We start from the raw sequence: 72089 nt of genomic DNA, 5'->3' as shown, positions 1-72089 counted from the left end.
ACAGGAAGAGAGTGTGACCAATGCTACATGGATAATTTGAGTATGGGGGCTTTATTGTTCAAACAAGAGGTTGCCAACCTTTTTAGGTTTACGGGCACATTTGCAAACCGGGCATCTCACACACACTGCAGCCAAGCACACGCTGCAACCAATTTTATTAGCAACAATACAATGCTTCTTTCAAGCCAAATTCCAGCAGAGAAGGGGACCTTGTGGGTGCCCAGGAAGGCCACTGTGGGCACATGTGGACCTGTGAATGCCATGTTGGCAACACTTGCTTTAACTCTTCCCACAACATGTGTATTTTGGCCTACTGTCTAGGAATAACTTGTTTTCATTTAACCCATTTAGTTTTTTTCATCTATATCTAAGGAAAAATAATAAGACAAATCCGTACTTTAAAATCTACCCTCAAATACCTTGGTGAGCAAGGTCTGGAGACTTGAGAAGGCCTTCTAACCCAATCATCCAAAATCCAGGGGGAGCACTAGAACTTTAACTCCTGTTTATCTTTTCACACATTTTAATCTACTTCACTGGATGTACTAGGTATGGATGAATACTAAGCTACTCCTACGTCAAGCAGACACTTCTGGCTGCCTTAATTGTTTGGTGTTCTCCCCAGGAAAAAAAAGAGAAAGAAAATTCCAAATGCCCAAGGGAGCTACAGCTAAAATCTCATACATGTGGTCCTTTTATTCCTTTCATTCCATAAGGTGAACGCAAATACAATACTTCATAATAAGCTGTTGCTGCTTATTGTGAAGAAGAACACATCATCGTAAGCTTTCAAGATGCTAAAATTAAGCTCATCATCCAAAGAAGAAATGGGTAGAAAGAAAACAAGAATGGCTAACGGTTACATATCCCAGTATATTAATCTTTCATAGTTAATTTACAAATAAGTGAATTATTTATGGACAGTGTTTTACATTTGACTGATCTCTGCTAAAAAGCAGAGGTGGATTAATACAATTTTAGGTATTAGGGAGGCGTGAACTAGTAGGGAAAGTACCTTGATTCCTGATCAATTATGTATTATCCTCCTACAGTGTATCACAATTCTTTCTCTATGAATCATATACTTTATTATAGTCTTTCACTCATCAGTTTAGGATCTAAAGCAAGGCCTTATCTAGGGGGAAATGATAACATAGCTATAGACTGTACCACTTCAGTGTGCAAAGAGTAAATGCCATTTTTTAATTGGGGGGTGGGCAACAGTAGGGGTATACAAAATGATGCATTGTGTAGTGCAGGGGTGGGGAACCTGTGGCCCTCCAGATGTTGCTGAATTGCAGCTCCCATAATCCCGAGCAAGCTTAGCCAGTGGCTAGAGATCATGCAAGTTGTAGGTCAGCAACATCTGGAGGGCCAAAAGTTCCCCACACTTGATGTAGGGGAAAGTTTTTCTCCCATTGTCATAAAACCTGAGACCATCCACTGAACCTGAATAGTTGGAAATCCAGGACAGGCAAACAGAAATAGCTCTTCACATATCACATTATAATTTGAATGCACCTAGAACTGGGGGAGCCATCAGGAAGAAGCAATAGACATGACCTACAAAACCATCTGAGAAATAAAATAGGTGACAACCAGGTGAGGACCTTTTGTGTTACACAGGATTTGAATCAGCTTCCCAAAAGAAATCTACCTAGCCCCTTCAATGCAAACTTTTCTTTTTTTAAAAAAATACCATTTTATTTAAGTACATAAACATTTTTAGGATTCAGATTTTATGTTTTCTGCTGCTGTTTTAAATTCCTGTGCATTTTGCTGTGAATTGTTTGTTTTATACTGAATTTTATCTTTTCATTCTTGTTTTGATTTTTCTGTAAACCATTTTGTGTTACTGTACTTTGTAAAAAAGAAAGTGGGAGATGCGTAAGAGAAATATATAAAGCTAGGCACTTTTGAGTCCCACTAATATGTGCTGGAGAATTAAGCATGCACTCTCATTGAATTTAGGAAAGGTCAAAGCTGCAATCTGTGCACATTTTTCCTGGGATTAATACACCTCAGAGTATTTTACCTCAGAGTACTTTACCTCTGAGTAAAGTTGCATAGGATTGCACAGTGGAAGTGCAAAAGGACTCGGTCCCCAGGAGCTGGTGCCCCTGAACGTTTTACAGATTTTTTTTTTAAAAAATCTAAAATTCATACATTTGAATTTCAAAAATTTTCCTATTTTTATTTTGAAATTCTTCTTTGGTGCTTGTGACTCTTAACTCTGGCTAATGGATTTTAAGAGAATTGTGTTGCAATTTTGCAAGTCCAGTAGTCCCATTATATTCTTTTCTATAAAACCCTTCAGTATGACCAAGATTCTTGTGACATCTTAAAGACTGACAAATATCTTGTGGAATATACTTTTGTTGACCAAATCTCTTTTGTTATGCTCATTTTCTTATTCATGCTAGCCAGAAAACCTAAAGCAACAGAATCTCATCAGTAGCAGAGGAATAAATGCTGCTAATAGTTTTCAAAGTGCCTTAAAACTTCCAGACGGTTCACACCTCAATTCATTTCATGAATGCTCTGGGAGTATCAAATGACTCACACCAATTGTTTTCAAAGGGCAAAATCCATTGGGAAATTTCCATAAATTTCACTGAAATAAATGAATGAGAGCTACTCAGAGTCTTTAAAAACACATACATCTAAACTATAAGAAACTAGAGTTGGCCAAAAGCAACTGGAAATTTTACAATTTATCTACTAGAACAATGTGGGTCTGTAACATGTCCCCACTCGAGGCAGCAGCGGAGCAAGCCAATTAGGTGTCTGGGGTGGCACCAGCCAATCAAGGGGCAGGGTCAGCCGCCTGTGGGGCAGGGCATGCTGGGGCAGGACGCTCCGCGGGGCCTCTGAGGAGTCTGCATGCCTCCTTCCACTCAGCTGCCCTACAGCTGAGGGGCAGGCGGACCGTTTGGTCCAGGAGAAGCCGTGGCTCGGGAGCACTGCAGGCCCCGCGGTGAGTGCAGCCCGGCTTTTTGTCACCCCCTCAGTGGTGACACCCTGGGCAACCTGCCCCCACCGCACCCCTCTTCCTCTGCCCCTGACTGGAGGTGCCTGCAACCATGAGGTTTAGATCAATGGCTGTGCCCTTTTTTTTGCCTCTGATCCTGCCCACCACTCACCTAGAAGAGAATGCAACAGTTCCTCACCCATAGGTGAGATGAAGCAGTGGTAAGGTTTCCGTCACGATTGATCCAAGTGCTAGGTTAATTTCATTGTACACAGGTTGTACATTGACAATAAAGGTATTATTATTATCATTATCATTAGGTTGGGAGCTAAATTAGGAACATCTGGAACAAAGAGTCTGTCATATTTGTACCATTCTCCTTCCCATTTCAAATCAGGGACAACTTCTCTGTACTCCATTTCTTGATATCTGTGTGGACAGAAGATAAAGCCTTATACAAGCATTCAGAGAGCACCTTGGAGAAGGAAGTGTGACGAGGGCACGATGATGCCACACATGCCAGCATGTCCCCACCCCTACTGGCTCCACCCCCAACCTTCCCATAGCGAGCAAGAAGGTCTGAAGAGAGATTCTTTCTGCATTTGGCTGAAAGTATTCAGATTCCTCCCCACAATGAGGAAATGTGTAAAAGGCCTTAGGTCTCAGTGTACGTTGGTCAATGCCAGCCTTGTGTCCCCTTCACCCTTTATTTCCCCACATGTTTTTTGAAAGCTCGAATAGTTACAGTTAGTAACTGTATTTCCGAGAGAAATTCATTCCCAAATGCGTCATGCCTTTGCATTCAACAGTAGCTGATGCCCCATCAACAGCAGTGGCTGAAATACGTTAGACTTTAAATAATGCAGCAACACAACCCAGTTATAAGCCCAGCGCAATTCATGTTAGGTTTATAAACCATTCCTGAGAAAAATGATTAACTCCCAAAGTTTACAGCATGGGGGAAAATGCCTTTATTATTCCCCCCCACCAAAAAAAGCCGCAGACACCACTCTAGTTCAGAGCCTTATGTGCACACCATAGACCTCTTACGTGTGCACTCTGCCTAATCCATGGATGGAGCAGCTCTGCGCTCCTGAAGAAATGAGTACAGGGATTTTTTTTCTGCACTGTAATGAGTATAACAGTCTTTGCCAGGTCATGATTTTTGTGGTCACAAAGCGAAGCATTCCTGTCCTTAGTTGCACCTACATAAATGGGGTTTAATTTATGCCTGCTTATTTGGGTGCAAGACTGATGCTAAGGACTGGTTTCCCATTAAATCTTACTGTCCATAATATGAGAAGCTACCTGAAGAGGAAATAAGGATTCCCATTTGGATCAGCAGTGGAATATTTTAGGCCAGGATCTGATGTTGATTGGTTGATGCTGAGCTAGTTATTCACCACAGGCTTCGACTGTCATCAACAAGCTGGCTCCTGATGATGTTCTAGGTAGAGTTTTATACATTTTCTCCAACCTCAAATTCAGAAACACATTTAATCCTATAGGAAACAAACGAGGTGATGGCACCTTCCCATTCCACATATAAGAGCTGAATGGACTGGAAGCTGAATCTTACTTAAACACTGGCAATGGGTCAAGGTCCTCTACTCTACCTGGATGAAGCTGGCTATCTTAGAGAGTGCCGTTAAAACTCATTGTCTTGGATCCTAAAGCACAGAACGACGCTATTTCCCCCCAAATTCATACTGACAGCCAAGTACTTGCCATGGAATCTAGAATGGGTATTGATGGATAACACATCTCTCTGTGTGTTTGGACACACAGACTTCAGGATTCTTCCTCAGTGTGCCTAGAATTGCCACAAACCTCACCAGTGGCTCTAGGAATTGTCCTATGAAAAATTTAGTCTGGTTTAATTCATCCCAAACAAAAGTGCTTAGTAAAATATGAGAGCATATAGTCAAGACCAAATGTTCACTCACAGAGCAAGGAGGAAAAACTGAAATCCCTCTTTGCTGTTTCTTTTCCAGAGCCCTGTAACATTAGCTCTCAGAATTATTGGGCCATTTTCCTGATCCCTTCTACAGCTGTTTGTAGGTGGTTATCATTAGTAAAAGAGAGGGAAAGAAAATTCTCTTTCTCCCCCCCCCCTTGCTATGTCAAGGGAACAAAACTAGGAAGACCACAACAAGTTAATCTCCTGCCGTCTGTCACTAAGAACATCAGGCATGCACATTAAGAAGTATGCCCAGGCTGTGCAACCCCTTCACTCGCACCTGCCATTTTTGCAGCAATGAACAAAGGGCGCAGTCACAACTACAGAGTCCTTGAAAACAGAAGGGGAAAAACCCTAGAGGATGCCCTGGCAGAAGTCAAAGGAAATTTGGTATCATAAAACATCCAGCCCAGATGCTCTGCAATTTCTCAGTTTCAGGTAGGAAGAAAGGCATGCAGCCTAAATCCATTAAGCACGTTTAAAGAAATTTTGACTTAAACTCAACAAATCTGCCGTCGATGTTGCTATCCTAGTAAACCACAGGGACAGGGAATGTGCATTCAGTAAATCTTGTTGATCCATTTTTTGTTCCAAGCCAAGTACATTTAACCCTGAACCCAGAATGGATTAATGGGGCTTATCAAATAGTGATCCTCTTCTTGAAGGTTAGTCCTGAAGTTTCCTGGTAGATCAGTAAAGTTGGCATGTACAGGATCAATGAACAGGGGTGAGAACTTGTGTTTCAGGATTTTCAATGTTTTCAAAAGGTTCTGGTAGACTGTAGCCATTATGACTCATAAGACAAGTGAATTGAAGGATATTCAAGAAAGGAACGCTTCCCATCCCCTCTTCCCTACCCCACACTATCAGCACCCACTGAAAAATATTTCCAGAGACTCAGCGGTCCCTTCTGAACAATGTGTGATAGGTTACAGAGGGCTGTTGACCAAAATGGAATCATTCAAATTCAGGTCAACTGTATTTCCCTCTGACCCACCCATCCCATACGATTCAGGAGGGTCTGTTTACAGAGAGGCCTTTCAGGGCTTGCAAGTATATGCAAGAGACAGAAGGGGAAAGAGAAAATGCTTTCCAATCTCTTACTTTAGGATCCAAGGCAACGGGTTTTATCTGCACTCTCTAATATAGCCAGCTTCCTCCAGATAGAGGACCTTGACCCATTGCCAGTTTTTAAGTAAGATTCAGCTTCCATCCCATTCAGCTCTTATATGTGGAATGGGAAGGTGCCATCTTCACCTCGGGCAGCAGAATGTCTTGGTTCAACCTCTGTTCTGTGTAACCTAAGAGATAGGCATGGGGTTGGAGAGTTGCCCTTTCCCTGCCAAGCCACTGCTAGGTGCAAATATTTGGGGATCCAATAAATTCCTGGGATTCCAAGGAGCATGTAGCATTGGGCAGATTTTCTCAGCCTCACCTTTCAGTTGTTAGCTTGCATCAGCAGCAAGCTGCACTGTAAATTAAGAATTGCATAGCATGCAAGGCTGAGCTTCCATTGTCGGAAAAGCCCTGTATCTGTGCAAAAGCAATTGCAGCCACTCAAGAAGACCTTTGTAACCTGAACCAAAATCTTTTCTCTTCTGGCCAGTTGACATAAGCAAGCCTTGCTTTTAGTGCCAAAGTAAATTCAAGAAAGGACAGAAAGAAAGAAGGAAGACTTTGCCTTGGGATTTGAAAGCTGCTTGTTTCCCCTCCATCCCTGTTCTCCAGACATTTGGCACAGAGGGGAGAGATGATTGGGGAGAAGCCTACAGTGGCTCCTGTTTGACAGATCAGGCTCCAGGAAGCTGTGAGGCAACGGCAGCTGCTGTGTGCTGCTCTGCCATTTTCAGACAAGAGACTGCAGCAGAAAAGAAGAAGCCAGCTGCAGTCAGGGGGTTCAAACAGATGAGCATTGTCTTCTTTAGGGTCTGTAAAATGTCTTCCAAGTGGGCCAGGACATCATTTTAAGGTGTTCTTCAGTCCATAATAACCAACACATTAAGACACTGTGTGTACTGATTTACAGTGTAGATAGTAAGAGAACAATTGCAGTATAATTCAGAGTGATAACGTGGAGCCTGGCTTCAATAAATCATAAATTAGTCATAATAATAAGAGCCAAAGTACAGCTAAACTGCTGTAATCAAACAATTCTCCAGAACAAATTAAGTGACATTACAGGGCAGCTATACATAACCAGCTATTGCCTACAGCCTCTTTAGCTAAGTCGCCAATGGCCCCGCCTTGTGACACGACTTGGAAGACGCATTCCAGTGGTGCAGCCTCACACCTGTGTGTTATGTGTCTAAAGATTGGAGCAGTGTGAGCAGGGCTGATGGCACATTTCTTTTCCACCTGATTCCTGCCCTTCCTCCTGGAGGTGGGGAGGAAGACTTTATCTCACCCATATGGTAGCAGGATTCTCATATTTATTGCAGCTTTGGGAAAGTGGCTATGACATTGTAGCAGGAATGCAAAGAGGGTTTCTGAGGCAAGATTTAAATACTGATTCCTTGTAGTCAAATATAATGCTGTTCTTTGAGGCCTAGAAAACACATCCTAAAAATTTGAAAATGATCAAAGGTCAGAACCCCCAGCCCCAGCCCTATGAGGGAAGGACTTCCAATTTAGAAAAAAAGCTAAGTGTGGAGAGAAGTAAATGGACACAACATGATTGTATAAAATTATGAATAGTGTGGGGAAAGGGAATAAAAAAAGTTTTTCTCCGTTTCTCATAATAGTAGAACATTGGGACATCCAATGAAGTTGACTGTTGAGGGATTCAGAACAGATAAAAGGAGGTAGTTCTTCATGCACCATGTAGTTCACGTTAAAAAATGCAATTGCAACACCAGCTTTTCCTATGGGGAGTGGCAAAGCACTGTTGAGGCTTCTCCAGGCTACTGGTACAGTGGTACCTCGGGTTAAGAACTTAATTCGTTCTGGAGGTCTGTTCTTAACCTGAAACTGTTCTTAACCTGAAGCACCACTTTAGCTAATGGGGCCTCCTGCTGCTGCTGTGCCGCTGGAGCACAATTTCTGTTCTCATCCTGAAGCTAAGTTCTTAACCTGAAGCACTATTTCTGGGTTAGCGGAGTCTGTAACCTGAAGCGTATGTAACCCAAGGTACCACTGTCCTTTAATTAGTCATTTTCTTCCCCCACCTTTTTTTTAAAGAATCGTTTGCTTCTGCAGGGATGGTTTTTCTACATGAATTTGCAAGTTCTGTCATTTTTTTGAAAACTGAGTTGCTGAGTGTTAGAATGACTCCACGAAACTTGGGTACTGAGAAAAGAGTCATCAAGGGATTCAGAAACCATTGATATTATACAGGTACTCTCTTGAGTCAGAGAAGGATGTGGGTAGGGACAAACCAACCCCAGAGCTCTTTAAATACTAAGTTGGACAAATCACTGCAAAGTGATAATGTTACAAACCACACTTTCACTGGGGAAATGCAAAGGGCTATATCAAAACTGGCCCAGATATGGGAAAAGACAAAGTGGAATTATAATTGGATCTATCTCATTGTTTTAAATAAATGGCCCTATTATTGTTGCAGCTGGTGGAATTGTACAACAGGGACTAACTAAGAGCTAAAAGAACTTTAAAAATCATTTAGCCTTATTGATTCACATGATGTTAATAGGTAGGTTTCAAGGAAGTAAATGACTAGAAGAAGAAGGGAGCAGGGAGGAAACCCTTCCAACATTCAGTTATCCTTTCCAGAGTACGGCAAATGAATGGAGAATTCCAATGGTAGATAATGGATTTTATTAATGGACAAAATAAAGGGTGGGTTGTGGGGCTTGTGCAACATGCTTAAGAATACAATTGTGCAAAAGAAGAACTCAACTAGGATGCAACAACCAAGCTGCAGAGAATAGCATGATCCAAGAATGATCTAAAGAGATGGAGTCCTGAACTGAAGAGAGGGGACCAGTTGTGGTGGACAATGAGCAAGAGGGAGGAGGATGTAAGAATTTGGGGGCTGCTAAAGGAGAGCTTAAGGAGATGGGGAAAGGATGTTGGAACGAAAGGTGGGTGTTACAGCAGAGGTTAGCAGGGACAGCAATTACATTGTGAAATAGCACTGATAGGAATGAATCAGAATTGAACCTCCAGGATGAGTTAACGGTAAAGGGACCCCTGACCATTAGGTCCAGTCGTGGCTGACTCTAGGGTTGCGGCGCTCATTTCGCTTTACTGGCCGAGGGAGACGGCGTACAGCTTCCGGGTCATGTCTGGCGAACCAGAGTTGCACTTTGACGTGCTTTTGAACTGCTAGGTTGGCAGGAGCAGGGACCGAGCAACGGGAGCTCACCCCGTTGTGGGGATTCGAACCGCCGACCTTCTGAATGGCAAGTCCTAGGCTCTGTGGTTTAACCCACAGCACCACCCGCGTCCCCCTGGATGAGTTACGTACTAACAATTACCCATTGGCAAGTAATAATCTCATGTTGAGTTTCAGCAGTCTTTGGGGGAAATTTACATTTTGGAATTTCAGTTTCATTGTAAAAACAAACAAATGCTGCCCTTATAAGCTTTAGGTATTTTCTATCAACATATTTTCTTTTTCTCTTCTTATTTCTCAAGCAGATGCCATGCACTGACAGATTTCTTGATTTATTTGTAGATGAAGCAGAAACAAGGCAGTCCTTGTCTGCCAAATGAGGAAAAACAACCTGAGAATTGCATGCTCTTGTAGACAAATGGAATCTTTTTCCCTCCAAGTTTTAAACAAAGAGTGATGGGTCAGAAGCAAAAACAAAATGCTATCTTTCAGGAAATTCTTTAGCTCCTTTAAGCCAATTTATACCCATTAGTTTCTAAAGTTTTGAGACTTACAAAGTAGAATTATGTGGTTTGCATAGATAAATTGTGTCACTTTAGTAGGTGGCTATCATGAGAGAAGGTTTCAAAGTTTCCCAGTTCCACAACCAGGGTAGTTGTTGTTACAGGCTGCCTATTCCAGATAGAGAGTTCCTTATCACTCTGTCATAGTAAGTAACTACAGTGGTACCTCGGGTTACAGACGCTTCAGGTTACAGACACTTCAGGTTACAGGCTCTGCTAACCCAGAAATAGTACCTCGGGTTAAGTACTTTGCTTCAGGATGAGAACAGAAATCGCGCAGCTGCGGCGTGGCGGCAGCGGGAGGCCCCATTAGCTAAAGTGGTGCTTCAGGTTAAGAACAGTTTCAGGTTAAGAACGGACCTCCAAAATGAATTAAGTTCTTAACCCGAGGTACCACTGTATTTTGTTTTGGACCTTTTGTGACTGCAATTCTGTTCACACCTACCTGGAAGTAAGTCCCGTTGAACTCAGTGGGACTTACTTCCAAGAAGGTATATACATGATTCCACTGGCAGTACTGCAAAATGCAGCTGAGGAAGGGTAATAACTACGATAGCCAGGTGAAAAAGGTGAGATGCTCCTTCACCTTTAAGACATGTGCTGAAATAACCTATTTTCTATTAAAGGTGTAGGAGCCCTCTCTTTTTCAGCACACTGCCCTTAGTCAGAACTATCTTACAAGAAAAGTGTGAATGGAATAGTGATAAATACCTCCACATCTGGCATGTGGAACTGAGCAAGAAATAAATGTCACTTTATAGGAAGTGACAGCATGGTATGTGGTCCTAACAAGACAGGGAGGAAGTGGCAGAATGATCAATGTGATGAAGGGAGAGCAAATTAGCTCCTCTATCTCCATCACTGCCATAAGTGAGTTCTCCTTATACGAAATCTCCAAAAGACAAAACTGGCCACTTAGTGAGAAAAGGAACAAGGAGTAAAAACAGCAAGAAAAAAACAAACAAAAAAACCCCAGCAAGAATTGGTTTAGAGACAAGGTACAACCACAGCTAGCACCAAAGACAATATAGTCAACCAGTTTATATAACTCGAAATGAGGATGAGCTTGCTTTGAATAAAACTTGCACCATATTTTAATATTATCACAACATTTGACAAAGGCCTCGGGGAGAACTGTGAGGTTCAGAGATCTTGTGTTTCAAATGTACACACTGCCAAAGAAGGCTGGCCCTGGAAAGAATTACTCCATCAAAAGAGCTTTCTCAGAGCTGCTTGTTGACAGTCATGATGGTATGATGTAAGAGAGGCTGCCATTTGATGACCCAACCGCTTAGAGTGAGTAGTGTTCACCTGTGTAAAGAAATAAAAGGAAATTTCTAGAACTCCAGCTATGAAATACTTGTGAGTAATATTACCACATGATCAGGCCTTCATTTTGGTCACATGGTTGCTATACTAATTATTTCCCCATGATCCCTGGAAGACAATTTCATAATCAGCAAAGAGCTTTTTTAAAAAAAAAATCGACATTTTTTTTATTTATTTAAAATATTGATAATCTACACTTTCTTATAAAATATCACAAGGCACTATGAAGACCAAAAACATAGTATTACAATGAAACTAAAATATCAAGCACATCAGTAAGAGCTGCTTGGTGATATTTATGTTGAGATTTAATGATGAGGGAGAAATGGCAATTCAAAAGTTTGACTAACAGTTCATCCTGAAGCAGACATCTTTTCATGCTTTGGATTCCATGCAAGTGACAACAGAATTAACTTGTGGATAGATTTTTGGTTATTGCATTAGAGGATTCAGCACCATGATTTCCAAAAGGAACACAGGCAGTCTCTTCAGTGGCCACTAGTTCCACTTCCCTAGTGACTCCAAACCTGCAATACAAAAGCTTGGCCAGTTGAGACCTGTCAAGTCATTGCATAGTAAGACTTAGCTGGAGGATGCATATCCAGAAAAAATACAGTGGGTGGTGATTGTCTATTGAAGGTTAATTGCAGGGGGTTAAAAATAATAATAATCCATATGCTGAACTGCTGTTGTCAGAGTAACCCTTCCCTTGTCTAGTCACAGCTGAGCCACTAAGACCTTTGAGTTTTTTCCATGGGAAAGTTGTGAAATAGGTGCATGTGTACAGATATTGTAGATTCCCTGCTTACTGCTAGTTTGGGGGAATGAACCTTTTCCCCACCTCAATACTATCTGTTCTCTTCTTCCTCATCAGACTGTTGCAGCTTTCAATTAAATATGCGGTGTATGACAGCAGCTGTAGTCAACCTATCTACCTACATTCAATTTTGGAAGTCTGCAGCATAAACAGAGGGGAAACTAGGGAAACAAGACCTGCTCCCACATCTCTGCTGAAAGACCAACTCACTATGCCTTTTTCTCCCTGAACTGTTTCAATTCCAGCTGGTCATTATAAGACCAGCTTTATAAGACCAGCTTTTGTAACTTTAAGAACTGCTGCCTGAATGTGCTTGTTTCCTCTTTCCTCCAGGTCTCCTTTTCTTTTTGTGTCCTGCCTTTTAGATTGCAAGCCGGCTGGAGGGCAGGGACTATCTTGTGTTATTGATCTTACATAAGCTGCTATAGGAGCTTTTTCAGGTAAAGAGTGGGGAGAAAATACTACAGCTTATTTATTTAAGTAGTCACAGCTCTTAAACACCATTTGAAAAGAGGGAAATGGACATATATTGGTGGATGCGAGAATATATTTGGGTTGCTGTTGCTGTTGCTTGCTTTGAGAAAAGAAGGCATCCGTTCTCTGGAGATATTACTTCAGTGCAAAATCCACATATTTAAAAGGCTGTATTGAGGAACATGTGAAAGATCAACACATTCAAAAGGTTATATTGAAATATTTCCATATTTTATTAAGGTCACTTTCCAGTGCCTGATATAATACAATGGAGTACTTCCCCATAGGATGACTCCAGGTGTTAACAAATTACGTTGCCTGCATATTAGCAACTTATGACATCAGTATAGCCCTCAAATGAATTACAGGCATTTATTTTTAAGAGAATGCCATCTAGTATTGATCATCTGTAAACTCTGATGCTGTTTTTAAATAAATGCAATACATTTCAACAACTGTCTTCAAGCATTTTTGTATTTGTCACTTGTTCTTATTTTCTGTGTGCAAATGTCAATGACAATGAACGTTTAAAACAAAAACATAAACAAATGAGAAGCAGTTGTCTCTCCTATTCTTGGGACCAGAGATTAGCTCAATACTATTTTCATTTCTTCATTTCCTGATTGTAAACTCATGGAAACTAGCAGCAGAATGTGTGTGTATGCAATTAATTACTGTACCCAGTTGGAGAGGGTGCAGATCCAGCTAAGCGGGTGTAATGAGCTTAACCAACCCTGAGGTAGAACCACCACTAGCTCCTTGAAGGATGTGTCTTCCCTCTGAACTGGAAGCCAGCCTTGCAGACTAGGAAGCTCCTACCATCAAAGACCCATATCCCAGTAGGCTCATCAAAGGATGGTGAGTCAAAAGAACAGAGCTTAAAGTTCCACAGAGATGGACTATCCATATAAGATTTCTCTGCAGAACATCCTATAGGAGCAACAGGGGAATTGCTTCCTGTAGCCAGATGTCGACTAATATCGAACGTCGTCATGAAGCAACTTTCCATGACTAAATGGGAAGACACCCAATGGAGGAGTATACTTGTTTGGCTTTGCGGGGAGGTAGCCTAAATAATACATTGGTGTGTTAAGAATGTGCAGCAGATCAGGGCCTCTGTTTGCCAGACAACAGACCCACAGCAAGTATTGTATGTGAACTGCTGTACTATAAAGATTCTCAATGCTATGGAAACAGTTGCTTGTGCCACAATTTATGGTAGTCCAGTTCTCTTGAGTTGAGATTAAGTGGAAATGGTGTTTTGAAGGTAGAAATTATGAAACCTCTGTTTTACAAGAACAATTATACATCAGCAGTAGGTCTCTTCATGAAAGATGCAAGTTTGAGTTGGGTTGTACTGGTTATCCTCTTCTTGTTTCCATTCCATGTTGCAAAATTATGACCAAGGGTCATTGCACTGCTCTATTTGTTTGGGGCAATTCAGGGTAATTCATAGGAAGTGGGTTAATGCAATGCATAATCCATCAGGGCACTAGCAGCATTAAAACACACACATGCATCTGAGTTCATATTGCCTATTGTCACACTTAGTGTTACTGCACAGTAGTTTAGGCAGCCTGCTATATGTGCAACTGAGTAACTTACACTGTAACACTCATGCCCCTGACTTTGTGTTATATATACTGTACTGCAGTGTTTTGAGTGGACCTGCCATACCCACCCAACCCCAGCTCTCCTTCTGTGCCTTTAATGTCAGTGTGACAGACAATGTATCAGATGACGCTTTTCCCAGGATTATTATATCCTTATGTAGGAAAAAGCTTCACTGGTTACATTTCTGTATATATACATTTCTGTACTGTATATATATTAAAGGTACCACCAGAGTAAAGGCAGTTTGTTTGTTTTTAAGTTGGCTTCCCCAGGGTTAGTGGCTTATTAGAAGAGAAAGTGGTCATAAGGCCAGGGTTTTTTTTTTTTTTTTAATTCAACAGGTAAAATCTAGAAAGAAAGTTATACTGAAAGATTTGTAAAATTGTGCTCTTGACATATGACCTTGGGAACTTATGGGGGAAATGTTCCAATTTTCCTCAGATTCCACACCATTCATCTTATTTGATTCATATGTTAATATGAAGCAATTAAAAGCAATGTCTCTACCATAATGCCCTCCCTCTTTCTCAATACACAACAGAAAGGGGAGGGGGAGCGAGTGCTTGAGGAAATGCTGCTGGGCTCTAGACAGGGTTTAGAAAGGAGAAAACAAAGTGCTTGCCGGTGCAGATATTAGCTCAGCCAGCTGATCTGCGAGTAACTTGCTCACACAAGAGGCCTACTTGCATGAACAGTGTAACGTTTGACATGAGGACACACGGGAATATTGCAGCTGCTACTTCCGCGATCAGAACTGCAAGATACTTCCCCCCCCTAAACACGGAAGTAGCTACTACGATCTAAGTTTCACTGCTTCAGACGTTAAAATGAACATACGCAAAAAGCTAATTTCCTTTTTCTTTCGGAGGCATCAAAACTGCTTGCAAACGGCGACTAGACGACTTCCACATCTATGGCAATGAAAGGGGAAGGGAGATAAGATAGAAACCTTCCATTTTTCTCTTGCAAATGTTAACGATCAAATCCACGCTGACCAGGCCCTTTAAATGTAGCCCTCAAGGCACACTGAAGGACTTGGGTAGAGCAAGTAAAGGAATTCGCCTCTCATTTTAAGGACATTTGTTCGCAGGACACCTTGCTGCTATATTCTCTTGTGAAGTGTATAAACACTGTAGCACCAAACAGAACACGGCGTGTTGCAGGGCACAGTCGAGGTCCTTCCTATTCACAGGGAGTCATTTTTACTCTTGACACCCAAAGTGGTGTGAATAATTCTTTTTCCACGAGGCGTTTATTTAAAATGCTGCTTTGCATACTGACAGCATAGACCCGACTCCCCAGGTGACAAGCACCCTAATGCCTGTCACCTTCCCTTTTGCTCGATGAACTTGAGAGGACAAGGAAAAGAAGGGGGGGGCCCTATGAGGCAGATAAGCCCCCGATGAGCTGGGGGGGCAGTCATGGATATTTTTAAACCCCACCCAAGCTGGTGATGGAAGTCAGGAGGGGGAGCGGGTCTGGATCAGGACACAGTAACGCAGGTCTACATAGCGCGGGACACCTTGCCCCCAAATCAAACGCAGCCCATCAACCATGTCGTATCTTCAGCTTATCTAGGGATTTGACAACCCCATTTCCGGCAGCAAAAATCAAAGGCATGTCGAGTTCCTGGTAGGCCATAACATGACCGGTGAGCCACGTTCGGCTTGGCTAGTTACAACGCGCAAGGATTATTAGGTAGCCTGCCGTATAACGACCCACCAAATCTACACTCAACTCACTCAAACTGCCCTGACAGTCTTCGCTTGAGGCTCCAGCTTATTTAAAGGGCTGCGGGGAAAGGGGCGGATTTATTTATTTTTAAATGGTTTCTTTCGGGTTCTCAAACTATACTGAGCAGGCCTTGTTTATATGTGTATCCCTCCGCACCGAATCTTGCGAGTAAGCGTGCAAACGGCCTTCATGGTGTCCTTCCGCGGCGGGGAGAGGTGTAGAAACTGCAGAGGCGAACGGGGATGGGTTGCTGTACCTCGCTCCGGCCTGTGGAGTTAAAACGCTAAGGTAAGAATCTCTTTGGCGGCGTATTCCTCCGCTCTCTCGCAAGGAGGTCTTTGCCCAGCCTGCCGTGTCCCTCCGCCGTTTTTGGAGCACACAAGCAGGAGGCGCTTCTTCTGGCTGTGCGAGGAAAACAGGGGGTCTGGAAGGAAGACAAAAGACTTCAGCGCGCAGCGAGGATTTGCCTCAGTGGGTCTGGCTCGGGGCGGCCGGTGTTCCTCGCGGAAGGAAGGACCGTGCCTGGGTTTGTTGTTACTGCGCCGCAGGGTCGTCGTGAGGGGACTCGAGGACTTTTTCTCTCGGGGCCTGGCGGATGGATCTCTAGGTAGCTTTCCCAGATATCGTTCGCCCTCGCCGCCGCCATCTTGGATTTTAATCCGCCATTTTTCCCCTTGGAATTATTATTTTTATATATATAGATGATTATTTTTTTTCGCCTCTGGCCGAGATTCTGGACGGCGGCGGCGGAGGCTTTGTGGACCTGCGGGGCAGCGGCTGGCGAAGAGGACTGCAGTGCCCAGGGGCATCTAGGAGGTGAGTGCTTGGCGGAGGCGGAACGAGGGGAGGGGACGGAGGTGTGTGTGTGTGTTTGTGTGTTGGGGGGGTGTCCTGGAACTGGCACGGCGGCGGCGAGGGCCCCACTCCTTCCGGGGAGGGGGCGGGATGGAAGCGAGGCCCCCTCAGGCTGGGCAGGGCCCGAGGTGGGGCGACGACCCGTTGGCGAAGTGGGGGGGGGCTGCTTCTCGTGACGGAGGAGACGAGGGTCTTCGGGGGCAGAAATGTGGGGAGGGGCTTCGTTTCTCTAAAGGGCATCAAATAAAGAGATGGCATCGTGCGCTTCGCTCCCCCTCCGGCGCCCATAGATGAGGACAATACGGTGGGGCTGGGAGGGCGGGCGGCGAAGGAGGCGATAGGGATGGCCAGGGCCGGCAGGAAGAGCCAGGCAGCCTTTCCTTGGAGGTGGCGGAGAGGATCGTGTCAGCACTTGGGAAGGGCCACCAAGCGCACCTGGGGAAGCAGTCGGGCAGCTGTCCAGCCTAGGACGAGGTGCTCCGAGCATTCCCCCCCCCTCCCTTAGCGGGGATCTGGCACCAGGTGCTGCTCATCGCACACCTGCCCGCTTCGTCCGCATTTCCATTGAACTCTAGAGTGTCATATTCATGGAGGTTCCTAAGTGACTCCCCCATCCAGGCCTAGGCCTCTGCTTGGCTTCCCAAGATGGTATTGCGCACGGGGCGCCTTCGGACCGCTTTTATGGGTCTGGAAGGGGAAGGGGAGCCACCCCCGAAGATCGGACGGGCCACTTAGGCTATTTAGGTTTTAGAAGCACCCGCAGAAAGCGGCGCTGGGCCACCAGTGGCTGTGAGACCCACAACACACCCATCTCCCGGTTGGCTGTGACAGCTGGCATCCCTCCTCCTCCTCCTGCTGCGCTGCTTCGGCGTTTAAGGGGATGCGGATCTTCGGAGAGGTGGAGCTGGCGCAGGATTTCTGTGATAGGTGGCGGAAAGGCAGCTTGATCCTGGGTGTCTCGTTTTCCCAGCGTTTGAGCTGGGCTTGGGGAGCGGTGCCCGACACGGAAAGCAGATGTGACTGGATCGGGCAGGGCTGCCTTGAGTGGAGGAGCACTGCTCCCGGCCTTTGAAGAAGGCGAGAGGCGACCTCTAGGGGGCACCGTAGTTTCAGCTAAGGGTCGGAAAGTAGAATATACTCACCTCCCTGATCCAGCTGAGCTGCAAAAGAAGTTTGTTCTAATCCTGTCAGCTGTCAGGATTTGCCGGCTAGTTTCGCTTTGCATGAGATTCGAACAAAGCTGTGTGCAGAAATGCTTATTAAACTAGGAAACTTGTTTTGGCTTTTCCACCACAGACACCTGATCACTGAAGAATGAATATAAAAGAGTGTCTTTTAATTATTGACTGAAATTCCACGTTTTTTTGTTGATGGTTTTATTAGTTTTTTTTCATATGTAAAATGAACCCAGTTTCTTCTAAATACAATATGATCAGTAATCTCCTACAGGGGTATGGAACACGCAGCCCTCTAGATGTTCCTGAACTACAACTTCCATCATCTTCTTTGACCACTGACCATGCTAGCTGAGGCTAAGGAATTGGAGTCCAAGAACATTTGCAGGGCCCCAGGTTCCCCAGCCCTGCTCACCTGAGACAGCACTTTTTTCTTTCCACCAAAATGCTTGTTTTATAGAACATTGTTGTTTTGAAACAGAAGGAAGTATCGGTAAGCAATTGATAGAGTTATTGGTGGGAAATTATGTTCTTGCCTTTTGCTTGAACAAGCAAATGCTGAGATCTAGGTGATGGGGAGTAGAGTGGTTTGATTATTTTTATACTCTGTTCATGGATATCTTAGCATTCTCAGAAGCTAATTGGGATCACAAGCAGACTTCCCTAATAAATCTCTTGCCCAACCACTGTTGCCCTGCAGTATAGAGCTGCATGGAACTGCTGGCTGTGTTCTTCAATCAGTTCATGCAAGGCAATGATGTTGTCCATTAGGCTGAATATTTGCAATGCACAGGGATTTCTTGCTGATGTCAATACAGAAAGTGCCCCTGTAGGTTTGAAAACCGCTCCTATATACCGTATTTTTCACTCTATAACACGCACCAGACCATAACACGCACGTAGTTTTTAGAGAAGGAAAACAAGAAAAAAAATAATCTAAACGAAATAGTGGATTTATGATTTTTGTGGTTCATGCTGTGGCCACAGACATGTGATCTGACAGTGAGTTTGGAGTAGCCCAATGCAAAAATCCTGAGGATTCATGTGGATCCATGCTTTGTAACCATGGAGGAGGGAAGGAATTGGAACCATGGATCCTCTGCTCACGACTGCAGCAGATCCCACCCCCCCGCCACCCGCAGGCATTCGCTCCATAACACGCACAGACATTTCCCCTTACTTTCTAGGAGGAAAAAAGTGAGTGTTATGGTGCAAAAAATACGGTATATTGTTCTCAGAACTATTTCTTACAAACAGCTATTAAAGGCTGTAGGTGGGTCCAACATGGTAGAATTATTCCCTACACACAGAAAATTAAAATACTAAGGAGAGGTTAGGCTAGAATCCTCTCTGACCTCCTAGTTTCTATGCCTAGGCAATTGAATAGAGCAGTATTCAATCACATGAATTCCACCTACTGAAATGATGAAGCCAAGATAGATTTCAGACCATCTGCTCTTTATGAGAGCTGTGTTGAAGGGATGCAAAACAGATACAGTGATATCTTTCATTAGAACCCATTACAGGTATACACCCTTTTGAGCTGTGGAGAATTGGAAAAGTATTGCGTTGAAGTAGCTTGCCATAAATTTGGCAGACTACTACTATATTGTTTGCATTTTTTTAGGTCTCAGTATTGACTCCTTTCCCTTGCAAAACAGATAACAGTGATATCTTTCATTAGAACCCATTACAAGTATACACCCTTTTGAGCTGTGGAGAATTGGAAAAGTATTGCATTGAAGTAGCTTGCCATAAATTTGGCAGACTACTACTATATTGTTTGCATTTTTTAGGTCTCAGTATTGACTTCATTCCCTTGCTTACCTTAGTCATTTAAATAATATAGTAACACAGTATATTCACCATTGTTGTGGACAAATGTTTGTTCATGGTGTATCATAACAGAAGTTATATTTTGCATTTGTTTTTCATGCCAATTCATTGGAAATGTAGGAGGCATTTCTTTGTACGCTTAAAGTAAAATCCTGTCTAGGATGCATTCTTAAATGCTTTATTTCATATTAGTGAATTTAAGAAGCTTTTTCTTGAGTTGGATGAGTCTTGAACTATGTGATTTGGCTATGTAGATAACATTTCTTGAGGTATTAGTTAAATAAAACTTATAAGAAAGTAGCAAAACCTAATTGGCAGAGCATTCCAAAACCCCAATCTTCTGTGCTGGAGAGGGTTTGGATGGAGCAAAGTTGCCACTCTGCCCAGCCCTTCCCTGTTCTGTCACTGGGGCAGCCCTGCTGGCAACTGGCAAGGAGTGCCCAAATTTCCCAAAGGGTGGGTATAAGCAACCACTGATAATACCCCTTCCAGCGGTAGCCAGAGGAAACACCTGAAATTGGGCATTTCAGAGACAGAAAGGGCCAGGGGCAGGACTGGCACAGGACCTATCCCTGCTAGCATCAAATGCCAGTAGTGGAATTGCTCAATCCAACTCCTTTGCTGTGCCAGTCTGGGAGATGGCAGAGCATAGGGGCAGTTTCCCCTTCCCACACCTTCCACCCTGGTTAATGTGAGCAACAGGGCTGTGGATGCAGTGGTTTTTGGTGCCACTTCACATAGCCATGCTGTTGTATGTCAGGGATTAGGACAGCCTTCTTAAACTCATTTTTGAATCTCTGTAAGTCACTTCGTGTGCAGTTTTTTTAAATTCTGTACTGTTTTCGAACTTACTATGTTGTAGTTGTATTTGGTACTTGTCCAAAGTGAGCCTAATAACATAAAAACAGAAAAAAAATACACCAAACTTTTCTCCTGTAGTTTGTTTGTTTTTGCCAAAAATGGACAGCCTCCAAACTACCTTTAGTAAATGACTAAACTTTACGAATTATCATTGATGTCTAAGGTCCTAGAATTAGATGATACTAAATTTAGGGATTAAATAAAAATTCATTTAATTCATTTAAAAAAATTAATTTAATTCTAGCCACTAGCTGATATTTTGGTGTTCAAATTGTAAATTCTCCATATTATTTCATGATTCTAATATTTTTTATTCTGATCAAATAAATGTGTGAAACAGTTATTGTGATGTATCGACAGAGCACTACTCTGTTATACCATGGGATTGCGCAAAAGTGCAGTATCTATTGCTGATGTGATTCTGGCAAAATACCCTAGTTACAACCTTACGTTTAGTGCAATCAGTTTGTGCATCATGTCAGCTCTATCACTTTGCTGGCGAGTTGCAGGATTGATCTATTTGAAGTGGAAAACATCTTGGTTAATCACTTTGGGCTGACCTGGGTCTGGGTCAAGAGGTGTTTTCTGCTTCATGTAGGTCACCTCTGTAATTTTCTGGAGTACATGGGTACGCATACAGGATTGGACATAAATGAAATAAACTGGTGCAGCATTTTACAGAATTGAGCTATCTGCAATTAATTGCGTTTAAAATCAGTGGCCCTTGCTTCCAACAATAAATGTATGCAAGTTGCAGTTGTAGTAAGTAGTTTTTCTAGCAAGATTTATAAGTCTTCTTCTTATAAAGATTCTGAGCCATTGATAATGTAATTAAATTGCACTGACTTCATCTTAATATTGAGTCATTGGCAACCTCAAGTGAAAAAAGCTGGTCAGAGGGACAGATCTTGTGACTCTTTATCTTCCTGAAGTTGAAGGTAGACTTCCACAGCAATTCAGTTTTAAGTAAAAAGGATATTAGGACAGAATGGGTATTCAACTGAAAGTAATTGAGTATGGGTAAATAACGTCCGCGCTTGGATTATAGGGATCAGTGGAATACTTGTCCCTGTTTTAATGAGATCCTTGTTTCCATGTATACTCTCTTTGACCTATAGTCTGCTTCCCTTCCTCCCCCCCCCCTTTTCCTTTCGTTTAGCTTAGACCTGAAATGAATGCTACATGTTGAACTTCCAGTCTTTGCCCCCTCCCTTTTATTCCTAGTACAGTTTGAATACATAGAGTCACTAGCAGAGTTTGAAAGCACCTGCAATGCTGTGATGAACAGAAGCTGTAAACGTTTTGATTACAATTGAGTACAGAATCCTATTCTAAACCAACTCTGGTGCTAGGACTGTGCTCTGTGGTACTGAAGCAATTTTTTTTTGTACAAAATGGTAGGATCATTTTTGTTTGTATTTATTGGATGGCTTAGGATACCTCGGCTGATGTATATGTTTTAGTTTAAACAATTTATTCTGCTTCTGATGAACCTTTAAAATAGGTTGTTATTAATAGCCTGTCCCCATCAATTTTGCAACCACTGGTGTTTGGTACAATACATCAGACTAAAAAAGTTAGCAAATAATGTAAATATTGTGATACTTAGTATTCAAATCACAGTTTTCCAAAGTGCAGTGTTTACTCCCTGGGAGGGGCGCTCCAGCCGCTACAGGTGCTTTTTGCTCTTACCTAGATTGTTAGATTCTTTGAGATACTCATAGTGAATAGCCTTGACAGATTTTATTCAACAACTTTTAGCAGTTTTCTTTCATTTGGGATTAAATACTTCAAATAATAATGAACCCCATGGTGGATAAGGAATAGTGGATTCAGTTCTGTGCATTTCCTTTATTACATATGAATACAGTGGTACCTTGGTTTACGAACTTAATCCGTTCCAGAAGTCCGTTCTTAAACCAAAGCGTTCTTAAACTAAGGTGTGCTTTCCCATAGCAGTGTGGGACTCAATTTACAAATGGAACACACTCAACAGGAAGCGGAACATGTTCCACTTCCAAGGCAAAGTTCACAAACCAAAACACCTACTTCCGGGTTTGCAGCGTTCTTAATCCAAGTTGTTCATAAACTAAGCTGTTCTTAAACTAAGGTACCACTGTACTAATCCATTATCCCATAATATGTGGTAGACAAACTGAAAAGTTATTTTAAACTTATAAATCATTTTGTAAGCTACTATCTTCTCTCTTAAACACAAAGTTGATTAGCTGTTGGTGTGTAGACAATTAAAAATTTCCATAACCTTCAATAGTGGAATTTTAATATTAATAAAGATATAGCTATTTTAACTGATACTTCTATGTTCACTCAAACCATCGGGATATGGTTGGCTCCAGTGAATAATAAAAATGATAAACTGCTATATTAGTAAGTAATTCTAATTATAATAGTCTGGATTTGTGCATTAGAACATGTAGCTGTTTGGAAGACCTCAAAGCTGGAATACCTACATGTTCTTTGACAATCTGAAATCGGTATTGGAAGAATTCTGTGGGGAATTGAAAGAAATGGGTGGGGAAATGAAACAGGCCCAGTACATTTTATCAAAGTGAAGAAACCTAAGAATTTTTAAGAAGCATGCCTTCCAGGACTTTGATCCCTCCATCTTGATAGTTTGGTACGTAAGCAGGTGATATCTAGATCAGTTAAAATGGAATGTGATTATGAGGTCTTGCCCATTCATTTTTTTTAAAAAAAATCTTTCCAGCTAGCTAGCTAGCTATTGATTGATTGATTGCTGTGACCCAAGCATGTAATAAGTTTTAGATGAGGAAAGGACCACCCCCAAATTTGCAGATACTCTCCCATAGAGCAGTGGACTCCCACCATCAATTTGACCTTTTAAAACAGTTGGGACTCAAAGCTCTAATAGTGCTAATAATTTCATAGGAAAAAATGTTTCTGAAATCCCCCCCCCCAAAACCCCATTTAGTGGTGCATACAACACAAGAGTCCAGTGCATGTACTCTGGAAAGTGGGGGGCAGGAGAATATTGTGCAGCTTTCTTGTGTCTTCAGGAATGAGCAACATCCACATTTCTAGACAATAATTCTGCATAAAACTGAAACATTTCTTCTCATTCTAGGACAAGCATCCAATGCTAGGCAGTTGTTCTAGAAACTGCCATAAGACTGCGGCCAATCCATCATTCAGACAGCTTCAACACCCCTAACCATCAAGATGACGGACGTTTTTCATGTCTGTTAAAAATCACTTTAAACATGTTTTAATATTTAATATACTTCCCATTCTACTATGGGGCTGTTGGTGGTCTCCAATTAAAGGGATTCATTGAGAGCACATCCACAGTTTCAGCAATGTTGCTGCATTAAATGCTTGGGACCACTGACAGCCTTTGATGGACAGGCTTGCATGCCCACCCAGAAGCATCTTGTCCAGACTGAAGGCAGTTACGGTATGTGGGTATGCTAAAGAACAGTTAACCTGAGCATTTACTTGATGCCCTTCCCCAGAACAATCAACCATTATTCAACTACTGATCTAGATACAGATACCTCTGCTCCACAATGCCTTTACAGCTGCTTTGCCAGTAGAACATTGATGCTGACTACTGCTGAGTACTTCCAGAACAGCAATAGGTTACTTTGGTGGCCTGTCAAATCCTGCAACACTTTCTTCCTGAACTTTGTACTTGCATCCAGTCCCCTCTGCTGACATTGCAGTATACTGCTCCTGTATCCTGCTTCGTACTCCTTTATGTTCCTGACTGCTTTCTAAGTGAATTCAGTGGCTGCTGACTTCAGCTCATTCCCAACTTTGCCTTCACTTTTTGCTTTGGAGTGGATCTCTTGGTAGCTGGTCCACAATGGATTAGACCAGACTATTGCTTGTTTCTTTTCCTTCTGTTCAGGCAGTGGAATAAGGCTCCCTACAACTCAGCTGGTGAAAGGCAGCAAATCAAGATTCAGCCTGGAGTCACTCTTGAAAGGGACTGCCTTTGCCTGTTACTTTCAGAGTGCCTCACCAAACCTACAAAAAGGATAAGTGTTTGAGTACTAAGAGTGCTGCTGTGTGCATTTCAGACTGTTTTCTCTTTTAACAAAAATGTAATTAGTGGGAAGTGCAGTTACATTTCTGCAGATATATACTTGCAATGAATCATCTTTTTCAAGTCAGTTTCTTGTCATGATTTCTCATACTGAACCAGTGCTGCAAAAAGTTATTCCAGAAGATATAATACAGGTGACTCTGAACTTACGCTGCGGTTACATTCCAGGGATAGCCAAAATTGCATATTGTCAAAATGTATTGGGTTCAATGATGGATGGGATTGCCAAAGTCTTTTTTCCTGGATGCTTGCCCCCTTCCCTCCTCCTTTTTTATTTATTTCATTTTTTTTGCTAAGCATAAAGCTAAATGCACACAGTTTAAATGTTCGTAAAATGCGAGTTGCTTTTAATCCTCACAGTAGAAAAATGAAAGAGTTAAGGCCTAACACTTACTCTCATCAACATATGGAATATAGGTGAGCATTGGGAACTGGAAAATACTGAGTTGCTTGCTCTCTGTATTATTGTCAATTGTGAAACCAGTGGTCAGTTTAATGACTAACAGTAGTTAACAGCTTGTAATTTGAAAGAGATGAATGCAATTATGTGTATTGAGTTACCACGATTAAAGCTTTTGCTTTCATGTTATTTAAAATAGGCTTTTGCCTGGTAGCTTTTACACAGTAAGGAATTTCATGCAGGGAAATGCATGGATTTCCATGTAGGTGAATGAGCTGGTTGATAGTAGAGAGACAGATCACTCTGTTGTCTCCACCAGCCTTCTGAATACTGTGGTAGCTGTGGAGGAAGGCATGCATCACATCTTGCATGGAAATGCAATGAATTGGTAGAGAAAAAGACAGAGGAATCTGTTCTTCCTCTACCTGCTATACATGTTAGTCATGGAGAAAGGAAAACCCCTTCTTCCATAAAGGACTGCTAACTTTTCTGGACTTAATTTACAAGACTGGATTTTAAAAGCTGAGACTTATTCTGGTAGTAAAAGGTACTTTGTTATTGTATGTTCCAAACACTTAGTCTAAGCTTTGTGGTTGACCCTTCCATGAGTTAGTACAGCAAATCCCAGATCAGTCAGTAATGTAATTGGAAAATGAATTACAGACAATGACTGATGAACACACATCTGAATGTTGCACGATTGCACGTGTGCACCAAACCTGGAAATGACCTGAAAACATCACTAAAAGGGTGGAACAGGGAAGAACGAGGCAGGGTGTGCTTATATGCACTCCGAGGCCAGGAATGGAACCCCTGCATGAAATGGTCATCAACTGTAATATACAGTCGTACCTTGGTTCTCAGTTCAATCGGAAGCCGCAGAAGCCGTATCGGACATTTGACTTCCCAAAAATGTTTGCAAACTGGAACACTCACTTTTGGGTTTGTGGCGTTCAGAAGCCAAAACCTTCAAGTTGCAAGGCGTTCGAGAACCAAGCTACGACTGTAGAACTCTGGCAACCTAAATGTATTGTAGTGGTAGTTGAAAAATGACTAGTTTGAGCTGAATTTACAAGTATGTATGTACACTGTACAATAGGGATCAAATAGCTCATGTTTTCTTTTAAGCCAATAGGGATTTAGGGTTCCTGTAAAGATGAGTTCATTCACAGACAGTATTTGTGGAGTATATTTTTTTCAGAACTGTATATGTTCTGTTGCTTTTTGTTTTAATGTACACTGCTGTGGTATTATTAAGTGTTTAGCAGTCTCTACGTGCTCCAAATACCTAATGTTCTGTGCATTGCCCACAGTATGTCAGTTATAGGCAATCAGACATATGCAGTAAATAAAAAAATACATCACAGCAGAGTTTTTGACTATTGTGTATTCTGTTTCTACTAGGAAGCTGAACTACAATTAACTTCTTAAAGCCTTTGGAAGAAGGACTAAATGCAACGGGGACAAATTGCCTGTGGGAATGAAGTGGCTGGGAGAATCCAAGAACATGGTGGTGAATGGCCGGAGAAATGGAAGCAGATTATCTAATGATCACCATCAGAACCAGTCCAAATTGCAGCACCCTGGAAAGGAAAATCCAAAGACTGGCAAAAATGGCGTTGAGAGACGGTCAAGCAGATGTATGTATATGCTAATGTGACAGGAGTGATCTCTAGTTAATTATTTGTAATTTCTGGTTTCTTTATGGAATATTGTGGTGTGCATTTTTAATGTAATAAATGTATTTGTTGAGTATATTGTTTTCTCTGTACCCATTTACATTGTTTCTGGTTAACAAATTGCTTTATTGCATGACAGATTAATGTGGTTGAATAATTCTTATTTCTGAAATAAATCTTAAGTCCCAATAAATGCTTAAATGTGAATATTCTTCTATATTAAATGTGAATTATCAGAAAAATTGTGCATACCTCAATTTTTCCACATTTATGTTGTGTCCCAGAAAAACAAGGGATTATGCTGCAGTCTACAGCTATGAAATCAGTGGGAGATTTGTTATTTACTTCACAAGGATATGGATTGTGGTCTTGGCGTTCATGGAAATAGTTGCAAGGACCTTGTGTTTATTCAGTTTAATTTATTTTTACTTATGTCTTAGATATTAATAAAAATGATAAAATTGAGATTAAAAATCTGATGATCCTGCTCTATCATATGTAAGGAAAAGGTTGACCACTGTGCCCCAAGACACACTGTACTACTAAAAGGTTTTTGGTATTGCATAGCCATATGCAACTAATGACAGAAAAAAGTTTGCCACCTTCAGGCACATGTATATGGTGTTGAAAGATAATCTTTATACAGTACTGACAGAAAGATCCTTTGTAATTCATTCTTATTATGCAGGTGTTTGTATTTCATGTGCCACTACAAATTTAAGTTGGTACAAAATTTGGCTGCCTGAAATTATCAGATCTAACTTTTTTAAAAAGCAGGGGTACAAATATTTATTCAGAGGGTGGTCACCTGTGCTTCCCTGCTCCCATCTGCCTACAGCATGGGCTGCTTTTCCTTTTGCACTTTTAGAACCTAGAAATCAAGAGCCTTACAAAGGGGATAGGGATCCTTCAATATCTGTTCTCCATGCTGGACAGCAAGCGGGATGCTCTGTCTCATGTTTCAGACCTAATCTGAAGCTGCAAGGGGCTCTGCTAATAAATTTTGACAACCTGGTCACATTTTAAGCAAGACAGAGCTCATGCACATGGTCTACATGCATGATTTTTCACTTTCACAGAACAGTATTCATAATCTCATAAGAGATCACAGCTCCCTTATTATGCTGGTCATTGACCAAATGCATAAGCGGTTTTTCTATTTTTTCTGCAAGTCAACTGCTGGCATACAATTGGAAACAACTCTGCTATGTTAAGTAGGGCTATACTACTGATGCTTCCAACTGCGCTTCCATTATATTTTAATTTTAAGCAACTGTTGTTTAATGTTAGAAGGGAAGTGAGATAGCTATGTGACTCTTTATCATTAAAATAGAGAAAGATTTGCCCAAAAGCAATTTCTGCATGTCACAGTCAACCAAGCATGTGCTAAGTATAAGGCCAGTTTGAGAAATTGTGTCTTCAAAATATTTGAAGTCTTTATCTACTCAACATTCACTAACCAACAGAAAACATGGTTAGCTCTCTGATTGGCAGGTTATGTAGTTTCCACAACTCATTTCACCAGCTCCAAATGTACGTCTCTGATGTCTTCTTCCTTCTCTGTTTTTGCCAGAACAGATCAAAACTTTTGAAAACCCAAATATTGACTTTGGATACCAATTAAATGCATACATGGCAATTTCTATAATTTATTTTGCATATGCAAAAGGGAATCCATAATATTCCCAACCTGAGCTTTTCAGGATTAAATAAACATTGTGCACTTCAGTTGGAAATGTGCAAAGCAAGACCAATATAAAATGAAATACAATATACCTCTTGCAAAAAGTTTTGTGGGTGCATTTAGGATGACATGTAGGCTTCATCTGAAAGACACTACTGGTCATTTAGTCAAATACAAATAAGATAGAGGACTAGTTTCTTTCTAGAATAGCATCACTGCTGCCACCCTGCCAATCTTGTTTAGAATATATTTGTTTAGTGCTAGTTATATATTTAATAGTACTAATGACACCAAACAACTTTGGTGTCATTTGGTGGCTCTTTATGAACATTCAGTGATGCTGAATTAATCATTATGTCACCAAATAGTTTCATGTGGTATAAATTGGTATAAACTGAAGTTTAGGGGCCTCGTTTGTTACATTTAAAACTCTAAATTCCCCAAGGTCAGAGTGATGTATAAATAAAAAAAACCAGACTATAAATAAAAAACAGGATGCAATTGGAGTCATACAGCAGAGACCTATTCTCCCACCCTACACTGCCTCCACTTTGAACTTCTATATTAGGACAAATCGCATTGGTCTCAAAGCTGTTTCTCATGTTGTTGTCCTTCATGGGATTGCCTCTTAAATGGGGAAGATCCAGAAGAATCAGTAGTCTATTTTGGCTAATACTAATATTTCTTTTGATTTATGCAGGTAGTGGTGGTTCGGGATTTGAGGGCCAAAGTCGCTACGTGCCTTCCTCTGGAATGTCTGCCAAGGAGCTGTGTGAGAACGATGACCTAGCAACTAGTTTGGTTCTTGATCCATATTTAGGTTTCCAAACACATAAAATGAACACTAGGTAACTTGCTTTGCTTTATCTATCTAGAAAACATAAATCCTTGTGTGTATTAATAGTAAAGAAGAACGTAGATCTGATCTCTCAAATTCTGCTTGCTTTTTAAAAAAACCTTTCAAATAAAACAATGTATTGGGAATTGTGCTTCAAATATTCCCTTGGGACCAGAATGTTTGGCCAAGTAGATTCATTCATTCATATTCTGTTTAATCTCCATTGTCTGCACCAGGTGATGCCTTAGGCTAAATCCTATAACCAAAGCTACAGAAATTCAGCTACCAAAATATTGAATTATCCAGACCATTATATAAGTGTTCCCACATCTTACTATTCATGTGCTGATTAGATTTCTCACTCATTAACAACATGGAGAGCCATTACGATCAATCATCATTTAATGATTGATTGCTGCCTTTTATCACTCAGATTAGCTTTTATTAGGTGATTTGCTTGAGGTAATATGATTTGCAGATTGAACATGTGACTTATCCATTTATTGTTGTATTTTGTAGTAGGAATCTTTTCTTGTTATAATTCACATTCTTCTTGTTTTTCTATATACTATTGAGCGCACAATATAATTTTTAGTTAGGTGGGTTCCATTTCTGTTTCCTATCCTGGCACCAAGCTCAGTCTTCAGCATAATAAATAACACTTTTAATAGCCAACCTCTAAAGCATCTTGCTGAACTTAACGTTTCATCCTGGTTCAGAAGTGTACACAGCTTAGAAGCTTCTGGAATGCTCTGCAGCAACTGCACCATAGATGAAACAAGACCAACTCCTCAGAACAGATTTGTCTTGGGGGGGGGGGAGACACAGTCCCACTGTGCAGGCAGGAGTCCTTCTGTTTACAGAGCAACTTTGTTGGATGCAATCCTGTGAATTGTAAACCAAAGAAAACTTAGGTTACTGCTTGTGGCTTGTTTCGAAAAATCTTATTTGAGTCCAGGTTTGGATGGCACGATAAACCAGACTTTGACTGACTTTATCTGTCATGTGGCAGGAGTGGGATAGCACTCCAGGAACTTCTGGGTAGGATGTGCCAGTAAGATGCATTTTCACATTAAACCACAGTTCGTTTTAAACAATAGCTTAATGTGGCATATAGAGCAGGCCACTGTAGAGTTTTGAGATTCCTGTGGGGAGGGGATTCTAAGAAACTTGGAGATTTGTTTCTGTGTAGCTGCCTTTACTCTGGCTTTATTAGATGAGATCTTTCTGCTTAGATACACATTAAATTGAGTTTGAATAATCTGTCAGATTGTGGTGGCTTCAAGTATTAGGAGAACTTATTTCTGGTTGAAACTCATAGAATCATAGGAGGTTATTTTTCATAAGCCCTTGAAAAGAATGTTGCTTTAAATATTTCAATTCTGGATCTTCGTGTATCTTGACTTGGTGGGGGAAATGTTCTAATTCATAAAATGGTTGCTCTTTAAAATACTTATAAGCCTACTTAAAGATAATGCTCTACAAAAAAAGATAATGTTCTCCAAAAAAAAAAAAAATGGTCCAAAGTGATGTCTTTTGAACATAGAATCCACATCTGCTTGATCAAATCCTGGTTTAATAAGCTGGGATATACATGAGCTGCTTGCACTCGCAAGCAGCCTGTTTGCTCCCACCTCACCCTTCACACAAATGAGGAAACAAAGCAGGTCACTGTCGTTAACCATAGTTTCTTGTTACGTGGGAACTTTGGTTAATGGTTTCCAGACAGGCCAGAATTTGAAAGGCAACTTTCAATTACAGTTCACTGCATCTTCCTGATTTGTTTCACTGCTCATGTGAAGGGAGAAACAAAGCTGGAGCAGAAGGGTTGTGTGTAAGGTTATGAAACTCATGCGTATCCTGTCTTATTAAGCCAGGATTTGATTGTGTGAGCTGAGCCAGTGTACCTTGTCATCTAAATGAAATTATTAATGGATTTCTGAAGAACACATTTCAGCTGTTTATAAAAAAGAATCCAATCACAGGGTTGTTGTTTTTTTTAAAAAAGAGAAGTCTTTATTCACTCTATATTCATTAATCTCTTCAGTTCCTTCCTCTATCCCTGTGCTGGAGATGTTTTTGATATATTTAGTTCAGTAATGGTTTCTGACACAGTGGTCATGAGAGAGTCGGGATAGATTAACCACTGCAGTAAGAAGAAGATGAGTTAGAGATGAGATTTTCAGAATATTCCATTTTCAACTTTCACTTTTATTTTAAAATAAGGGCAAATTTTGCAGCAGAAAGCAACTTGCTGGTCCTCAGCTGAACCACACATGCATTTTGACTTCTTTACAATTTGAGGCATAGGTCATCATGTGTATTGAAGGTATGGAAGTAAAGTAGTCCTAGGGAGCTAAGTCTGATGCCTTGCTCTTTAATAACCGACTGGACATTTGTGTAGAAGCAGCACATATTAAGTCAGTTTGTAAGTGTTTCTTTACACTGGCAGCATAATCTTTTCCCTTTGACTGGCATCTTAGACTTGTCTTGCTATGGCAGGCTAGAGAACCTGTCACCCTCTATCTCGCAATGGCCTCAGCCAGTGGCGCCTGTGGTGAGGGATGACTGGAGTTGCAGCCCAGCAAAATCCCATGGACCACAGGTTTCTTTCCCCCGGGGTATGGTTTTTTGTAGCTTATAATTGATGGATAACTCATTCAGGGTGAAAATCGGTGCTCCTGTTTACAGTTGGAGCTGGGGAATACACTTGAACTGGATAACTTCTTGTTTGGATCCTGAGAGCCATTGAATTGAGATCTACCCCAATAAAGTCTGAAATACAACTGAAGGTCCATCACGATTCCTCGGCTGCTGGTTTTCAACAGTTGTTATGGTTTGACATTCCAAGAGGAATAGGTCCCTGAAATCCCTATTTATTTATTTTTAAAGTTATTTGTCATAACTTTTCTTCCCACTCCATCAATTCTTTCTGATAAGTTTGGAAGATGCTTAAGTATTTCTGTGTTCTGCCCAAAAGCTCATTCTTGCTTTCTGGTTATGCTTCCAGTCAATGCTGTTTGAGCTAGTGTTACCTAGTGCGACCCCAGTCAGCCATGACTCTTTTTAAATAATGTGTCACTTTTCTATAATTCGTTTGAGAATAAGTGTTTACTACAAGTGATCTTGACGGTTTTACCAGAGTACCTTGCTGGGAAAAATGCTATTCTCTTTTAATACCTCAAGAACTCTGCAAATGCAGGCTAGAGCCCCAATAATTTTTTTATCCCCTATTTGTTCAGTGTGGAAACCAATATTTTTGCTTGTGGGAATTTTTGATTGTCAGAGCTCTTCCTTTGTTTTTGTTTGTTTCCCATAGTAGAACTCACTTTGCTTGCAGTAGTTTGTGTGGAGAGCTGTACAAAATGCTCTGTTGGGAACCACCCGGAATGGCTGGGGAAACAGGCAGATGGGTGGGGTATAAATAATAAATTCTTCTTCTTCTTCTTCTTCTTCTTCTTCTTCTTCTTCTTCTTCTCCTTCTCCTTCTCCTTCTCCTTCTCCTTCTCCTTCTCCTTCTCCTCCTCCTCCTCCTCCTTGGTAACCAGAGAGTTGGATTACTGTAATGAACTATACCTTCCATTGATAACAGTTCAAAAACTTTAATTAGTTCAGAATGCTGCTGCCTGACTGCTAACTGGGGCTGAGCTGTGACACTGTTATTTCTTACCAGCACTGAAACAGTTTCACTGGCTCCCAGTCAATTTCCAAGCTCTTTTCACAGAGCTGGGCCTTCTCCTGCACCATTGCATCTGACTGACTAAGTCATCATCTAAGGTGAAATGGATGGAAACCAGGGAGAGGGTTTTTGTTGTTGTTGCAGCCGATCTTTGAAAGGAATTCCCTGGGAGGGATTCCCTGTCACCTGTGTTAATTTCTTAATACCAAATAAAGATCTTTGGAGTACTCCTGGATCCAAATTGGTGACTTTTGGATCCAAACTGGTGACCTCAGTGACTAGACTAGGGGTGCCTATATCCAGCTTTGGCTGGTTCACAGCTACCAGTCCCTTTTGGACAGATATGACTAGTATAGGGACAGCTATCTAGAAGCAGCACTGGCAAGAAGTAAATACTCTTGGGTGTATGGTTCAAGATGCCAAGTAATAGTGGAGTCCTGTACTTTTTTATTATTATCAAGTTACAAGCATGGGTGAATGTCTTATAGACACACTCCATAGAATTCCAAGTGGCGGAAAAGCATACTGCTATTTGTCCATGGTGAATACATATTTTTTTTAGTTCCAGATTGGGTTCTTTTGCATACTCTGTCTATTGTTTTTAATATTCGGTTGGAAGCCGCCCAGAGTGGCTGGGAAAACACAGCCTAATGGGTGGGGTATAAATAATAAATTATTATTATTATTATTATTATTATTATTATTATTATTATTATTATTATTATTATTATTATTTGCACTTAATCCATGATATTTTCAAGAAAGAAACACTCATTTGCAAACAAGGGTTTGCAAGAGATATTTAAGAACATGTTAGGAATTATAAAAATGAGAGAATTATTAAATGCAAACTGTCCTACATACAAACATTTAATTGAAAGCAGACATTGATAAAATATCTTTAAAATGTTTAGAACACAGTTTTACTTCCTCTCTTTTGACTAGTTTTTCAGCCCAAATAAAATTGATACTAACATTTGTTGTCACCAGACTAGAAAATATTTAAGGTTTCATACCCATATCTAAAGTCACTCTGTGTATTGGGATATGTGCTTATAAAAGCAAGCATTTGTTCTCAATACATAGTAGTTATATTTTATTTTTGGCTAGGATTGATGAAAGTATTCTGTACACTTTGAAAATTTTGAACATACATTTTTTCTATGGCCTATGACAAAAGGAAAGGACAAAGCGGGGGACTTCAAGAGTATATTGAAAATGCTTTTGTTTAGCAGTTGTGCAGTGCAATCCTATGCATGTTTACTTGGAAATCGCATTGAGCTCCATGGACTTGCTCTGTAGAAAGTGTTCAGGATTGCAGCCTTAATGCTTCTGACAGAAATGTTGGGTCGGGTGGCTTCTTGACCCCAGTAGCTCACACAGGGAAACTAGACTATAAAACTGCAAGATATTCATAGATTTACATTGCTAGTTTTTGAACCCAGGTAAGTCCTCTATTCTAATGGTTGCAATTTTCGAAATTTGTATTTCTAATGACAATGCTTGCCTGTTACCACCTGAAATCTTAAGGTTCCAGTTTGTAATAATTTATTGTAGCCAGACTTTTCTTAACCTTCTGTTTTAGCTTTCCTCAACCTGATGCCCTCCAGACATTTTGGAGGACAATAACTTTTATACCTGACAACATGGCCAATGGTTACTGCTGTTAAATATTTGAAAGTGTCTTTCTAACTTCCCATCACTGATCTCCTAAGCAGGCCAGGTTCTTTAATTGTAAAGATAAAATCCCCATTCCTATAGCTGTTTTTGCGATTCATCTTTACATCTAAAAATCAACAGCAACACAGGATGATATTTTTAAACAACATTCTAGCATTCCAGATGTGGCTTCCCCAGTGTCTTGTGCAAGGGTACTGATGTTTCCCTATGCTTACTGGAAACACTCCACTCCACTGTGTTCATTGACTGCATTTACCTTTAGCGTCATCTCATAGGGCCATATCCTGACCAAGATCAGCACTTCCTAACTTCTTGGTGTGCACAAATTTCAGCAACACATTCCTTTTCCTCTCTCAAAGTAATTCCTGAGACTGTTGAATAAGGTCCTTGAGGAACTCATCCAGTTTGTTCTTTGCTTGTGTTAGCAAAACTGTCACTATAAGAAATAATTTTTCTAAGGAATGAGGGCAAGAGTTTTGGGAATCTTCCTGTGGCAGACTACATACCTTAGAAATGTGGCCATTGTTTTGAATTTGTGCCTAGAATACTAAATCAGTTGCACAAGATTTTTGAATTCCACTGCTGGTGTCAAGAGTGAGACCTGCTTGCTTGTAACCATTTTTGGCTATTGGTCTGCAATGCTATGTCTGCATTCTAAGATTATACTTGAGGTGGTCATAGATTGTGGGGATGATGCCATACAAATTTACAACAATCTGTACACAGATCAGGGCCAAGCCCAGTTTACAGCTTTGCTTGCTTGGAAATGTAATTTCTTAAACAATGTTACATGGAATGAAGCACCACTCAATACTTAGAGCTGTGTTGTGTGTTAAGCATCTTTAAGGGTTGGTGCCAGTGGCTCTAATTTTGAGGGTGAAGTATGTTGTTTCAGTGCTGCTAATCCCTGTAACCCAGATGTGTGGGATATGTCAGTCTAGACTGCTCTGCTGCAAGACAACATGACTGACAAGAATTGGCACTGGTTTTGTTTTGTTTGTTTGTTTGTTTATTTATTTATTTTGGTATTTCTGTGCCGCCCCATAACCGAAGTTCTCTATGTTACATCTGCACAGCTGGCTTCCTACATGAGTGCAGGTGCCTCAGAGGAAAAGACTCTTGTCATTCCCATTAATGGGACACTTCCAACTGTTAACAGCTGCCAGGTATGCTGCTTAGAATACAACATTCCAAATAAACATCTCCACAGCTCTGTAAATAAGGAATCTAATAGCTGTGTTTCTGTTACATTTATTTCCTTTAACACTCAAGAGTTGTGTAGAGCCTGCTGATGGCAATGTTCATTTTCATTTATGGCCCTCTTTCAGTGATTGCTCTAGACATATATAAAGTAAGTAAGCGAAACATGACTAATATCTTGCTTTTTAGATTTCGACCAATAAAAGGAAGGCAGGAGGAATTAAAAGAGGTGATTGAGCGTTTTAAAAAAGATGAGCACTTGGAAAAAGCCTTCAAGTCCTTGACATCAGGTGACTGGGCCCGGCACTATTTTCTTAACAAGAACAAAATGCAGGAAAGGTTGTTCAAGGAACATGTAGGTATATTTATACTTAATCCAAGTCCAAGTTAGTGTTTGGTTTACAAGGTGTTGTGAATGTTACTCAACTGAAACTGCTTGTGTTGTCTACCCTTGCTTTTAGCTTCAGCAAATACTGCTTTGGATTTTTTTTTAAAAAATCAAGTTGATAGAAATTAATTTAATGGAAATTTATGGAGACTGTTCTCCATACTTAACTGGCCAACATGGTCGAAGCTATAATGGTCTATAGGTACGCCACTAGTTTGAAGGGACCGTGAGGGCCACCTAGTCCAACCCGCTGCAATGGAGGAATCTTTTGCCCAACGATTGTAGAAAGATGCAGTCGAAAAGACTGTTCTGAAGGAATAATAGGAAATAATTCATTATTTAGTAAATGCCCTCCATAGTTATAGGCAGGTGCAGACTGAACACTGCTGATTGTTTAACCATGATTAAATGTTCACCAGGATTATGTCTGCCCTGCCCCCAATTGAAGGTATATATGACTTTGAATTGATGCATTAAAATAATCAGGCTACAACTTTGCCTTGTCAGTAAGGTATGGGTGGTATTTATGTAGGTTTTACTCAGAGTACACCCATTGAAATTAATGAACATGAGCCCATTAATTTCAGTGGATCTGCTGTGAGTTAAACTAGTTGAATGCCACCCTAAATTTGTATTGGTAGTGGCGATAAGTATTGTATTGTAGTGGGGTGGTGATAAGTTTTCCACTAGAAGGCCTGGAGACTGAATTGAAGGGGGAAAATGAGGAACTCTGAAAATACTTGTATTGTATTGTATTGTATTGAATTACAATACAATACTTGTATTGTAATATGTATTGTATTGAAGTTTTTTTTTTTTTTTTTTTTTTTTTTTTGGAAGCATAGAATTTGAGTTCCAAGCCATAGATCTCTGGAGAGTTCATTGTTGTACAGTACTTGATGTCTAGACTAAACCAGCTTCGGATATCTTGGGCTAGGATATTCAAGAATGAAGGCCAAACTCTTCAATTACGAAGATACTTTCCATCCTCCCTTTCTCAGCATAAGAGTGAAAGATAGCACTTTTCATAAAACCGTAGAGTTGGAAGGGGTCCTGAGCGTCGTTCAGTCCAAACCCTGCAATGCAGGAATAGGCAGCTGTTCCATATGGGGATCAAACTTGCAATGTTGGCATAATCAGCACCATGCTTTAACCAACTGAGTGAATTTAAGGACAATGTTAAAGGGATTGTTTTATGAAATCCATATTTAGCCGTATTTTTCTTTAGTGTAAAGTTATGTGAAGTGAGTTTGTGAGAGAGGGTTGACCACATAAAAATAATAAGCTTGTACACCAGGCATCCTCAAACTCGGCCCTCCAGATGTTTTGGAACTACAACTCCCATCATCTCTAGCTAACAGGACCAGTGGCCAGGGATGATGGGAATTGTAGTCCCAAAGCATCTGGAGGGCCGAGTTTGGGCGTGCCTCTTGTACACCCATCAAACAACAATACAGTGGTACCTCAGTTTAAGAACAGCCCTGTTTACGAACTATTTGGTTTATGAACTCCGCAAAACCGGAAGTAGTGTCCTGGTTTACGAACTTTACCTTGGTCTAAGAATGGAATCTGAATGGTGGAAGGGCACCGGCAGCGGCAGGCCTCAATAGGAAAAGCGCACCTTGGTTTAAGAACAGTTTCGGTTTAAGAACGGACTTCCGGAACGGATTAAGTTCATAAACTGAGGTACCACTGTATAACATAACAGAAGCAGCAATTCTATCTCTGTAAAAATTGTTCCATAAATGCAACACAGAATAAGTGTATTTCTAAGGTCCATTTTAAAACTTCTGGTGCTTGTCCAATCTCATTTGAAATCAAGTTGCCAGATGTGGAACAACTGATTCACATCAAGTAATGCAGCTGTTCTGTATAATATTTTTTCTTTTCCCCCTTACAGGTATTTATTTATTTACGAATGTTTGCAACTGACAGTGGATTTGAAATATTGCCATGCAATCGGTATTCATCAGAGCAAAATGGAGCCAAAATAGTTGCAACAAAAGAGTGGCAAGTATTGCAATAATATTAGTGCTACACCAAGTTCTTGTGATGTTCAACTTCTGATATGAAACTTGCTGATGGGGGAGAATGCGGGGGACTTGCTTTCTACTCCCCCCCCCCATTTTTAATGTTTGTTTGCAGCCATTGTTCCTCAGATCTGCTATCTCTTCTTCAGTGCTACTTTTTTTATTTCTTTGAGTGATCGCACCCCATCAAGCATGCATCCATCCACGTTTTGGAAGCATATTCCAGTGCCCAGTTGGACCAACTTCACCTGCTATGATACATTAGTTTCTTTACCACAGTGTGGTCATAGGGGGAGCATTCTCTGGGGATTGTAGGAACCTGAATTACTGTTGGATATGACATGTACTAGAAGTACAGTGAACTGCTGATTACAGTGGTACCTCTAGTTGTGGACACGATCCGTTCCGGGATGCCATTCGCATCCCGAAAAGTCCGCAACATAACAGAAGCAGCAGTATACACTTCCGGGTTTGCCGTGTTCGCAACCCAAAAAGCCCCAACGTGAAGCAAACTCAACAAGAGGTATGACTGTAGTTGGAATTAGTTGCAGAAAGGTAGCCGTGTTGGTCTGCCATAGTCAAAATAAAAAAATTAAAAAAATTCCTTCCAGTATCACCTTAAAGACCAACTAAGTTAGTTTTTCACATCTGTTTGGATTCTGTGGCGGAAGCAGTCAATGTACAAGTCCAGTGTGGTATTGCGTCCATCAGGAGGGGTCCATGTGGAGTCCCTTTTTGTGTAACACTTTTTCGGTGGTAGTTGGTGGTCAGTGTTCTGTTGGGAGGGTGAAGAAGAAGTGTGCATGCACACGAAAGCTCGTACCAAGAACTAACTTAGTTGGTCTTTAAGGTGCTACTGGAAGGAATTTTTTTATTTTGTAGTTGGAATTGTTTCACTTCAGAGATACCATGTATAGTCTCCTGGCTTTTTAATAAGAAGTTATCAAAAAAGATTTCCTTGCCTAGCCCGGGGGACAAGTGAACAAACAAATGCACAGGATGCAACTGTATTTCATCCTTTTAAAATATTTTTATGCTGGAGAAAGACTACATTAATAAATTAATATTAAATTAATTAATATGTATTGTTTGTTCTGTTAACTAAAGAGTTTCTTCCTTCATTTGTTAGGAAACGAAATGACAAAATAGAGTTATTGGTGGGTTGTATTGCTGAACTCTCTGAATTAGAAGAGAACATGCTGCTCAGACATGGAGAGAATGACTTCAGCGTCATGTACTCAACACGGAAGAATTGTGCTCAACTGTGGCTTGGTCCAGCTGCATTCATCAATCATGGTAAGTAAAAAACACACACAATGGGATTAATTGTTATATTCAGGACTACTTTTAATTTATTTCTTGATTTGGAGTACATTTCTCTCATGTTTTATTAGAATGATCTAGATTACCTTTAATGCCCTTTTAAAATGTGCAATATTTTTCTTACTTAGTGATACACCTAATTGTTCAGTTGAGTATTACCATAAGTAAATTAGTATGAAACCTTACTTTAGATATTTGTAACTATACATGTTCCAGGTCTTATCAGCAGTTAATTGATTTTCTTTTGTACTTTTTTCAGATTGCAGACCCAACTGTAAGGTATGTGGTCAGGGTTTTTAAATCCTCCAAACTAGCTTTTTAAATATATGGATGTTTTAAAATTATTTTTGATTAACTGAGTAATACTACCTGTCCCTTATTGCCCTTCATAGTTTGTGTCAACTGGCCGGGATACAGCATGTGTGAAAGCTCTGCGCGATATTGAACCTGGAGAAGAAATTTCTTGTTACTACGGGGATGGGTTTTTTGGAGAAAATAATGAATTCTGTGAATGCTACACATGTGAAAGGTATGTTCTAGTCATGTAAACAGTGAACTGAAATACAATGCAGTTGCACTGTACACCTGCGTTGTTGATCTGTGCGTGTGTCGCTAGTCTTGCAAGAACTTGACTTCAGCATCCAAAAGTCATTCCCCTTCCATAAGATGTACACTGATATCTCATGCATTCTTGTTGAATCCATCTGTGAGCCCTTCTCTGATGTCCTCCAAAGAAGGACTGAAAAGAAAACATGTGAAAACTGGACTGCTGTGAGTAGCTGGCATTTGAATTGTTGCTTGAAATTCAAGCATACTCTGTGTGCCATGAGTGAGGTATTTCATCAGTGCCAAAACACTAGAAAAGAATGGTAACTTCGTAGATTGCCCATCTTTTCCCCTCTCTGCCACTACCACAGTAGACATGTAGAATTAAGTGTGGGAAGTAGCTCCAGAGCTCTTTCTGTATAATTCCTATCTCCCTCTCTGCCATGGCTCCCAGTTCCTACTCTAAAGGCAAATTTGCATGCTGTGTCAGCCAGGCTCTTGAAAATCAACCCAAGAGTGATAATGCTTGGGATCAAAAGAGCTGTTCAAGCTCGCATCAGGAGCTTCTGTTAGCCAAGTGGAATTTATACTTTTAACATAGAAGAGCTGATCCCAATGCCATGTTGCACAGACAGCTTTGGAAACCTCATTTGCAAACAAGCTTCACAGCTCTCCAGATTTTCCATGCAATGTAGTATTGAATTTGCATAGAATTGAAACTTTGCCCCATTCAGTGTACAGTTATTTGAATCTTTGCATGCCTCACACATTAAATTAAATCATACTTGAGCAATGCTCTTGTTTTACCCAATTCCTTATTATTCTATAATGTTGTGTGCCCATTAAATAAATAAGTTACACTGTACCATTTTTCAACTTAATACTAATAATTTTATTATTTGTACCCCACTCATCTGACTGGGTTGCCCCAGCCATTCTGGACGGCTTCCAACAAAATATAAAAACACAATGAGACATCACACATTTAAAACTTCCCTATACAGGGCTGCCTTCACACATAGTTGTTTATCTCCTTGACACCTGATGGGAGGGCATTCCATAGGATGGGCACCACTATCAAGAAGGCCCTCTGCCTGGATCCTTGTAACTTCACTTCTTGCAGTGATGGAACCGCCAGAAGGCCTTTGGAGCTGGACTTTAGTTGCAGAGGTAGTTTAAGATCCCTTGGTTCAGTTAAAGTAAAAAAAATACCAAAAAACCCACCACTGCTGCTTGAAAATTGTGATTCTGATGTCACAGTATTTTCACTATGATGATTTAGCTGTAGTTGCCTTTTCTTTCTTTATCTTCATCATTACCACATATTAAGAGAGGAAACTGCAATTTAGAAAAATATATATGCCCCAGTGTCTTCCTCTACAATTTTTGCTCTGAGCTACGTAAACTGTTGTTTCTCTGGGGCCACTTCACATGTTGCAGGAAGCGCAGCTGTGTCTATCATACTATCTTTCGTGAAACGTGAGAGCTGTGTTTGACAATGTGCACATAGTACTGGAAAGCTTGGAAGCCTAACAACATTTGTATACCGCTTGATTGTAGTAATTTAACAGTAAAGGACAGTAAACGTGAACATCTACATGTCTGTCCAGGCTCGCTTGAGCAAAATGTTTTAAGTCGGCACTGAAAGGACTACTGGGCAATAGAGTGGTCAGTAAACCAGCAGCAACCCCAGTTGAGCTCTCTGGCCCAACACCAGGGCCCAGACGCTCTAAGTCCATTCCAAGATAAAGAGGTTTTCTGGTAAAGGAGTGTAGCCTGGTTCTGTACAGGGTACCCAAATGGACACAGCTTAGGCAGGTCAGACCCACCTAGCTCACTCAGCCAAGTCTTGATAATATTTGCCAAAACAGCCCCTTCATACATGATCAAGTAATCAATGAACATGGTCTTACTATGGACTGACCTGGAGTTCAGTAACTGCCCCACCAGATCAGTGGGCTCAATGGATAAACTACCAGTAGCTTCTAGAGGAGTGGGAGGGCTAAAATGGGGGGCAGGGACCAAACATCTAGGCCTCTGCCACAGATGAACAGCCTTTCCACTCCAACTATACCTTTCCTTGCCCACCTTCACTGATACTGGGACAGCATCTTCATAACTCTCTGCTACCTGCCTACCCAGGCACATCCTAGCACCACCACTTGGTATCATTACATACAGCTGAGAGATTAGGGCCACAGATAATGAACAAAGGATTGGTAGTAGGCACATCCCACACTATCAGACAGAAGATAGCAATGCATGTATATGCATGTGGTCAATAAATCAAATTGTGGATCCTGGGTAAAAGGAAACTTCACAGAGAAACAGGCATTTCTGTATTTTGTAAAGTTGCTCATATAAAGGTGTGAACTTTCCTACTCAACATTATCATCCAGAGCTTGGAAATAAAGAAGATGGCATTAAAATTTGCTTGAATTATTCAGTATATGTTCAAGGTGTTTTTAAGAAGCCATATTGCTTTTTAAAAAATGAATATTCCTACTCAACCCCATCATCCAGAGTTCAGAAAATTCTGTTTCCCTTTATGCATTAGCTTCCCCAAGGATGTGCATACCTGTGCATACCTTCATGCACAAAGAGCAGAAACCTTTTTTTCATATGAAAAGTAATTTTGATTATATTCTCTGATGCTATGTCATTACTGTATTGTCCTCTATAAATACTTACTTCAAAATGGAAGCTTAAAAAAAGCCTGTTTTGGGAGGGGGAATGGAAATGTTTTTCTTTACCTCTGGCATGCAAATGTACACATCTCCTAGTGTCCACACTACATTCATTTATAGAAACACAAGTAGGATGAAAGAGTATTCTCCTATAATGTGGGGTGATATTGAGATCTAGGGAAAGGAGCTAACATTATTATTTAATTACATACAAGAATCTTCAGGTACATAGGGTTTCCAGGTGATCTCATCTAGGTGTAACTAGATTGTTCATGCTAACATTGTTGCACTAGTTGCAGATTCACATCAAGGGCAAGTATTGGTTCCAATTTCATATTTAGCAGGCGTTGATAGGTATAGTGTATTCACTTGAGATTTATATGTTTAAAGAAAGGGGAAATAATTTCAGAAAAGTATGAAGAATCATTTCCTGTAATTTTTAATTCCTTCAAAATTGTAATAGTGGAATCCTGACAATGTTGAAATGTTTGCATGAGCTCAGATTTGTCTAAGTATGTGGTATTGACATGGGATTCAGAATACTGTTTCATCAGATATCCTTTTTTATTATTGCTATACTGAAGTTATTTACATGTTCTATTCTCTTTTCTAGACGTGGAACTGGTGCTTTTAAATCAAGAGTGGGACTGCCTGCTCCTGCTCCTGTAATCAATAGCAAATATGGACTCAGAGAAACAGATAAACGTTTAAACAGGCTTAAAAAGTTGGGTGACAGCAGCAAAAATTCAGACAGCCAGTCTGTCAGCTCTAACACTGATGCAGATACCACTCAGGAAAAAGCTCATGCAAGTAAGCAAGGGGAGCTAACTTTTTGAAGGTCTTTTTTCTATGCTTGTTGTCCTATAAGAAGACACAATTTGGGCTTTTCATTAGAACTTTTTTCATTCAGAAGTCAAGGGTTGGGGGTAGATTCTGTTCAGAAGTATAACGTGCTGTTAGGCCTCTGAAAATTTATGTGAGTACTTAGAGCAGAGGGTTCCAGGATATATATAATCAATGCCTCAAAATGTAATAAAATGACTAACAGTTTGTACTAAAAGGGTTTTCCCTATCGTTATAATTATCAGTTATAAATAAACGTTAAAAATTACAGAGCAGTTTTTGACTTGGTGTTAAGTTAGCAAGTTGAGTAGGAAAAAAACCTTTATCTTTACAAATGTCAGCTATTTTGGTAGTATTTCTAATTATACTCTTTGCCTGTCACATAAATAACCATTCAGTTTGCTTTCATTGTCTGGCAATAAAATCATCATAATATGTGAATCATAGAGGGTTAGAAATTTAAATTTGTTCAGAGCCATGAAACTGTTGCTGTCATGATAAATCAGGGATAACCAATGTGGTGCTTCCTAGTTTTTCTTGGACCACAATTCCCATCAGGGTGGCCAGTGCTCTAGGATGGTAGGAGTTGTAGTCCAGTATCATCTAATGGACATCATGTTTGCTAACCCTCTGCTAAATCACTGTTGACAACTGAGAAGCGGACAGAATCCTTGGAGCCTTAGACACAAGAAAGACATAAGGATAGCTTTTTCCAGTATGAAATTACAGGCATCCTAACAATGAAACACGATGAGTGTAGATAAGCCCAGAAACTTGTTCTTTTTTTAAAAAAAAAATCTCCATGAGCAGACAGATCTTGTATTTTATCCACAGGCAGAACACAGACAATACGGTATCTCAAAATAATTATAGTCCATTAAAAAGAAATCAGTGCATAGTAAAACGGGAATTCTTATGGCTCTCTCTTTTCAGTGCTTAAGGAGAACTGAACAGATTGCATGCAGTTAGTTTGTGATTACTGGTACAGTACTTTTTATAGTTAGGGTTATACCAATGTAAATTATTGGTGAATAACTTGGGTTAGGAGCCAAAATTAGAAATGTGGCTTAGAAATAGCAGACATATGTCTTATACTCTCCTGGATAGATTTGCTAGTGATTTTTAATTACTATTCATTAATATTTTAACCATATTTTTAAAGGTTTGCATAGGCAGTATTCAGTGACTTTCTGTGGACAGTTTTTGATTTAGCTAAACTTCAGCACTGTGTGCTGTATGTACATATAATAGAGCCCCTGTTTAGATTCAGAGGAAATGTTAATACTACATGCTAGCAATCAGGCATGAGAAATAACTTTGAAAGAAAACCTAACTTTATTCTGTTTACTCTTTCAGCTAACCGCAAATCTATTGGTGTAAAAAAGAGCAGTAAGAGTAGAACATTAACAAGGCAGTCTATTTCAAGAATTCCAGCTTCATCAAATTCTACCTCATCCAGACTAACTCATCTAAATAATTCCAGGGTACCAAAGAGATTGAAAAAGCCTGCAAAGCCTTTACTTTCAAAGATAAAATTACGAAACCAGTGCAAAAGGCCAGAGCAGAAACATGCATCTCGAAAACTCGAAATGGGAAATTTGGTTCTGAAAGAGCCTAAAATCGTCTTGTATAAAAACTTGCCCATTAAGAAAGAAAAAGACACAGAGGGACCAGTAAAAGTTGCCGTCTCTGGGGGCTGCTTAACGAGGCATGCAGCACGAGAATATAAACTAAATTCAGTGAAAGGTGCTCATGAACCTGGGGAGATATCACCCTGTACGTATATAACAAGGAGGTCGATGAGAACACGAATGAATCTGAAGGAGACCTCTGACTTAAAGCTTGAACCAAATATGCTGAATAGCTATAAAAACAATTTGACTGGCGTGAGAACCGATAACTTGGAGGAGCAGTCTCTTGTGATGCACGAGAGTGAGCAGGCTCATGGGACATCACACAAGCGGGAGGGTAGGTGTCAGAAGAGTGACAGGGTTGTGGCCAAAAAGAAATCCCGACAAGGAAGACTGGTGAAGCCATCTTTGAAAACGGAGGAAACTGATCCTGCACACAACTTGTCTGGCAAGGACAAAGTGCCAGATTTGATCAGTTCCCATTCTGACCTAGGAGAGATGAACAATGTCGTGGATTCAGCCATTGGCTATAAAGACTGCATCCCTTCCTCCGGTGGCTGCTCCATTGTGACTTCGGACACTTTCAAAGTAAAGGACCGTTTTAGAACTGCAAAAAGCAAAAAGAAAAGGCGAATCACAAGGTATGATGCACAACTAATCCTTGAAAACAGCTCTGGGATTCCCAAACTGACCCTTCGGAGGCGGCATGATAGCAACAGCAAGACAAACGACCAAGAAGATGATGGCATGAGTTCTTCAAAAATAAGCATCAAACTTAGTAAAGACCATGAAAAAGATAATAATCTATATGTAGCAAAGCTTAATAATGGGTTTAACTCAGGATCAAGTAGTAGTTCAACAAAATTAAAAATACAGCTAAAGCGAGAAGAAGAAAACAGGGGAACATATTCTGATGACCTCCATGAGAACGGGGTATGTTGTAGTGATACTCTTTCTCTGTTAGAGTCACGAATGGAAGTGGATGATTATAGTCAATATGAAGAAGAAACTGTAGATGATTCTTCATCTGCAGAGGAAGAGGAGGAGGAAGAGGATGAGTATGATGATGATTTTGAAGATGATTTTATTCCTCTGCCTCCAGCTAAGCGATTAAGGCTTATAGTCGGCAAGGATTCAATAGATATTGACATTTCTTCCAGGAGACGAGAAGATCAGTCTTTAAGGCTCAATGCATAAGCTTACAGGTCTTAAACTGAACAGGATGTCCATTTTTTAAAAAACAAAATTCCAATTAATTATTCCTCAACTGATGAACTTTCTGAAAATGTTAGTGGAAGCACTTCTTTATTGTTTATTCACTTATATCAACATAATATTGTAGAAAGTGTACAGCATACTGACTCCTTAAGTCATTTGTGCAGATTTTTATTGTACTTTTTAATAGCCTTCTTATGTGCAATTCTAAGTTAGAAAAATGCTCTATTGTAAAATAAAGGCTCAAGCAAAATTACAAAAATGCCATCAAATGTTTCCATGCAGGTTAATTAAATCACAATAATGTGGCTTCACAATTATTTTTAATCCGTGAGAGCATTATTTTGCTCTTACATCTGACTAAACAATCTTAAAAAAAATCATAGTAGCAGCCTATTTAAGGTTTTCTAGTATGTTAATATCACCAGCAATGAACTAAAGCTTTTCAGTTTATTTGCTAGATGTTTTCCCCCTTGGAGTTTGTCAGTTTTAACACTGTATGCTGTCCCCAGACGTACTGTTTGTGGCCTTTGTTATAGTAGCAAACCGTTGGTTTGAAGTCAAATTGATTTCTTTAAAAAAAAAAAAAAGGTGTTGACAGTTTGCTGACTTTTAGTACATTATATGTACAAAGGTAGCAGTATGCAGAATACCAAGTTTGGATATGGTGTATTTATTTCTTGTTATGTAAATTAAAACACCTTGTATTTAACACTTTTTCGATACTTTTAGATAAAATTGTTCTTTGCAAGAATGATTGGTGCTTATTTTTTCAAGAACTTGCTGTGAAACAATGTGATTACAACAGGCAACATTTATCCAATGAACTGCAGCTATCCGAATTGGATCCTCATAGTTTTCTGTTGCACTTGTAAAATGCTACAAGGAATTTAAAGAAACCTATTCACTTTAACTTATGATAGTTTTATGAAATTTAAAAGAAAAAACCTAAGTCACAGCTTTTGTTCTGTGGTGATCTATAAAAATGTTTGTCTTTTGAGATCCAGTGTAAAGGACTGAAAAAATGTATATGTTGTAAATATTTGTGTGTTGTGAGAAATTTTGTCATAAAAATTGATAACTTACAGAAGGGTTTTTAAGTTTAGAAAAACATTCATGCCAATAAATAGGAAATTATAAACCTAGTTTTAAATCATTGATTTTTTTTTAAAAGTTTTGTTTTAGCTCACATTTTGAGTTGTGTTTTTTTTTAAGAAGTTCACTTTTTTAGAACTAGAGTGAGAAATTAACTGGTGGAGAATTTAAGGATATAAGTTAACCATTTATTTGAAAGCACATCTCAAATGGTTTGAAAAGACAGTTGAAGAAGAATCAATCAGGGCTGCTCAGCTTTTACAATTCTGTGCACTGAAATTCACACAGAATCTTAGATAAAGAATTTCTGAGAACATTGGCTTGCTTTCTACAAGTTTCTACTTCACACAATAATGGATATATGTTTACAGGCAGTTTTTACCAATCGACAGATCTATGTGCACTCAAAAATGCAAATTGAGCCCTCCATTGAAATGAATAGGGGAGCTCTTCTGAATGGGGAAATTGTGTTCTCGGGGTAAGCATCCCATAACAATAAGCAGTTGTTTAATTGGAGAAGGCTGTAATGTGTGGTAATCGGTGAGTCTGTGCACAGCTGTCTTCTCCTCATTGCTTTCAGTTATATTCCTTTTCCTGTACATTACTTATGCAAAAAAAAAAAAAAACCTACAAAAATTTGGCCACTTTCAGACCAAATTATTGATCTTGTATGCAATAAATACATTCACATATTTGGGTGGTGTATTACTTTTTTCTAGCTAAAAACAACAACCTGATTTCCTTGGAGCAGAAACTGTATTTTTGATTGAATTATTATGATACTTTGGCATAATAGCTACAACAGTGCTGCTGCTGCTACTTCTGCTGCTGTCAGAGCAGCATGGGAAGTTCTGGACAAAGCAGAATATGCTCACACTTATATAGGGAAGATCCACAATATGGGCTTTCCCTCCATGTATTGGGGCTTCTCTTGTTACTGTAACAGCATTCCAAAGACCCAGCACTGCTATAGATTCCATACTGCCAAGTAACGCAAGGATCCAGTTTGTTTTGCTTGACAGCAGATGAAGATTACAAAAGCCGTTGATCGTGGCATGCTTTTGGAAGGATGGGTGGTTCCCAAAACTTGGATGGTCTGCCCAAGCCTGCAGAAATGTTGAAGCTGTACAATATATTATTATGAAGCACAATTGTACTGTCCAGAAGAGCTACACCCCAAGCCCCACCCCACCCCATGTCACAAACATCAAAACAAATTTGAAAAAAGGACCCATCCTTGGCCAGTTTTGTGTCATCTCAAAGCACATGCCCTTAAACATCACTTAAATGAACTTGGGCAAAAAACCCAGTCATTGTACCAGGAGAATTAAGAAACAAGTGCTGTCGGACTGCCCACAATTATTCCTGAGCAGTTCTTTCATTTTATAACTGAGACTGCTTTTAATAATGCCAGAAGGGTTACATTTAATGGAAATCTTTCAAAAGTTTGGAATTTGCCTTGGAAACTGGAAGTTTTGTCATGTGAATTAGTGATAAAAGTTTGTATTGCTGAAATTTTATTTCAAGATGTTTACATTGAAATTTTATTTCAGTTCTAGTAAAAATAGGATTGCGGAACTGAATTGAGTGTTTGGCATTCCCCTCTTCCCCATAACTTATGTTGTCACGAACATATTCCAAATGCAATAAATATAATTGAATTATATATCTGTAATATTGATGACGGGTAAATATATTTAATATTGATGCTGTTAAAAGGATTTTCTTCAGCTTTTGCAGTAATCTATTGAGTATCAAATAACTAACGCTTGCTCCGAGCTGTATCCAGTATATAAAATGGAACCATCAAAATGTATTCCGAGAGAATTAGTGTACATAGTGATCAAAATTTTTTTGTGCCAATATGGATTTGAAATAAATGGGACCAAAAATTTGGAATTTTAAATTCATTAAATACTGAGCTGGCTCTGAACAAGTTTTTACCTGCTTTTAAAATGTTTAATTATCTTTGTGAACATTCAGATTTGCGTGTAAAATATGGAGATTGTGTTTGCCATGCACTGTGTAACTGAACACTTGTTGGCTCTTGTTTTCAGCATGAACCTGTGCAAAGTTGATTTTTGGGCAGATAGCCCAGTCAATTACAGCATTGGGAGCATCTTATCTGAATAGTCCGGCCGTGCAAAAAAACAGAAACTCTATTCACATTAGACTATTGTGATATGAGGCTGTGGCTGTGTTGTGTACCACAACAAAATTGGATCTAGTCAGACAGCTTGAATAATGGGAATTCAAGTGTCATTTCCTCTAATTGCTTCTCACCTGACACTTTAAATACTGAAGAACACAGCAGTCTAAAATAGGGGTGCAGAAGGAGATGCTGCTCCAGTTACTTTTTAAAAAAATCGCGAGTTCAGAATTCATTTTACTTCATGATGAGAGTGGCCCAGTTCAGATGGAGCAAACTACTGTGGTTTGTTACTCCATGCAGGAGTTGTGGGGTTGTGAATTCTCTTGTCCCCCTCCATGCAGGAAGTATTGAGATTTAAAGCTATTGTTGGTTAGGAACAGCACATGGTTTGTTGCAGCATCAAGCTCAGGAAATAATTGGTGGAGTGGGAGCCTTCATATCCTGAAGCTGTGCCCATCTCTAGAGCTGCTTATCAAGAGAAGCAGAGAATTGTAGAGCCGGAATGACAAGGGTCATTTAGTCCAACCCCTTGCAATACAGGAACCTTTTGTCCGATAAAAAAATTCCTTCCTGTAGCACCTTTTGTCCGATGTGAGGCTCGAACCCACGACCCTGAGATTAAGAGTCTCATGCTCTACTAACTGAGCTTCTGTGTGGGTTCCTAGTTTGATGTCCGGACTTACTAGCAAACTGTGGTTTGAACAAACAATCATTTGCTGTGTTTAGGTCCAGGAGCTCTTCTGGAAGCCTTTTTGGCTGAAGAATGGAGTTAAAATGCTTTATCGTCTTATTTTTGATAGTTTTGTCTCTTAATCTTCATCCAAGGAGCACAGTGCTGCGTTTTAGACTCAAAAAGCAACCTGTGAGGTATGTAAATCAAAAATCAACTTGACCAGGACCACTCTTTATCTGTTTAAAATTGTAATAGTGGGGAGTAGAGACAGAACAGTCCACTAGACCTTGGCTTTCCTATATCCAAGCCTGTTTCTGTTATACAGTATCTCCCACTGAGTTGTAAAGCAGATGAAACAAGGGAAATCCTTCAGTGGTAGTATTACATAATTAGTGTGTGTGTTAAAATAAATATATCTGGTTTTCAACATTCTCTGCTAGCTCTTAGTGGGGTGCAGTTCTGCTGACTCTAGGATAGTTTCCAAACTAGATGCCCACTGAACAGTCTTATTTCTGGATTAAAATTGGAGGCACACATCGTGCTTAAGCTGAAATACAGTCAATGTGTGTTCTCTGAGCTCCCAGAACTGTGAGCCCATTCTCCATGCAGCTGGTGGATAAAATGTAACTTTGATGTAGGCACACAGCTGTCTGCCCTCTCCTTTGTTCAGTTAACTGGATTTTGAGGGCAGGACCAGAAAAACTGAGAAACGCAGTTACTGCTGGGCTTTCCCTGTGACTGCTATATCTTCAGATGCACTGTCCATATATTAGCGGAGGGGTGGAGGGCTGCTGCCATGCAGGGATTCCCTTCTGCAGCTACAGAGCGGGGCTGTGTGTGTGTGTGTGTGTGTGTGTGTGACCTTTCAGATGTTGCTGGATTACATCTCCCATCAATCCTGACCATTAGCTATGCTGGCTGTGGCTGATGGGAGTTGGAGCCTACAAGCACATCATTTTAGACTTGCTCCTCTACCTTCCCACCAGCTGAAAGGAAGCAAATTCTGCTCCTTGTCTTTGTCAGGGTTCCCAAGGGCATCTCTTTATTTTCTCCCACTTCTTCTGCAAGGGAGCAGCACTATAATGGCAAAATCTACGAGTCTGTAATGTCAATGACTATTTTATTTATATAGTTTTAATATTATGTTCAAGGCAGTTTACATCCAAACTGACAAAATGTACCAAAATACAAAATCATAAAATAATGCAATAAATCATAAGGCTGTAGTATGTAAATGCCAAGGTATTAAATGGCAATCCCTTAAAGTTCAATTCAGCAAAATAGAACTACAAAAAACAAGCCCACTCATACAAGTTCATAGTAACTTCGTTAATCTCAACAGTCAAATAGAGGGAAATGACCCCAAGTTAAAGGGTGGGGTGCACTGTGTCTCCCCAGGATCCATGGAATATAGAAACATTCCTACACTTTCTGTTTAACTAGCATGGAATAAAGGCCAGTTCTCCAAAATAAAGTACAGCTGGCGACCCTGCTGCTGGCTATTGTTTCTTTCTTGGCTGAACTTCTATAAACCTTTAGCTTCCTAAGCTTCAAAGTGCTAAATGGAACTTTGCTTTACTTTAGAACTTTACACCTTTTCCTCGGAGGTTCTCGAGCTGTGACATGCTAAATCTCTTCTGCTACAAGAGATTTTTCCTCCAGCTGGTGCCATCTGAGGTCATCCAAAGAAGTTGACTAGTGGTTAGTTTTGCCATTAAAAAATAATAATTACCATGTATGAAACAAAACACTGTGCCTTTCATCACATTGGAGGGAGGTGAGAGGTTTAAGTGAATGGATGGTTGTTCACTATGTTTAACTGTGTTGAATTGACTGGAAAGAACTGGTGGCTGCATTCACAAAATCTGAACTGGCAGAGGTCAGTGAGGAACATTTAGCTACCTTAGCAAATGCCTGCTGCCTCACAGCCTTTGATTTTTGTAGTGAACCGTATTTAGTGCTGTACTTGGCATGACCAGTCCAGCAACTGGAGGAACGTGTAGCTACGCTCCAAAGAATTAGAGATCTGGAGCTCTTCTTGGAAGCAACAGAGCACACCATCTCCACCAAGGAGGAGACAGGGGACTCCCCTGAGAAGGAGGCTAGTTCATCAACACAGGAGCCAGATATATGGAGAAACGTGACTCAAAGAAGTAGGAGGCCCAGGGTTCGTTCTGATTGTTTAGAAATACACAATCACTTTGAGGTCCTCTCCCCTAGCATGGAAGACGAAGAGCAGACTCCATTTGAGGATCTCTCCCTCATTTCAGTCGATCAGGTATATGAAGACGAGCAGCAAAGTCAGTCCTCAGGGAATGTGCAGGCGACCTTGGAACGGACAGCTCATGGAAGAACCCCGACCAAACCTAAGAGGAGGCGTGTAGTGGTGATAGGGGATTCCCTACTGAGGGGAACAGAAGCAGTGATCTGTGGGCCTGACAAGATGTCTCGGGAAGTGTGCTGTCTCCCCGGGGCTAAGATCCAAGATGTAACTGAACGACTGCAAGGAATCATAAAACCCACTGACAAATACCCCTTCCTCTTGGTTCATGTGGGAACCAATGACACTGCAAGCAATAGCCTCCAGAAGATCAAAAGAGACTACGAGGCTCTGGGCAGGAAATTGAAGCAATTAAATGCACAAATTGTCATCTCATCTGTCCTCCCAGTTGAACAACGTGGCCCAGGGAGAGAGGGAAAAATAGTGGAAGTGAACAGCTGGCTTCGCAAATGGTGTAAACAGGAACGGTTTGGATTCTTAGATCACGGACTGCAGTTTCTTGAAGATGGACTTCTGGCAAGCGATGGGCTGCACCTCACAACGGTTGGGAGAAATGTTTTTGCCAAAAATCTCAGAAACCTCATCAGGAGGGCTTTAAACTGACTAATGTGGGGGAGGGAGACAGTGCTCCTGAAGGTAGGAGTCTATCAATTGATGAAGATGATCATCCAAATGTCATAGACCAAATGGAGCAAACAGCACGCAGACCTAGTGGTGGGAGGGAAAAAACCTTAAATAAGAGACATGGGGGAATGATTAATGGACTTCAATGTCTGTACACTAATGCGCAAAGCATGGGAAATAAACAAGATGAGCTTGAGCTCTTGGTACAGCAAACTAAATATGACATAATAGGCATCACTGAAACCTGGTGGGATAAGTCCCACGATTGGAATGTAATAATGGGGGGATACAATCTATTTCGGAGAAACAGACCAGACAAGAAAGGAGGAGGAGTGGCGTTATATGTCAGGGATGTGTATACCTGTGAAGAGATCCAAGATTTAGAACCTCGAAGCCAAATTGAGAGCATTTGGGTCAAAATTAAGGGAGAGAAGAATAACAGAGACCTCATTGTGGGAGTTTACTATAGATCCCCAAGCCAAACGGAGGACATAGATGATGCCTTCCTGGAACAGATGGCCAAGCATGCAAAAGGAAGGGAGATAGTAGTAATGGGGGACTTCAATTACCCGGATATTTGTTGGATGTCAAACTCAGCCAAGAGCATAAGGTCAAACAGATTCCTCACTGGCCTTGCAGACAACTTCATTGTCCAGAAAGTGGGAGAAGCAACAAGAGGAACAGCCATTTTAGATCTGGTCCTAACCAATGTTGATGACCTGGTTAGTGGGGTAGAAGTGGAAGGATCATTAGGCGCGAGTGATCATGCTCTTCTGAAGTTTACTATACAGCGGAAAGGAGCAGCCAAGCATACTAGGACTCAATTTCTTGACTTTAAGAAAGCCGACTTCATAAAACTTAGGGAAGTGCTGGGTGAGATCCCATGGACAGTAATACTAAAAGGAAAGGGAGTTCATGATGGCTGGGAGTTTGTTAAGAGGGAGATAGTAAAAGCACAACGTCAAGCAATACCAATGAGACGGAAACATGGAAGGGGCCTAAAGAAGCCAGGGTGGCTATCTAAAGAACTTTTAACTGAGTTAAGATTAAAAAAGGATGTGTACAAAAAATGGAAAAGGGGGGAAACCACCAAAGAGGAATTCAAACAAATAGCCAGCACGTGTAGACACAAAGTCAGAAAAGCTAAAGCACAGAATGAACTCAGGCTTGCTAGAGAGGTTAAAAGCAACAAAAAAGGCTTTTATGGGTATGTTCGTAGCAAAAGGAAGAACAAAGAAAGTGGGGTCACTCAGAGGAGAAGATGGTGAAATGCAAACAGGGGACACAGAAAGGGCTGAACTCCTCAATGCCTTCTTTGCCTCAGTCTTCTCCGATAAAGAAAACAATGCCCGACCTGAAGAATTTGGAGCAAATGATCCAGCAAAGGAAACAGCCCAGAATAACTAAGGAGATAGTACAAGAATACTTGGCTAGTTTAGATGTATTCAAGTCTCCAGGGCCAGATGAACTGCATCCAAGAGTATTAAAAGAACTGGCAGATGTGATCTCAGAACCACTGGCAGTCATCTTTGAGAATTCCTGGAGAACAGGCGAAGTCCCGGCAGACTGGAGGAGGGCAAATGTTGTCCCTATTTTCAAAAAGGGGAAAAGAGAGGACCCAAATAATTACCGCCCAGTCAGTCTGACATCAATACCAGGGAAGATTCTGGAGCAGATCATTAAGAAAACAGTCTGTGAGCACCTAGAAAAGAATGCTGTGATCACCAATAGTCAGCATGGATTTCTGAAAAATAAGTCATGTCAGACTAACCTGATCTCGTTTTTTGACAGAATTACAAGCCTGGTAGATGAAGGGAACTCAGTGGATATAGCCTACCTTGATTTCAGTAAGGCATTTGACAAGGTGCCCCATGATATTCTTGTAAAGAAACTGGTAAAATGCGGTCTTGACTATGCTACCACTCAGTGGATTTGTAACTGGCTGACTGACCGAACACAAAGGGTGCTCATCAATGGTTCCTCTTCATCCTGGAGAAGAGTGACTAGTGGGGTGCCACAGGGTTCTGTCTTGGGCCCGGTCTTATTCAACATCTTTATCAACGACTTGGATGATGGACTCAAGGGCATCCTGATCAAATTTGCAGATGACACCAAACTGGGAGGGGTGGCTAACACCCCAGAGGACAGGATCACACTTCAAAACGACCTTGACAGATTAGAAAACTGGGCCAAAACAAACAAGATGAATTTTAACAGGGAGAAATGTAAAGTATTGCATTTGGGCAAAAAAAATGAGAGGCACAAATACAAGATGGGGGACACCTGGCTTGAGAGCAGTACATGTGAAAAGGATCTAGGAGTCTTGGTTGACCACAAACTTGACATGAGCCAACAGTGTGACGCGGCAGCTAAAAAAGCCAATGCAATTCTGGGCCTCATCAATAGGAGTATAGCATCTAGATCAAGGGAAGTAATAGTGCCACTGTATTCTGCTCTGGTCAGACCTCACCTGGAGTACTGTGTCCAGTTCTGGGCACCACAATTCAAGAAGGACACTGACAAACTGGAACGTGTCCAGAGGAGTGCAACCAAAATGGTCAAAGGCCTGGAAACGATGCCTTATGAGGAACGGCTAAGGGAGCTGGGCATGTTTAGCCTAGAGAAGAGGAGGTTAAGGGGTGATATGATAGCCATGTTCAAATATATAAAAGGATGTCACATAGAGGAGGGAGAAAGGTTGTTTTCTGCTGCTCCAGAGAAGCGGATACGGAGCAATGGAGCCAAACTACAAGAAAGAAGATTCCACCTAAACATTAGGAAGAACTTCCTGACAGTAAGAGCTGTTCGGCAGTGGAATTTGCTGCCAAGGAGTGTGGTGGAGTCTCCTACTTTGGAGGTCTTTAAGCAGAGGCTTGACAACCATATGTCAGGAGTGCTCTGATGGTGTTTCCTGCTTGGCAGGGGGTTGGACTCAATGGCCCTTGTGGTCTCTTCCAACTCTATGATTCTATGATTCTATGATTCTACCTTTGACTTCCATTCTTGCTATGCTCCACTGCATGGCTTGATGTTTTCACATTTTGAGACTTTTATTTTGCATAAATGTTCAGTAGAGGCAGAGCTGTGTGTGGTTTTTTATTCTGCACCCCACCCCCGCCCCCCAACCACTGAGCCTCTTGGGCTTGCCAATCAGAAGGTTGGCGGTTCGAATCCCCGCGATGGGGTGAGCTGTTGCTCTGTCCCAGCTTCTGCCAGCCTAGCAGTTCAAAAGCATACCAGTGCAAGTAGATAAATAGGTACCACTGTGGCGAGAAGGTAAATGCTGTTTCAGTGCGCTCTGGCACTCCTCACAGTCCTCTGTGCACCAGAAGCGGTTTAGTCATGCTGGCCACACGACCTGGAAAGCTGTCTGTGGACAAACGCCAGCTCTCTCGGCCTGAAACAAGATGAGCACCACGCCCCATAGTCACCTTTGACTGGACTTAACCGTCCAGGGGTCCTTTACCTTTTCCTAGTACCTAATAACAAATATATTATGTCCACACATAGACATGGATGTGAATAGCTGCCTTTGGCGCATTGATGGCCTGAATGTTGCAAGAGCATCCTTGCCTATTGACTATTTTTTACAGGCTAGAGGAGGTCATGTAGCTTATTGGTCCTTGCATAACATGCAGGATGAACACTCTCAAGCTACTTAAAAAATAATGTGTAGCATTTGCACAGCAGTTTGTTTTTTAGCATACTATAGTAATCCTAACATTTAGAGCAGGACATTATTCATTTTCAGGATTTATAAACTGCTCTACATTCAGATTAGGACAGACCATAACCAAAATACAAAGCATAAAAATGATATTTAAACCAATAAGAATTAAAAGCAGCAGAATCAAAATAGACTCCTTGAGAGAAACCGTGTTGGGCCTGGCTTTCACTTCAAAGAGAAGAGAATGCCAGAGACCAGACGCTCCAGTACTAAAAGGTTTGCTGCAGGGACATGTGGCATCATCAACAGATTGTCATTCACAGATCTAAGTGACCAGGGTGGGATGCAGGGAGAGAGCAGGCTTCTTATATGATACACCCCCATATAGAACGTGGGGAACTGTCTCTTAGAGTGAGTCAGACAACTGGTCCAGTATAATCTAGCTCAGTATTGTTTACCCTGGCAGGCAGGAGCTCTTTAAGGTTTCAGAAAAATGTATTTCCCAGTCCTACATGGAAGTGATGGGAACTGAACCTGAAACCTGTGTGTATTGCAGGCAGCATCTGAGGATGGGTGAAAATGGTTAAAGCCATATATTGGGTCAGCTCCCTGGCTCATAGCTCACACTCTTAAGCCCAAATAGTACATCGCTACCATTTTTTAATTGGCTGAGTTTATCCAAATCACCCATAGCCCCTTGTTTTTTAATATCAAATATTCTATGGATTTCGATCCATAAGAGGAACTAGGAATGTTTGCTATGGAAATCATATACTTTGTATATATGCAAAGGTCTGTAGCTATGAAATATACTTGGTACATGATATTAAATGGGAAATCAGTGACCAAATCCTCTTTAGGATTAAGTTTTATGTAAGAAAGTTAATAGACTAATATCAGTTTTTAATTGCAAACATGAATTGAACTGGAAAAGTAACTATAAGCCAATAAAGATAAACTGATTTCTGTAATACTTATTGTTACATGCCAGCCCAATCTCCACCGAGTGGTGCGTGAGACTTTGGGGGTCCCAGGTGCTTACCCAGGGAGAACGTAGCAAAGATGCTAAGTGAAAAACACAAGAGAATGAATGTAATCCTAACACTGAAAAAATGGGGAAAGAGATCGTTTGATTTAGTCACCCATTTAACAATCATATTAGAAGGGTGTGTGTTCGTGCAGAGAACAAAATCTTTGTTGAAAAATGGCTGACACCCTCCGACAGGGAACTTGGGTGATGAGAGCCAAAATTGCCACTAAAAACTAAACCCTTAAGATGCTATTAGAGTGAAGCAAAACTAAGTGCATATGAATCCATGATAACTTCAGTATTGTAAATGGGATTAAGGTTAACAGGGATTCATACACTTGGGTTTGTTTTAGACTGTGTTTATGCGGTACTTAAAGTTACAGCTGTGCAAGATACTTTGTTGTGTCCAAGCCAAAAGCAAAGGGTGGCTCTGCCCAACTTTCCTAGAAATGCCCAACCCATCTCGATATCAATGAATAAGGCCTATTTTCATTGTACCCGGCCTTGCTATGCACAAAGCAGAGATAGGTCACCTTTGGCCCTCCAGATGAACATTGGCCAATCCTGGAGGGGAACTGGAGTCTTAACAACGTTGGAGGACCGCAGCTTAGCTACACCTGGTCATTGTGTAGCTATATGCACTCTAACTACACTGCATGTGCTCCCACCAGCAGAAGCATAGCATGGGGGGAGCCAGGGGTGCTGTGGCCCCGGGTGCAATTTTGAGAGGGGGCGCAAACAGGCACCCCCACAGCAGGCTCCTTCATTGGAGTCTGGCTCAGCACCAGAAGGAGCAGCACCTTGGCTGTGGCACTTGCGCCTGGTGCAGCTCCGCCCCCCGGGTCAAGCCTCATCCTGGTCTGATCTGGCAGCGGAGAGCAGGTATGTTGGTGGCAGTGCTGCCAGCCCCCCTCCTTGGCTGCGAAGGTGGCACCCTCTGACCCGGCGGCGGAGAGCATCCCACTTCGGCCACAGTGAGGTGTGCCCACGGCGCTGCCAGGTCAGGCGTGAACCAGTAGCGGAGAACAGAAGGAGAGTGGCCAGCAGCTTCCTCGCCTCTGAACTGTGGTGCATGGGAGGGCACCATCCGTGCCCCACCCCCTCGGGGGCGTATGTACCCGGGTACGCCGCTGCCCACCAGCATATGGCAATTACACTGTCACTTTATCCTGAACACCAGCTCCTGTGTGCTATTGCCTGCATCACCTCAGTTCATAGGTGTTTGCTTTTTTTTTTTATATAAAATTTTTATTGGTTTTACAAACTTTTTTGAAGACAAACAAACACTTAAAAAGACAAACATACACGTATAATATCATAACATATTTTCCTAAACCTCTTTTCTAGGACTTCCCCATACCCCCCCCCTTTCTGCATCCCAATGTCCAAAATTTTTAGCAACTCCCAATTGTTACTTTCAATCTCTGTCATCCTAATCCTCTCTATGTTCTAATCTTATATCGCTGTATCCCTTTGTTTCTAGGAACCACAACACTTTAACATTCATTAAGTTTATGATAGTCCTTAAGATAGCTTTTAAATTTTCGCCATTCTTCTTCCACCGTCTCTTTGCGTTGGTCGCGGATTCTGCCTGTCATCTCAGCCAATGTCATATAGTCCATCACTTTCATCTGCCATTCTTCCAGAGTGGGTAGATCTTGTGTCTTCCAATGCTTTGCGATGAGTATTCTTGCTGCTGTTGTAGCATACATAAAAAAAGTTCTATCCCTCTTTGTCACCAATTGGCCGACAATGCCCAAGAGAAAGGCCTCTGGTTTTTTAGGAAACGTACATTTAAGTACCTTTTTCATTTCATTATAGATCATTTCCCAGAAGGCCTTGATCTTCGGGCATGTCCACCAAAGGTGATAGAAGGTACCTTCAGTCTCTTTACATTTCCAACATTTGTTATCGGGCAGATGATAAATTTTTGCCAGCTTGACTGGGGTCATGTACCACCTATAGACCATTTTCATAATGTTTTCCTTTAAGGCATTACATGCCGTGAATTTGATACCGGTGTTCCATAACCATTCCCAGTCAGCAGACATAATGTTATGACCAATATCTTGTGCCCACTTAATCATAACTGATTTGACTGTTTCATCCTGTGTATTCCATTTCAGCAACAAGTTGTACATTCTAGATAGATTCTTAGTATTGGGTTCTAGCAATTCAGTTTCTAGTTTTGATTTTTCCACCTGGAAGCCAATTTTCCTGTCCTGTTTGAAAAACTCCATTATTTGGTGATATTGAAACCAATTTTCTACTTTATGTTTCAATTTCTCATGGCTTTGTAATTTGAACTTATCTCCATCCTGTTCCAGAATTTCCCAATACTTCGGCCATCCGACCTCCATATTGAGTTTCTTCACTGCCTTGGCCTCCACTGGTGAGACCCATCTAGGGGTTTTGTTTTCCAACAGATCTTTATATCTTATCCAAACATTAAACAATGCTTTCCTAACAATGTGATTTTTGAAGGCACTATTCAGTTTGATTTTGTCATACCATAAATATGCATGCCAACCAAAAGCATTGTTAAAACCTTCCAGATCTAAAATGTCTGTATTCTCGAGGAGCATCCATTCTTTCAGCCAGCAAAATGCTGCTGCCTCATAATACAGTTTTAAGTCCGGCAGGGCAAACCCCCCTCTTTCTTTGGCATCTGTCAGTATTTTGAATTTGATTCTGGGCTTTTTGCCCTGCCAGACAAATTTCGAAATATCTTTCTGCCACCTCTTGAAACATTCCATCTTATCAAGTATCTGCAAGGTTTGAAACGAGAATAACATTCTAGGCAATACATTCATTTTAATCACTGCAATTCGGCCTAACATTGACAATTTCAAATTTGACCATATTTCTAGATCTTTTTTAATCTCTGACCAACATTTTTCATAGTTATCCTTATACAAATTCACATTTTTAGATGTCAAGTAAACCCCTAGATATTTAACCTTCTTGACCACCGTCAGCCCTGTCTCCTCTTGGAACTCCTCTTTTTCCATATCTGTTAAGTTTTTCCCTAAAACTTTGGTTTTTTGTTTATTCAGCTTAAATCCAGCCACCTGGCCAAACAATTGGATTATTTCTAAGACCCTTTTCGTACTAGTGTTTGGCTCTTGCAAAGTCAAAACTAGGTCATCTGCAAATGCTCTTAACTTATACTGTTTAGCTCCGACCTGCACTCCTTTAACCTCCTGGTCATTCCTAATCATGTTCAGCAACACCTCCAGAACTGAAATGAAGAGTAATGGGGAAATTGGGCACCCCTGTCGTGTTCCTTTTCCTATCTTAAGTTCCTCAGTTATTACATTATTTACAATCAGTTTAGCTTTTTGTTCAGAATATATTGCAGCCATACCATTCTCAAAACCTTGACCTACCCCCATCCCATGAAGATTCTTTATCATAAAACTCCAAGAAATATTGTCAAAGGCTTTCTCCGCGTCCACAAAAATCAGTACTGCTTTAGTATTTATATTCACCTCTAGCTTTTCCAAAATGTCTATTATATTCCTTACATTGTCTGATAGGTGTCTTTTTGGGAGAAAGCCTGCTTGGTTCTTATGAATCTTTTCCATCAACACTTTTTTAAATCTTTTTGCCAAAATGTCTGCAAAAAATTTGTAATCCACATTAAGTAATGATATTGGGCGGTAGTTCTTCAGTTGAGTCTTTTCAGTCTCTGTCTTTGGTATGAGTGAAATATACGCTTCTTTCCACGATTCAGGTGCCTTTTTCCCCTCTAGGATCTCATTACAGACTTCTTTTAATGGTTGAATCAACCACTCCTTCAAAGATTTGTAATATCTGGAAGTCAGTCCATCTGGTCCTGGAGATTTGCCCAGTTGCATATTCTGAATGGCAGCCTCTATCTCTTGTTCTGTTATTCTCTGGTTCAGATCCATCTTGCTTTGATGAGAGATTTTTTGTAATCCATATTTATCAAGGAATTTGTCTATATCTTCTTCATTTTGCAGGCCTTGAGTATAAAGTTTCTTGAAATAACTCAAAAAGCAATTTCTAATTTCATTGGGTTTAGATATGATCTTTCCGTCCACTTCTAGGCTGGTAACTGTATTTAATTTCTGCCTTTTCTTCAATTGCCACGCCAGAAGTTTGCCACATTTATTTGCTGATTCAAATGTCTTTTGTTTCATTTGCTTTATCTTCCATTCAATCTCTTGATTCATCAATTCCATATATTGTGTTTGATATAATTTGATCTCTCTTAAAATCTCCTGGGACTTTGGTTTTGCTCTTAGTTTCTTCTCTCCCTCCTTTATCTTTTCTAAAATCTTTTCTTTTTTCTCATTTTGTTTTTTCCTCTTTATTGAGTTTTGTTGAATCAGAAAGCCTCGCATCACCGCTTTGCCCGCGTCCCAGACCACTCTCTTCTCCACGTCGGCCCTCAAATTTATTTCAAAATAGTCTTTTAAGGTTTTTTGGGCCTTCATGAGAATCTCCTTGTCTCGAAAGAGGGTGTCATTCATTCTCCATCTAAATTGACCAGTTGTTGTAAGTTTCATTTCCATCTTCACTGCGTTATGGTCGGAGCAAGTTTTTGGGCAGATTTCTACCTTCTTAATCTTTGGAGCCATGCCACTAGTAATCCAAATTTGATCAATTCTGGTCCAGGTCATCATTGCTTGGGAGAAAAAGGTTCCCTCTCTCTCCAGAGGGTTCCTTGTTCTCCATATGTCTATCAGGTCCATATTTTCCATCATTTCAAAGAAGGTCCTAGGGAGTCTCCCTTCCTTGGTAACTGTTAGTCTTTGTGCCTTGTCCATGTTGGTGGAGACCACACCATTCATGTCTCCCATGATTATCATGTTATAATCCAAATAGTCCGTCAAAGTTTCATGAAGTCTCTTAAAGAAGTCAGATTTGCCTTCATTTGGTGCATAAATTCCAACCACTAGTAGTTTTTCTCCTTGTACTTGTATCTCCACTGCCAGATATCTCCCCTGCTCATCTTTAAAGATCATTTTTGGGGCCCATTTCTCTTTCACATATATCACAACTCCTCTTTTTTTAACCTTGTCTGATGAAATAAATTCTTGTCCTAGTCTTTTATTTGTAAGTAATCTCCTATGGGCTCTGGTTATATGAGTTTCTTGTAGACATATCAAGTCCAATTGTTCTCTATTCAAAATGTGAAATACTTGTCTTCTCTTCAAAGGCCCATTGAGCCCATTACAATTCCAACTAAAGAATTGCAGAGTCATCTTGTTATTTTTCTGACACTCCTCCAACAGCTCCTAGTTGTTGCTCTTCTTCTGATGGTGGTGGTTTTTGTCCAAACGAGAAATTCAGGATGTCTAATGCTCTCCTCTGTTCTCCAATTGGGTCCCCAATCCCCTTCTGCAGGTCCTCCTGGTGTCTTCCCAAAAATTTGTCTTTGTCTTGAATTGTCTTTATTTTCACCTTCTTTCCGTTGTAGTCAAAAGACAATCCTTGTGGGAATTCCCACCTGAAGCGGATGAAGTTTTTCTTTAGCAGGAGAGCTAAATCCTTGTAGAAGTTTCTTAAGTCCAAAATATATTTTGGAATGTCTTTAAAGATCTGTACAGCTGAGTTTCCAATTTGCAAGGCCTTTTCAAAGTGTAGTCCTAATATTTTGTCTCTTTCTTCCTTAGTTCTGAATGTAATCAAGCAGTCTCTCGGGGTCTTTCTGTCTTGCTTTTTGCCCAATCTAAAAGCTGTTGTAATTTTAAATTCGCCTTCCTCCAGGTCCCAGCAGTCAACAAACTCCCGTGTCAGGTATTCCACAAGGTTGTCTCTTTCATTCTCTGGAATCAATCTCAATTTCAAGTTTCTCTCTTTTCTCTGTAATTCCCACAGGGCCAAAGTTGCGTCATGTTCATGAACCTTCTTGGCAATCGGCTCCAAGTTCTCCTGCGTCTCTCCAGCAATAGCTTTGGCTTCTTCGGCAATTTTACGTGTGGTAGAATTTTCCTCCACTAATTTATTTATAGATTCTGTATTCTGGTTTAATCTTACTGATATTTCTGCTAGTTTTTGTGTATTTTCTGAAGTCTGTTTTGTCAAAGACTCCAGAGATTGATTTATCTTGAGCAAGGCTTCTGTCACAGCTTCCATGGAAACAACTGTCCCTTTTTCTTGTCCTGTTGTTCCTACGGGTCCGGCAGTCGCACTTGAGATTGAGCCTCTTTTCTTTGTCTGTTGCTGCTGCAGCTGTTGTTGTTGTTGCTGCTGCTTGGTCTTTGCTCTTGTGATTATCTCTTCCTGTGAGCCACTCATGTCAAGGTCGTCTCCCACGGGAACTGTTCCCCGCTGGAAATTTCCAATTTCTTAGACCGTGCCAACCTTTACTTTACCCTCTAGGGGGAGCAAATCAAAATGGCCAAAAGTAAAATGTCCAAGTACCAAGACAAAGGGGATATCCAAAGATGCAAAGAAATTAACACAGTTAAAGCAAGTATAGCTGGAGGCTTATGGCTACAGATTGCTACAGTTCTCCAGTAGATACTGTTTCGTCTTGCTCTGATGTACTGTAGCCAAACAAAACAGAAACTTTATATCACAGTATATCTGTCACAGGAAAAAGTCAGTTCAGTGTCCTATTGTCTTAGAGGGCAGATCGTTCCATACCCTTAAATAACTGAGGCAGCAGAAGGTTTTTGTTTTAAATAAATCATGCAGATATCAAAGTCTCTTTCGCCTCCCCTCTGCCCTGCTAGCTAGAGGGGAGATCTAAGTTCCAAATGTCAGGTTTACTCAATTAAAAAGCAGAGTTTAAACGGATGCAGCTTTAAAGTTCCGTTGCTTTCGCTTTCATGCAGTCGGGGGGAGGCAGACTTCCTTGATTTTAACCTCCCCGCTTTCAGCCTAATTTTCAAATTTTAAAGTATCCCGATTCTTTTTCTGCTCTTACTCACGGGAATTCAGTCCAGATTTTCTTTTCAGGAAGGAATCGGCGCTCTCCGCTTCTGGCGACGCGGCTTCACTCCGCAGGCTGGGTAACGACTCTCAGCACCGCGCTCACTCCCGATGCCGCTCCGGAGCCTTTAAAAAGGCTCTTTCACAGTATCGGGGGGCGCAAAGGTGCCCACCGAGTCTCCTTGCTCTCAGGCTTCCGCGCCTGAGATTTTAGGGGTCCCCCGCTCGCCGTAGCGGGTAAGACCCGAACTTGCGGAGCAGTCCTTCTCCGGAGCTCGGAGGTAGGACCGCCATTAAGCGCTGGCACCGACCGGAAGTCCATAGGTGTTTGCTTTTTCCTTTTTGTGTGTGTGTGTGTTTTTAAAAATACGTGTGGATTATTTTCTTTGGGTAGGGTGTGGAATGACAGGTTTCTACCTATACTTTAAAACAGACATTTACATAAAGTCCTTTTTCCTTAGGAAATCAACCGCACACATTGAATAGTAAGTTGCACTAAATGTAAACATGAGACTGATATAAGCACCACAGCCACCCTACTCAGAATAAGCCTTGGTGTGGCTGGCCTATTTAGGAGAGGGAAGAAGAGTTTGGATTTGATATCCCGCTTTATCACTACCCGAAGGAGTCTCAAAGCGGCTAACATTCTCCTTTCCCTTCCTCCCCCACAACAAACACTCTGTGAGGTGGGTGGGGCTGAGAGACTTCAGAGAAGTGTGACTGGCCCAAGGTCACCCAGCAGCTGCATGTGGAAGAGTGGGGAACCGAACCCGGTTCACCAGATTACGAGACTACCACTCTTAACCACTACACCACACTGGCTGTGGTGTAGGGGGCAAAACTGTGTCTTAGCAGGAGGTGGGTCCGGCTCCTGGGATCTCTGCCTAAAAATCCCAGACAGCAAGATTGGCAAAGACCTCCCCAAAGAGCTTTGAGAGGTGCCACAAGAGAACAGATGGTGCTAGGCTGCACATGCCAAGGTTATAATGTGATAGCAAATGCTGGGATAAAGAAGAAGGGAGGTCATAAGGAAACTCTTCGTGTTCTTGATCTAGATGCCTTACTTCCAGCATTTTATATAACTCGGGAGCAAAATGTCCCTCTACATTATTCTGTGGTAACGCATTGCTATGATGCATTTATTTCCCAGCTCCTCCTCCTCCTCCTCTCATGCAAATAGCTTTTCAAGGGAGCTTGTGGATGCTTTGATAACAGATATATACTGCGCTCCCACCAGAAGAAAACTCTGGGTTGAGTCAAAAGCTGATGGGCTGCAATATGCATCAAAACGCCGCGCCAAACAACTCATGACTTCGTACCTTTGGCAACACGGCTGTGTGGATTGGCCTGTCTGATTCCTTCGCTGTCCACCCCACCTTTGCAGTGCAAAAAATGGCTTGCCTGAATTCACTGTGACATCAGGTGATTGACAGGTGGGTGGGGATCTACCCACCCTTGGAAGTGTTACAGTGGATCTAGCTCCCCAGGCCAGCTCTGATCCATGGTGACTTTATACCACTAGTTAGGTAGAAGAGCTGTTCAAACAAATGTATACACAGTAAAAGAAGCATGCATATCACACTTCAGAAGTGGCAATGTAGATTCCACAACCCCACACTCAGGGTTATCTTAGTGTGAATCTTCTCTTGTAAAATCTGCCTAAGAAACGGTTAAGAGTAAAGGCACTTGATATCCTTTAGTCTTTCACCTAGTTCTCCAGCAGGTGGCGCTAACACTCCAAATCCTGGCTCTTTCTCCCAACATTGCCCATAATCACCTTAAAAGAAAAGAAAAAAAGTAGCTGTGCTTAACTTCCAAAAAGAGCCTGGCAGCATTCAAAATTGCCTGGTCAGTCCGCATTGAAATCCCTGCTCTTCATTCTTACATCTATGAAAGCCTGCCGTTGCTCAGTGGCGAAGGCACTCTGCCAATTGGAAGGGCGGGTTCCTTTATTATTGCTGGAGATAATCTCATATTTGAAAATGCATTCCAAAGCTGAGCCTTTATAACCCTGCAACTAATTAAACTTTGAATCCAGAAGTCCTCTGAAAGAACAGCTGATCCAGTTGGTATTCTTCCTATTTTAACAGAGTATCTGTAGAATGAGGTACGATGCTAAAAGGGAAAAAGAGGTGATCTCAGTTGTAGAGTGACAGAATGAATCCTAACAATAAAAATAATTGCTATGTGGGGCATGGTGTCATCAATATGGCAATCACACACACAAACACATTTTCTCCTTTCCTTCAGCACTGATCTAAGAAATCATCCTACCACTGACTAACATTCTGATAGTGTTATTCGTACCTTTTGAAACATAAAAAGAATGATAAAAGAATGGGGAAGGAGCTGATCCAGTCTTCTTTTCTTTTTTACTAATATCATGCTGGGAGACATTACTAATTGGGTGCTTGGGACACAGTTTGAACCTAGAGAATCTGGATTTGCTACACTCTTTGGATCTTATAGCGCAGAACTCTAGAGCTCCTCTGTGTGTGAGCCCAAAAGCAGAGTGGCAGTGGTGTACATGTCTTATTCAGGTCAGGGAAAGAACTGTGAAAAGAGACTTCCGGGTTAGCGCCACCGGCAATGGCGGGCTTCCTCTGATCTGGAGGAACCCTCTCCGTGAAAATCAGGGTCTGGACCGCCACGGCGAGGCGGAGACCCATCAAAAACCACAGGCAGGAGAAGCTTGTGGACCTGGGATTCAGCTGGCACCTTTAGCGTCTCCCCTACTCGCGGGGAAACCTGGCTACGGGGATCCGGAGCGATGTGGGGTGAGCGGCGCGGTGCTTCGAATCGATTGCTCTTTTCACGGAGTGAAGCCGCATTGTTGTCGGAGAGCGTTGACTTTTTTCCTGTGGACAATTGGACTCTAAACAAGTACCCATGAGTAGAACGGAAAATTGGATTACTAAACTTCGTAATTTGGCACCGGAGCGGGAAGGTCTAAACAGGAAGTCCGCCTTCCACTTTTGTAAACAGCTTGAAGCAAAGACATCGCAAGCTAAAGTCTGGAAAGTCATCTGTAAAGGACTAAATTTCCATAGGTTAAAACTACAAACCCCCCTTGGAAGCAGGAGAAGAGGGGGGAAATCTTAAATTGTTCAAGCCTGCAGGAGAGGGAGTAAAAAAAGATAATTTTTTATCGTCTTGAACCTGGGAACGGGCTGTCAAAGATAGACGTTTGGGGAAAGTTCATTGACTGTGAATAATAACACATGTTGACAGATAGTTAAATAAGAGAAACATATTGACTCCAATGTTTCCTTTTGCACTAAAAAGGAACAAAGATTTGAAAAACGAAAGCAATTTTGTTGCTGGATCTGCTTGTAAAAGGATGGATACAAATAGAAATTGTTTCCTCTAGAGGGAGCTTTTGAACTGTTGTTGGAGTGGACCTGGGGAACTCTACAGCTGTAGAGATTAGAGAGCGTGAGAAACAGGCTCTGACCTTGGATAAGAATGCTGACACAGGAAACCTTAGTGTCTGCTTTGTGCAGGACAAGTGCTTTGTTGGAGCAGCTTCATGTGAAGATGGATTTGATGACTACTGTAATTGATAATTTCGGTCAAACAGTGACCACTGATATAGAACCTGCTCAACAACTGACCCAGGAATCTGCCCTGACAGGGCAAGTTGCGGAGAAGACAAAGGAGGAGGTTGTTGTTGAACCTCAAGTAATACAAGTTGAGAGAGATGCGGCCCTGCAGGAGCATAAGCTGTCGTTTCTGAGGACTGAATCTGGAGTGAGGCAGACTTGGAGAGACGGAGTCCTGTCAGGACTGGAGATGGCAAGTTGGTCAGATCCTCCTATGCAGGGATGCTCTGACCTTTGGGATTTGGTTCTGGGCCAGGAGGAGATTGGAGTGGTCGAGACACTCAACTTTGGAGGGGCATTGAAGTATGTTTTGGAATATTTTTTGGATTTTAGTGCTAACCATGGAGAACGGGCTGACCGGCCGAGAAGGGATAAAGACACTCTTAGGTTGTTCCCCCGAGATCTACTCCTCAGAGACAAAGGAAGGAAATTAAGAACAAGACCAGCAGAAGACAAAGTAAAGTGCAGGTACAATTATGAAGAAGATCTGCAGAAGGGACATGGAAAAGAGTTAAGAGCCTCGGACATAAGATCACCAGGTTGATGGACTAGATGGAACAGATAGAAAGGACTGACAGAACCCGAGACCAGGAAGAAGAGACGGTGGATGAAGATTGGCAGAAAGTTTAAAAATTCATTTAGAGAAATATTGCAAAATTAACGACTGTTAGGAAAATCTTGGAATGAAACTATTAGGCTTTAGTAGAAATGTTATAAGGAGTTATGTATAAAAAAGTTTTTAAGTTCTAGGGTTTTTTATGGTAAGATAAGGCTAAAATAAATTAAGACAACCAAAGGACAGAATACAGTGAAAGATGGAAAGGATTTGCTGAGATAATTAATAATTAGAATACAAAAAAGGGAGGTGTGAGGAGGTCGAGGAGACAAGTTAATGAAGATAAGGGTATGGGAATACTGGATTTGTTTTTAAATTTATTTATTTTTTTGTTCTTGTTTTTGATTTTGGTGTATTGTATGTTTGGTACTTTTTATTTTATTTTTATTGATTTGTATTGTTTAATCTCTTTTTTCTTTGTTTTTCCTTCTTCTCTCTTTTCTGTAACTTTAAATTCCCAATAAATATCATTAAAAAAAAAAAAGAACTGTGAAAAGCCGACATTCACCCTATTGGCTCTAGAGCAGGAAACACTGTGCAGGGACATATATGTGTGTGCCTGTCTGTGTCAATGAGCATTTTCTTAACCTACCAGGTCACTGAGTTCTGATGACGCACAGTGTTGATTTTGGAGATTGATTGCTAGAGCTTCCCACTGACTGACCAGAGTAAACAGTTCACACTGCAGCCAAAGTTCACTGTAGCCAAGCTGAGTTGTCATGTTCCAGTTCTCATTGATAAAAAGGAGGGGATGGGGGTGGAATATAGAGCTGGAGTCTTGCCAGATTGTTGATGTGTCCATTCAAAGGGCAGCATGGAGCCAGATGGCTGTATTGTTACACACCGCTCCAATCTCCATGAATGTTGCAAGATTCCAGGGGTTGCAGACATACTTATTGGGGTCTGTGTTCCCTTTTGGGACAATGAGGCACAACAGATATTGTGGTGTCTTTACAATATTTGATTTTATTTACACACACACACATATATACACAACCTGTGCCTAGATGGACTGCAGGGCATTCACATCCTACGAGGGTCTGTCTTCCCCCTTAAGGAAAGCACTGGATTCAAAAGGCAACCAAAAACCATCCTCTCTGTCTCTTGGTTCCAGCCTGTCATCCCCGGCTCACTTGAAGTTCTGCCCCTTCTTTGCCTTCTTGCTGCTGACTCCCAGGACCTCCCCCCAGCATATGCCATTCAAAGCTGAAGCGCTGGCTAAACCTCACCTTTGCCTCTGTCCACTTGCACTCAAAAGAGAAGGGGCCCCACTCTCCCTTGCCTGGTAGCCTTGCCCTCTGATGGTTTCCATGATGGACCATCACTGGAACTTTGTCCCCTGCTAATGGCCCATCCAGCTAGCCCTGCTGTGCTTGGCTCGGCTCATTAGCATAACTAAATCCAGGGCATCGGTGCTGGGGCCCTGGGTGCCCAAGCACCCACAAAATTCCCCATGAAGAGACAGGGCACCCACAAATTTCAGCACCAGGGCCATGCACACTGCATGGCACCCATGGCCCTGGGCACCCACAGTCGCGGGGTCATACTGGCACTCCTGTTCTGTAATCAAACCTTGATGAATTCAAGCTTTTACTAAATCCAGGAATTATGGAATTTAGGGGAATTTGGCCCTCCACAAACCCACATTCATAACAGCATGTTCTCTTTTATGGCAAGCTGATCTTAAGACTCTGATCCTCCACAGCTCTGGAAGAACACTACAGAAACCACCTTGCAATGTCTGAGTGACACATCCATTAAACAAAACGTTGACTTGAACTTTGGGATAGATATCTGCTGTCACAGCAATCAAATAATTTGGCTTGTATCTACAGCTTGATATGGAGCTTTGAAATACCGTAATACTGAATAATAATCCCGCTTGGAAGAATAGAGAATGTGATCTGGTCTGACATGTTGTCTCTATTAGCTTCTGTTAATGTTGTGAAAACATCAGAGCCTTGTGGCACTCTAAAAGATTAAGGGAGAAATTGCATGTTGCACAGAAATAAATGTTCATTTCTACTTGCCTGATGGAATGGCCTTTCCTCTCCTTCCCAGGGCGGGGCTCTCTGATCCCCCAGAGCTGCTTTGTGCTGCCTCCTGATAGTGGAACTACTTAATTGATCTAGCCCTTACTGATTACTTGTAGCACAAGCTTTCATGGATTAGAGTACACTTTTTCAGATGCATGGAAGGTTGTACTCTGTTGGCAGGAATCTGTATCCATCTGCAAGAATGTGGAGGAGCACAGCTCTGGTCTTCTCCCTCCCTGCGCCCCCCCCCCCAATAGCAGAATCAATGATGCCACATGGTAGAGCAGTCTTTGCTTGGGACACGCCAGATGATGTCTGGCCCAAGGTCACCTAATGGCTCATGCATGATCAGAGATGTGAATCGAAGTCTCGCCAGTCAAAGTCCAGCTCAGTATTGCACAACTGTCAACTGATCCCTGACTGTCAACTAGATGTTATGTTGTGCTCTGCTGCTTCTTTGGGTTAACACAGCTGACACGGTTATGGGCTCTCCATGAGGCTGGGGTGGTGTGCTCCTTCAAAATTTATCATGACAACTGTCCCTCTCCCTCTATGGGGCTGAATGGCAGTGCAAGCAAGGACAGCGTGTGACAGTTCTATAGAAAATGTAAGGTAAGGAAAGTGACCACAAGAGCAGTCATGCCCAGTTTGCTTTGTTGACCTACACCTGCAGTGGGAGAAGAACGCTTGGTCTTTTTTCAGCCCTAAACAAAAATGATCAAACTCTTTAATGATGGTACTGGTGTTCATTTATTTATATAATGTTGTCAAGAGTTCATCCTGTTTTAATGAAATGATGGAAATGATAGGGCTTGAAGCCACATTCCCTGAAGATGCTCAAAGCAGGTGTAGCTGGTGACACTGGCCTAAGACAATGCGAAAAGGCTGGTCATGGCTGGTGGGCACGGTAGGAAGACTGGATAAGGGCAGGGATTGACATTGTCTCTCTTTTGCTGATCCAATTTAGCCTCATCCTAATACACCCTTAAAAAACAACAATACACATGT

The 72089-nt window shown here is 41.2% G+C and overlaps 1 protein-coding gene and 2 long non-coding RNA genes across 7 annotated transcripts; 1 reads left to right on the top strand and 2 right to left on the bottom strand.

Annotated features, from left to right (window-relative positions):
* Window positions 1-12617: 12617 nt before the first annotated feature.
* Window positions 12618-15587, bottom strand: LOC308597667. Its single transcript, XR_014013099.1, has 2 exons — window positions 15465-15587; window positions 12618-14933 (listed from the first exon to the last, which is right to left on the bottom strand). It is a non-coding gene; the product is annotated as an uncharacterized lncRNA (long non-coding RNA).
* Window positions 15588-15920: 333 nt separating this feature from the next.
* On the top strand, window positions 15921-47150 carry KMT5B (lysine methyltransferase 5B). 5 transcript variants are annotated; one of them, XM_081213551.1, is made up of 10 exons: window positions 15921-16044; window positions 26378-26613; window positions 29037-29184; window positions 35923-36088; window positions 38022-38131; window positions 39281-39447; window positions 39734-39753; window positions 39867-40003; window positions 43321-43517; window positions 44907-47150. In XM_081213551.1, the coding sequence occupies exons 2-10, from the start codon at window positions 26454-26456 to the stop codon at window positions 46376-46378; spliced, it is 2577 nt and encodes an 858-aa protein (XP_081069677.1). In that variant the 5' UTR covers window positions 15921-16044; window positions 26378-26453; the 3' UTR covers window positions 46379-47150. The 5 variants fall into 5 exon arrangements, with proteins under 5 accessions (XP_081069677.1, XP_081069676.1, XP_081069679.1 ...); XM_081213550.1 differs by having other exon boundaries at window positions 16002-16572; XM_081213553.1 differs by lacking the exon at window positions 15921-16044 and adding an exon at window positions 16625-16739.
* On the bottom strand, window positions 46975-52262 carry LOC308597664. Its single transcript, XR_014013094.1, has 2 exons — window positions 50223-52262; window positions 46975-50187 (listed from the first exon to the last, which is right to left on the bottom strand). It is a non-coding gene; the product is annotated as an uncharacterized lncRNA (long non-coding RNA).
* Between the last annotated feature and the right edge of the window lie 19827 nt (window positions 52263-72089).

Source organism: Podarcis bocagei (genome assembly GCF_964188305.1).
Source record: "Podarcis bocagei genome assembly, chromosome: 1".
In the NCBI taxonomy this organism is placed as follows: Eukaryota; Metazoa; Chordata; class Lepidosauria; order Squamata; family Lacertidae; genus Podarcis; species Podarcis bocagei.
Note: the sequence above shows the minus strand (reverse complement) of the source record. Positions and strands in the feature narration are given on the sequence as shown.

Coding starts and splice junctions, on each gene's coding strand:
- KMT5B (XM_081213551.1), top strand. CDS start 26,454: ATGAAGTGGCTGGGAGAATCCAAGAACATGGTGGTGAATGGCCGGAGA. Junction 36,089..38,021: donor AAAGGTTGTTCAAGGAACAT/GTAGGTATATTT, acceptor TCCCCCTTACAG/GTATTTATTTATTTACGAAT. Junction 40,004..43,320: donor GAATGCTACACATGTGAAAG/GTATGTTCTAGT, acceptor TCTCTTTTCTAG/ACGTGGAACTGGTGCTTTTA.